This window comes from Chinchilla lanigera, unplaced genomic scaffold, assembly GCF_000276665.1.
Source record: "Chinchilla lanigera isolate Chin_1 unplaced genomic scaffold, ChiLan1.0 scaffold00055, whole genome shotgun sequence".
In the NCBI taxonomy this organism is placed as follows: Eukaryota; Metazoa; Chordata; class Mammalia; order Rodentia; family Chinchillidae; genus Chinchilla; species Chinchilla lanigera.
Genome location: NW_004955456.1, coordinates 8,314,162 through 8,381,479, shown reverse-complemented (window position 1 = coordinate 8,381,479; position 67,318 = coordinate 8,314,162). Strand labels below are relative to the sequence as shown.

Here is a 67,318-nt window from a genome sequence, read left to right as displayed (position 1 = left end):
ACCTGGCTTTCTCTCTCCAGTACCACAGCAAGCCCCGAGGTCACCACGGCCCGCTGTGAGTGGATCGTTACTTTTAATCTACCATTCACAGTTCTGCAGTGTTGACTCTGTTGTTTGCCTTGAATCCAGGACCCACCTCTGATGTTCAGCGAGGAGTACCAGAAGAGTCTGCTAGCGCGGTACCACGCAGTCCTCGATGAAAAGCGCAAAGAATATGTGGTTGGAGAGCTCATCTGGAATTTTGCTGACTTCATGACTAACCAGAGTAAGTGGCAGTGTAGCTTCGGGATCCTCCTGTTTCTGAGCTTTTCAGGTTGGCTTTTCAGTTCTGGGCCTCTGGTTGTAATATTTGAAACCAAGGGTTTAGAGAATGGTTTAAGCAATATAGGTTGCATAGAGAATTTCCCAGGAAAAGTTGTGCTTTACAACAGCAAAGCAATCAGGCTTTCCAAGTTATCTGATGGTTAAAAAAAAAGAAAGCTTAATGGGAGCTGGGGGTGAGGGCTGGCACATGTCTGTAATCCCAGCACTTGGGAAGCTGAGGCAGGAAGATGGCATCAAGGCCAGTGTGGGTGACCCAGAAGGAACCTGTGTTCAAGCTAATGAGGATCCTGTCCCAAGGCACGAATGTGTGAAGGACAGTGGGACCTCAGACTGGACTTGAGAGACACTCGGTATGCAGAGCAGGGTACAGTGCCTGAGACATGTTCGATACTGCAGTCTGTTCTGTTACTGAGCTTACAAAGCAGGCTCCCTAAAAACAGGTAAGTTCCAAAGCACTGTCAACGTGGGATTTTAAAAGTCTTCTCAACTGGGGGTAGGTGAGGGCCACTCCAGTTACATTGCAGTGGAGTGTTTCCTGCTTTCTACACCTCTAGATTGCTTGCTTTTTTTTTTTTTTTTTTTTTTTTTCCTTCCTGGTACTGGGGATTGAACCCAAGGCCTTTGCACTGAGCTATATCCCCAGCCCTTTATAAATTTTGAGACAGTCTTCCCTAATTTGCCCAGGCTAGGCTCGAACTTGCAATCCTCCTGCCTCCGCCTTTCAGAAGGCTGGGATTACAGGCATTCACCACCACATCCAGCTTAAGATTTCCAGTTTCTTGGGGCTGGGGATTTAGCTCAGCGGCACAGCGCCTGCCTGGCAAGCGCAAGGTCATGAGTTCGAGTCCTGGTACCAGGAAAAAAAAAAATTTCTAGTTTCTTGACTTACCACAGACTTAGGTCCCTGGTCACTTAGGATGGCAGTTTCAGGGAGAAGGATATGGCATGGCTGCTGCACCGTATTATTTATGGGGAAAGCCAGGCCATCGAGAGGTTAGTGTCAATTACAAATTTGGGAAGGGGACAAATGAACAAGACTAGATGGGAAGGAAGAAGTAAAGAGAAAACAGAACGAGGACACGAACCTGCCCTCTGCTTGGCACGCAGAACTAACAGCGTCTGGAAAGACCCTGGGCAGTTTGTGTGGTGAGGAACGAGCCGAGTGGCCCTGGCAGGTTAGCCTTGGACGGTGAGGCAGGACATACTGGTCACTGGTCACTGGTCACTGGTCACCGGTAGGACTTCCCAGAGCGTAGTGCTTCAAACTCCCGAGCTCAGGCAGCTCGACTTCACTGCCGGCAGGAGCTGGGACAGGCACACACCACTGGGCCTGGCGGAAGGCAGTCCTCAACCTTTTGGTAGGAAAATGCTCCTTGCCTTTTAACCTTTCTGTTTAGTTGTGGTTTCTCCAAAGGGTGGTGGGAGACTATGCCACAAACACAGCCCTGAGGGGCGTTGGCCAGCTCTGCCCTGCCAGAGCAACGGCTAGAGGTGAGAGCCTGGCGGGATGCCGCTCCAGGGCCTTTGGGAGCCCCGTGGGTCCCACGGACACAGCACGCACTGGGCTGCACCCTCTTCCAGGGTAACTGCCCCACCCCTGTCATCAGGACCTCAGCACCCATGTCTTACGCCTTGCTTGCAACTCAAAGATAAATTTTTAAATTTTACCCCGGCCAGGTGTGGTGGTGCATGGCTATAATCCCAGTACTTGGGAGTTTGAGGCAGAAAGGTCACTTTGAGTTTGAGGCCAGCCTGGGCCACATAGCAAGACCCTGCCTCAAAAAAACCAAAATAAGTAAATAAATAAATAAATTTTACCCCCTAGCAGACTGGAAATTAACATACAGAGAAGTGGTATTTAAATATTTGAACATGCTGGGCCCCGGGGTGGCATAGGCCTGTAATCTCAGTCCTCAGGAGGCTGCCTCAGGAGGATCAGGTGAGTTCAGGACCAGCCTCCTCAACTATTGTGTCTCAAAAAGATAAAAACGAAACAAAACTTTACTATGTAAGGTCACTTCAAGCCGGGTCTAGTGGTGTATGCCCACAGTCCAGTGAAGCTGAGGCAGGAAGATCACAAGTTTGAGCTCCACCTGGGCAATTTAGCAAGACCTTGTCTCAAAATTTAAAAAGGTGGGGTGTGTGTGGGGAGGGGGGAATGTAGTTCACTGTGAAAGCCCTGGGTTCGATCTCCAGTACCGGGGACGGGGGTGGTATTACTTCAGATAGCCAGCAGCCCAGCCCTGAGCAGACACTTGCGTTTAGTGTGGGCCCAGATTGTGGCGTCACGGTCACGTGACGGGCTGACGGCCTCCTTCCCCTTCCTGTGCAGCCCCGCAGAGGGTCCTAGGGAACAAGAAGGGCATCTTCACTCGCCAGAGGCAGCCGAAGAGCGCGGCGTTCCTGCTGCGGGACCGGTACTGGCGGCTGGCCAACGAGACCCTGGAGCCCGGCGCGGGGCCGAGGTCGCTGTGTCTGCAGAGCAGCCCGCTCCGGGTGTAGCGCCGGGCCGGGCCGGGCCCCGCTCACCCTCCGCTCACGGTGCGGCGGGCCGCCTCTGCGGCCACCCAGAGCGCGGTTCCGCCCCGCTCCGCGCGGCTGCGGTTTGGACTCTGCTCATGTGCTGGAAGAGGGCGGTACACGTGACAATAAAGCTTTTCGGTCACCAGAGCAGCGTTGCCGGTGGTGGCCGCCCTTCAGCCGGGTGCACCTTCGTGCGTGAGGCTGTGTTGGCCGCGCCTGTGTAGACGTGGCCGGCTCCGCACCCCTGGGCCGCCGTGCTCCCGACTGCCTGCGCGAAGCCCCGGGCGAGCCCCCGCAGGGTGGCAGCGGGGCGGCCCGCGAGCGTGAGGCCGGGTGTGCCCCGGACGGGCGGCAGCAGCCACGGCTCCTCCTAGGACGAGCTCGGTCTCGGGACCACAGGCGCCAGGAGGCCGGGCGTGTGGGCAGGAGGCCGCTTCCGACCCCGCCTGTGCAGGGGCATTCGCGTGCCCTGCGCGCAGCAGAGTCTCTCCGGGCCTCGCCCTCCCTCCCGACGCCTCTGTGCCCGCTCCGGGGCGGGCAGCGCTGGGCCAACGCCCTTCACTGCCCTTACGTTTCTCGCCAGGCCTCAAGATGTCCCGGCTTAGATTTTCCTTTCCAGGCTCCAGGAAAGGAAAAAGTAAAGATAATTTTGCCTCATTGTACCGGCAATCTAAAGACCGTTTTTTATAAGAGTACAGTCCATTCAAAAGGAATTCTAGGGGCACCATATGTCATGTTATCACTGAACTCAAGTTTTTCAAAGTAATCAACTATCGTGTTCAGTGTAATGTCAAAGAATAGGCCGGATGTGGTGGGGTACCCCTGTAATTCCAGCACTTGGGAGGCTGAGGCAGGAACATTGCTATGAGTTCAAGGCCAGCTTGGGTGACAGTGAGTTCAAAGCAAGCCTGGACTATATAGTGAGACCCTGTTTCAAAAAAAAATAAAAATTGATGTTGAAGATATGATGCTCTTTAGTTGGCAAACATTAAAAATATTAAAGGTAACAAACAAATGTTTTACAAATTAGGAATAAAGTCCATATCGTAAGCCCCAAGGTTCCAGCATACAGTACATTTGTTCTGTTCCACCAGAGATTCATCTTTAAGGCCTGTGAGAAAGGAGTACTCAAGAGGAAGGCAAACCATGGGGAAACATCTGCATAGGAGTTCTCTGTAAGCAGCGACCCCCGTCATCCCCCCCTGACCTGCACACACTTGTGAGAGTCCCTGAGATATCTGTCTTCTGTAAATTACACACGGTTGAAAAGGGAAAGAAGGGATGAGATGATACCGACTTCAAGCATCCTTTAAAGGTTCTGAGGGAATCCAAAAGGACTTCATTTCAGTTTCTTTTTAAGAACTAAATACCTCAGTATAAGAATGATGGCAGCACAACTTCCACAGGTAACTTCTACATTTATTTTATACCAAAAAAGTTATGTGCAACAAATAAACATTCTTACATATTTACATTTGTTTTTGTTTACCGGTTAGCAAAACGGTATCCTAAATCTCTGATAAAGAATAGTTCTATCTATATTAAAGGGGGAATCTGCCCAGTGAACTCCGTTTCAAATGAACGTTTACTCGGGAGCTTAAAGCACTAATAATAAATATTTTTTGATGGAACGTACTATACAGATCATACACCTAATACTTAGGCCATGCTCAATACAGTTTGATAATAAAACATTACACCTTCTCTGGGCAAATTTGTCCAAAGGAAGTTTAACCAAGTAGCTGGGACTCCTACCCTTGCCCTTTTGTTTTACTGAAGGCTGGTTCTCACAGATTAGGATTCATAAGCGCTGCCCACAATATCTAAGTGGAAACATTTCACCAATACTCAAGTGCTGGAGGTCAGCATAGGACAGAGGCTGCATATTGGGTCCAGCTCCCCAAACAGACACAGGGAAAGACAGTGGGGGGCTCCTTGTCGGCGTTTGCCCAACACTGATGTTTCAGATGAGCTCACCTGTCGGCATTCACTGGCGTCAGGCAGAGCAGCCCATCTAGTTAGGACGCAATTGCTCAAGATGTCTCTGCAGTTTTTGAAGGATAGTCTTTCAAAAATAAATATAAGTTAAAAATAAGCAAATAAAAGCCAACAAAGAGTTCTAGTAGGTCCAAAGATCCTTTGTACCACATGAAAAATCTGTCTCTTTGTATGAAAATAGTCAATGCTTTTAGTATCCTTTAAAAATGAGGAATTTAAGGAGGCTACATAGATCAAGTCAGAGTTATTCCTTGCACACAGCTAGTTAAACCTGAGTTATTTCAGAAATTTATCCTCACTGATATCAACTGGCTTCAATAAAAACCACATGAAATCCTTCAAACCACCTGGACGCCCTAGAACTTAACATCTAACCGTAACTTCTCTTACTTCAAATATTTACGACTTAGGTAAATAAGAAGTTTAATTTGTTTCGAACCACTTCCGAGACATGAAGTGTGGAATTACTGCGAAGAGCAATTTCCCCTCAAGCTGTTCTTCAACACCGGCACGAGCAATGCTGCGATGTTTAAACATCTGGTCTGAAAGAGTCCTAACGATCTTCAAGTTTGACAGCGTAGGTGTTTCCCCCCTTCGAAGGTGCAAGGGGAGCCTAAATTCCTCCGGGCAGAAGAGCACATAGCACACGGCAGGGTTTTCTGGCGCTTACTGAGATACTGGCATTTCGGGAAGTGCTATTATTTCAGGCAGCACCTGTTCATCTCTCAGTGAGAAAAAGGGCATGAATTCTACTGGGTCACAGGAATGTGGCAAAAATTCTTATATAACTGAAACAGTGGTTCCCCCAAGGCTTGGGAAAGCAAAGGAAAAATCTGAAGGGTCTGGCTGAACATTTCTATGTATTTTCTCATGTAAGAGTTGTAGATATTTGCAAGAATGCAACATCAAGACAAGCTTTAACAATACTCTGCTGATTAATACAAAATACGGCAAAAGAACATTTGAAATTGGGACATGGGGAACTTGTTTAGCACAACTCTGATGTGTATAAAATCACAGTCGTCTCCATTGTTAAGCCATTTCCACTCTAATTAGAAAGGAGAACCAGTCAACTGCCTTGGTAGAACAAGGTGCTCGGCTACAAGATGATCTTACTGTACAGTTCTCAAACGCGGGGACCTGGCTCTCCACCAACACCGGACATTCAGTGCTTTCTACGGTTCTTTAACTACTTAAGAACACAGGAGCAGTACATACACAGTAAGACAGGCATTGAAGGATTCACATTCATGGGAAAACAGAAGCCCCGATGAAATCTGAACTAAGCTATCTTTTAGAAACTGGTTAAAACCATTAAAAATTCATGACAATTCAGATTTGATACCTGCCTTGGGCCACAAGACCTACAATGTGTCGATTGTATGACAGTGGGTTGTAAACTATGGAACAACTGCTGGCTCTACAGGTTTTAGTTTATAGAGCAGAGCCTGTCTCCTCCCTCCAAAAAGAAGGCAAATAAAGCACTCAAAAATTACCAATCTCATTGAGTATTTTTAACATAATGACTAGCTGGAAGCAAAATCACTGCTACTACTTCTCAATCTAAGGAATAAAACAATCGCACCGCTTTTCCAGAGAGTGCAAGTTTCCTGCTTCGTGGGAAGGAAGGACACTTCTGCCCAAGTTCAACACACAAAGTATTTGGTTTGAGATTTAAGACAGAAGGCACTTTTGACATTCTGATAGAAGATGTTAACCACAGAAACATACTGTCACAAGTTCATCTGGGTTTATTCAAATCTCCTCGAAAAATTCATACTGCTGGAAACAGCAGTGACACCATGTCTGCATTCCACCTTCAGATACTTCTACGGGTAGAACTTCTCCCGATGGAACAAACTGAGCAGTAAGTCAGCCCTGAAGTTTACAGACGCAATATCTGATTCTGAAACAATTACTAACAATCCTTAGTGCAGAAAGAAACAATTAGGGAAAACGCTATGGAGGTATCAGAGAGCAATCCTACCTACTCAGGCAACTGGGCTTATACTGGTTATTATCGTAATACTGTTTGGTTGAGTGGCACCAATATCAAGGAAAAATGTCTGCATTGAAAACTCAACTATTGTAAGAGCCTTTACCTAAAAATGCCATATTGGTATTTCCAGTTTTCTTCCCCCCAAAGAATATACTGGTTCTCCCAACTTCAGTGTCCTGAAGTTCTTGGACTCATTCTGTAAGGTTGCAATGGATCCAGTTTTATGACTAGACTCAAACTTGTCTTGGACATTCAAATATAGTTTCCTCCTTTCAGAACAAGGAGATAGGAGGGAACTCACCCTCTTATTTTTGCTGTCGATGCTGCACTCGCGGCTGCCAGTACTTCTCACAAGATGCTCTGTACAGGCTATTTCACTACTTTGTCAGTCAGCGTTGCGCTAACCCTAACCCTCACTGCTACACGTCACCTAAACTGTACAGTAAGTTCTGCAGAGATGGATCCAGTATTTCTACCTGTATGTACAAATATCACATAAATGGATTCTAGTTGAATCTACATGTTTCAATCCATCAGCTAAGAACATATTACATATTGTAAACATGGCAATATTTAATAGTTATCTAGTCTAAAATATTTTCATGTCATGATCACATTTGTTATACCTGAAATTGAATTTATACACATTAAAGAATTACTAGCAATGGTTGCTCACTGAGGAAAGGGGGCTAGGGCTGTATTTTATTATATCAGAAACATCTTCAAAGTAAAGTTAAAGCTTGTCTTTGATTGGCTTGGCATATCCTTTTATGTGTCCATGTTTAAAATGAAGATTGACACAGAAAATAGCTAGGGCCCCTTCCAATTTACAGTATTTTAAAAAATCAGTTTAAGATTCTTGGGGAAAGTGTCTGTTGTGAAAAATTAAAACCAAAACTGTTGCAAAATAAACTTAATGGAGAAAGGGGTTCAGACTGTCGGGAGGAGTCCGTCAGGTGGTCAGTCTTGCTTGGGCTGCAGCTGTCGTTTCCAGGCCTCGTTCAAGTAAACTAGTCGTTTGTAGTTGATGATAAGAAGAATGAAGTTCAGCACATATGTGGCGACGCAGATGATGCAAAACTCCTTCAGCACAAAGTACAGAATGTAGGCCAGGTACAAAGACCCCACGACAGACACGATGGAGGATGTCATGAGGAGCAACGCTGCAACTGCACTTGCTGTCATGCCTGCAAGAGAAAGAGAGGCTTGGCTCAATCGGGCCTCGACACTGGAGAGAACTTCTGTGGTTTGCTGTAGTGTCTGAATACTGACCTTCCTGCAAACCTCAGAAACTTGACAATAAAAGCTACATATCTATGTTGTTAAGGTTATACAGGTTGGCTTTGCAGATTGGACACTGGTTTTACTGCTGCAATGCTTTTTATCAGTGTTTCACAAGGAATACTGCTTACTTCGTTAAGTGACTCTTAGTTAAAATATGCACACAAGCATGCAGTCTCACAAGCACATGAAGCAACGCAGCCCCAGGCCTCCTAGTACCTGGAGGAGCACGAGGACAGCCAGACCGTCACGCTGGGTGCCACCTCCCCCTGGCCTTTCTGCCACAGGCCCCCCAGCAGCAGCAAGTAAACTTGCTTTTCATCCTTTGATCAAATCCCTCAAAACTCCATCCTGGAAAGAGGACTGTACCAACATGCTGCTAAAAACGGGGGGCGGGGGGAGGTGTCTCGATAAGCATCTTGGAATGGGCCAGCCCTGGTGGATAAGGGACACCACTCTTGGCCAGTTATCCGTATCAGGGTCAAAATAAACCTGATTCAGGCGGGGGGAAAAAAAGGCAATTATGTGTGCTAAGCCAGGGCTCTGAAGACAAAAACAAACTCAATTCTTGACTCTTCTCAACTGTGTTGTTTTGTAATCTCTTAAAGCCAACAATATAAGGAATGTATGTATTTATTTTCAAGGACAGAGGACAGGGCGAAGTATATTAAACGTCTCTGCTATTCAAGAGCTAACAGTGACAGGAACAGGTAAGAATAAGTGATGCAGATTTGGCGATGTCAGTCAAGCAGCACAAGTCCTGGTGCCTGCTGGCCAAAAGGAAAGGGAAAGAGTAAATGCCTATGGGATGCAGCAGAGCCACAGGGACTCAGCTTGCCCGTGGGGTTGGTGAGCACTAGATAACTGCACTTTAACAGGGCTGAAGACTAAGGTGCTGTTGAACTACTTGTGCCAGCCGCGGCAAATCTGGCCAGTCACCTGCTTTTATCAATAAAGCTTTCCTGAACCTAGTCACTCTCACTCATTTACATAATGTATGTTGCTGCTTTCACCAGAAAGGCAGAATGGAGAGGTTGTAGTGACCAGCAAAGCCTAAAATTATTTGTCTGACCCTGTTTGCTGACTTCACCTATGTGAAACACATAAAACTCCAAAGATTAATGCTGTCACCTCAATTTATCTAAGAGTTAAAAATGACACGATGTTAGGTGCTTCTCCTGTGACTTTCACATGTAATTCTTTGGGCTGGAGGTATACCTCAGTGGTAGAGCAAGTGTCTAGCATGCACAAGGCCCTGGGTTCCATCCCCAGTACTGAAAAATTTAAAAAATATTCACTTTCTCTCTTTCCTCAACTCTAAAATTGGGATACACTCAAGCCTACCTCCTCAGACTGTTGTGAGATTTAAGTGAGCTAGGATAATGCACGATTAAATGAACTAGAATGAAGTACTGAAAAGCACTATGAACACCGTTACTAAACATTATTGTAATGAAACTAGGTACTTGTGGTTTGGGCTAAAATTCCCTATAGGATTTAAAATGTGCCATAAGTCTAAATAAATGACGATACAATCATGTGAGGGGATGTTTTCCAGCTGTAAGATAAGAATGAAGACACTTAATTACTGATATAGAAAGACCACCAAGGCAGACAAGGGGGAAGAGACCGAACTATGTAACAGTGTAAGTACCACCTGCCTTAAACTTAGAAAAGAAGGCAGATTAAGATGATGTATTTGTATTTTCTGATTATGCACTGGAGCACTCCAGCACAACAACATGAAGCTAGCTACCAGCTGGGGTGAGGAGGAAATGCAGGCAAAGTGAACCAGAGTGGGACAGACCTTTCACCGTATAACATCTTATTTTTTAACCTTTGAACCATGTGACTTTATTTATGAAGGAATTAAATATGAAATGATGAAACTCCATGGGGAAAACATGAGTGTCTGTGATTTGGGAATAACCCTGTCAACAATAAAGAACCTGTTTTAGTCCAAAAACCAAATATTTTAGTTTACGTAAGAAGTATTGGAAAGGGGGCCAGGGATATAGTTCAGTGGCACAGCGCTTGCCTTGCAAGCACAAGGTCCTGAGTTCAATTCCCAGCACCAACCCCCACCCCCCAAAAAAGTATGAGAAAATATACCCTTAACACAGAGTACACCTTTAAAAGCCTAAAGGTTAAAGACAGGGGGGAAAAAAGCAGCACCAGCTGAATCTCACACTGCTGGGCGGGGGGAGGGCAACAGCACACTCTGAACACCATGAGATGCACTCCAATATGCTCCGGTGATAAAGACACACAGCAAAAGCACAGGAGGAGCCTAAAAAGCTTCAGAAAATGAGAATAGAAACACTACGTATCATTTAAAATAATGAAATTAGTATCACAAATAGAAATTTGACAGTTTCATCTCCATCTCCTGAAATTAATATTATCAAAGACTTTTCTTAGGCTCTTTTCCAGTTTAGGGAAAATAAATTATTGCCTTGTATTTGGGTTTATACTTTATAGTTTTTATTAGAAACCCAACAAAACAAGCACAGGGAATCAAAAGTCAAATTTTTCCATTCCAATCCCTAGATCCTTCGCATATACATATGTGTGTATATATATATATATCCAGTACCTATTAATCTATAACTTGCCCTTCTCACTGAACAATGTCTTTATCTTTCTAGCGTATACATAAAGACCTACATTTCCTTTAACAGTTACACAGTGTTTTCTAATATGGATGTGTCCTAATTTACTCAATCATTACCTATTTCTAGGCTACTTCCAATGTTTTGTGATTTTAAACAGCACTGCTATGAATATACCTGCGTATACATCTTTCTGTTTCTGTAGAATAAATACTATGCAGATACAGAGCTGGGCAAACTTGGTAGGACTATTCAGGAAAATTCACATTGACAACTTGTCTCAAAAATCAACTTCAGATACAATTACTTATATGTTTAATGAAGGAACTCACAAGAATGACAGACAATGAAATAAAAATATTAACAGTTGAAATGCAAAGGCAAAAACAGATGGATTTACCTGTAAAAATATAAAAGCCTGAAAAACTGACACAAAATGTAAGTATAAAGAATGGGTAAAACATTTGCAACAAATGAGAATGGACCAGGATCCCAATAATTAAAGCATCAATAAAAGAAAATTAAAATGTAGTAACATTAAAATAATGGCTATTGACACATGACTATTAGAAATTTTATAGAATTCATCTTAAAAATGGAGACTGGATAAAGCTTCAGAGAAACTGGACAACTAGGGGACAGAAATTTTGTAGCATCTATTAAAAACGCATAAAAAACACCAGGTGCATCCCTGTGATCTCAGCACTCTGCGAGGCTGTGGCAGGAGGATCACAAGTTAGAACTCAGCCTGGGCAACTCAGTGAGACACTGCCTCAAAGTAAAAAAGAAACAGCTAGGGATGTAGCTCAGTGCCAAGGTCCTGGGTTCAATCCCTGATACCACTAAAGCAAAATAAAACCGAATACACACACACACACACACACACACACACACACACACACACATCCATAAAAAATTCTATACTTCTGACTCATTAACTCCCTGTCTGGAAATTTATTTTGTGAAAACAATTCCAAGAGAAAGGAGGAGGTACAGGGCTGGCTTTAAGGAAAGCCAATCACTGCAGCGTAATCTGGAATAGAAAAAATATGAGCTACAGACGCCAACAATAACAAAATGCTTAAGAAGACAATACTACATTTAAAACAAGAGATCACATAAAAGCATTTGTAAAGGTGATGGAATCATGAATATGATTTACTATTAATGCTCTCTTAGTACATGATTTTTAAAATAGCTACAGAGTCTACAGTAAGAAAAAAAGTTTACAGAGAAGACTATTTCGAGTAGCAGCTGCCGTGACTGGACTGGCTTCTCTGCACATCATGAGGTGATGCTACCTATGACTCAACACCAACTGATACCAAGTTCAACGTTATCATCAAAAAAATTTTAGTGAACCATTTTTTCACAACACAAAAATATGCTACAAACTAATGGTTCTATCATTAACATGTTTGTATCTAACATGAAGACACTTTACAGCAAAGGCACAAAGTACTATATGGAATATAACAAATTTATTTTTGTACTGCTGTAGAAATACTTACCAAGTAATAATTGTAGTATATAAAATATAAGTCCAAAGACACTGTTTGGCTGGTTTAATACACCATCCTTTCCAAAAATGGAACCCAAAAGACCAAATCCTCGACCCCATCTGTAAAATAAGGAAAACCAGTAACCCTATATTTTAGATTCCCTATTTTTAAAAATGTAAAATTATTTGAGAATGTTATCCAATTCTAAAATCAACTAAATTGCCAAATTTCTTAAAAATCTTTTGTTCTACGAGTAACACAAAAGAGGAAGGTCAGTCATTAGATTTCTATATTGTAGCTGATTAAAAACAACAATCTAGTATAAACATATCTGAAAGTGCTAATATACCATCGGAATCTCGTACGTGGCCCATTTCTACATATTCTCTTTTCCAGAGGCAGCATAAAGTATTCCTGTTCTGAGGCATTAGCACCTGCAGGAGAAGGGTCTCAAGCCCAGGTCTCTTACAGGCACCTTCAGCCGGATGGGTGGGGCAGGGGTGTCAGTGCATTACATCCGCAGTGCTAACAGCATCCCTGGCTTCCTGGCCTCTGCCCACTAGATGCTAACAGTACTCCTCTCTGCTGCAGCTGTCACTACCAAAAATGCCTTCAGTCCTGGCAAAATGGTCCTGGGAATTGAAACAGGTGTGAGCGCTCCAATGACTTCCTTCTAAGTACGCCGACTAAGAAGTTGTTTCCTGGCAAATTTTACCAGTCTATGCAAGAAGAAACATATCCTGGGAACAGGCTATGTAGGCTAATATCAGAAACTATAGATCTTTCCAAAACATGTATCTCAAAAGTAAAAACTTAATACAGCATATGCCACATTAGTTCTCATTTAACATTTACCTTGAAAATTTTCATTTGACTTAACGTTTTCAGAATCCTATTTTCTTGCTTTAAAGCAAGGATTATTAAATTCTGATTCAATGAAACTTGATATAAATATCAAAGTAACATTTACTTTGGACCAAAACCTTGGAAGATTATTTTAACTCTGAATGGGGGTGTTTTTTTATTTTTTTGTTTGTTTGTTTTTCCGGTACCAGGAATCAAATTCACGACCTCACGCTTGCCAGGCAGGCGCTGTGCCGCTGAGCTAAATCCCCAGCCGCGGGAGTGTTTTTTAAACAAAAAAAGAAACAAATAGTTTTGATGTTAAGTCAGTAGAGATGACTCTAATGAAACCTAAACTGCGGTTCTGAAGAGACGCTGCCTGAAAAAGAGGATAAATAAAGGACCCATATTAGTCACATGGGTTTTTGGTTTTTTTGTCTTTGTTTTTAGTTTTTTGAGACAGGGTCTTGCTGTGTAGTTCAGGCTGGCCTTGAGCTCACTATGTAGCCCAGGCCGGCCTTAAACTCTCAGTGATCCTCCTGCCTCAGCCTCCCGAGTGCTGGGATTACAGGAGTGTGCCACCACACTTGGCAACGACATGGGTTTATTAGTATTTATATCCAAGAAAAAGATTCAAAACTCTTGATAATGACGCTGAGAGACAAGAATAACCAGAATTTTACAACCAAGTGGAGCCATAGAGATTTTTATTGTATAGAGTTATATAGTTCAGAGAACGTAAGATAATTTCCATTGTGCTCGTTTATCTTCTCACTCATCAATACGTATTGACTGATACGTGCTAGACAGAGGAGGCGCTGCCCTTGTGGGGCTTACATTCCAGTTAGGCAGGTTATAAACAACCAAATGACCTTAGAAACAGACAAGCCTACACAGTTAAACGGGAAAACTGTGGGGACGACACGAATCTAGACCCAAACTTCTGAACATCTTCAAGTGTAGTCACCGAGGGAGGTCTTAGTCCAGTGAATCTATGGTGAGACCCAAGACTGCACTTCCCTTCAAAATACTAAACAGAAAATGGAGCTGGGCGTGGTGGCGCACACGTGTAATCCCAGCACTTGAGAGGCTGAGGCAGGAGGATCGTTGTGAGTTCGAGGGCAGCCTGGGCTACAAAGTGAGCTCAAGGCCAGCCTGAACTGCATAGCGAGACCCTGTCTCAAAAAGATGGAAAAAAAAAATGTTCATGGGTGAGGCTGGTGACTGCTCTGTGTGCCACACTGAGCCCTGCTGCTCTAGACAGATGGGAGGAAGCTGGTGTAGCCAGAGACCACAGAGACCCCACTCAGAAACCTTATCTCAAATCCAACCCTCATGGAATGATGAGAAGCCAGTCTCAGGAGGACAGCACACACAAAGGCTGCGATATAGGAGCGAGCTTGAGTGTGCAAAAGCAAGCCACTCAGGCTGCAATGCACTGCTCAGGCGAGTGGGACAGGAGAAGCAGACAGTGCACCCGTCTAAACTGTTCGGGACTGAGTGTGGGCCGTGAAGAAATGTGCATTCTGCTCTACCTGCAGCGGGTGGCGTTCAGCAGGTAAGTGTACTTCTACCCCTGAGGGAAGGGGTAAAGACCAGACGGCAGGGGGCAAGAGCACAGCCAGGGAGAAACTACACACTTCTCAGCTTCACTCCGCTGAAGCAGGAATTCAAATTTAAGTCACTGCCTTTGGCAATGGAAGTAAGTGGGCATACTGCCAAAATTACATTGTGCTACATGGACATTTTCCTTGAAACATGCAGTAACCCACAAAACAAACACATTATTTTGATAAAGGAATACATGTTAAGGTTTCAAAGTAACACCAAAAGCCTTAACAGAGTTTAAAATGCACATACACAAAGGGAACAGAACAATGTAATAAACCTCCATGTACTCATCACCCAGCTTCGGTAAGTGTGCCTTTCTTATTTTATCTCCACCTCTACCTATTCACCAACCCACGGTTCTTTTCAGTTCTTTTCTTTAAAGTAAAATTTACATAATTTGAGCCAGGCATAATGGTGCACACCTGTAATCCCAGCACTTTGGGAGGCTGAGGCAGGAGGATCACTGCAACTTTGAGGCCAGCCTGGGCAACATAGTGAGTTCAAGGCCAGCCTGAACTACACAGTGAGACCCTGTCTCAAAAACAAAAAATCACATAATTTAACACACAAATCTAACTAAATCTAAATGGATACACCTGGGTAACCCAAACCCCATCTCCATAAAACGCTTCCATCTTCCCACTTAGACGCCAGTCAGTCTCTTTTCATTCAGCCACGATTCCCTGCCCAGGTGCAAGAGACAGGGACAGTCGCCGGGTGTTGTGGCTCATGTTTGTAATCCCAGCACTTGGGAGGCTGAGGCAGGAGGATCGTTGTGAGTTCGAGGCCAGCCTGGGATACTAAGTGAGCTCAAAGCCAGTCTGAACTGCACAGCGAGACCCTGTCTCAAAAAGACTAAGAGACAGAGACAGCCAGGCATGGAGGGATCCAGCCTCCAAACAAGGGCTCGATCACTGGTATTCTGGATTCAGTGCTTTGTTCTTCCTTATGTCTAAATCTGTTACAATACCCAGTTACCATTCCTGCATTTCCAGCCAGAGTGACTGCTTCTATCCTTGATAAATCAACCAGTACAGTTAACAAAGCTACATGTAAAACAACTGTAAGCAAGCCAACTCACAAACCAGACTGGAATATACAGTATTATTTTCTCGGAAAAAGTGACTACCATCCCGTTTTGTTTTTATGAGCTATGTTTTGGTGACTGGCTTATTTCACTGAGTATAATGTCCTCGAGGCTCATCAATGTTATAACTTGCGACAGGACTTCCTTTTTTAAAGAATGAATACTATCCCATTGTGTATAGACCACATACTGTTTATCCCATCCGCCACCCACACACATCTGGGTTGCTCACTCCTCCGATGGAAGTAAGCCTTTCTAACAGTAAAATTTCAGGTAAAACCCAAGGTCAGGGCAAACTGAAGGAGGTGAGGTCCCTCATCAAGATGAGAGGCTGAACATACCCTCCTGCCATTCTGTTGTGAGAGCAGTGTGGTTCACAGGAGAGAAGTGGCCCAGGACAAAACCAGAAAATAATATTCCCTTCATTTTAAATTCATGGGTTATGATACAGTATCAACTTAGTCACAACATTCTAGAGAAAAATAATTACCATATATGACGACCCGATGGCAAAGCTAATGAATAGGCCTAACAAACAAAGAATTAGGCCTTAGAAACAATGAAGTTAACTGCTTGGGCTTATAAAATCTTGGTCAGTTTCATTTGAGGAAACGACCAGCTTATACCAAGACATGCCTCTCTCTTAGGTCATGGTAGATACTGTGTGTCAACTAACATTTAAAACTCTTCCAACAACCACCTATTTTTTCAAATTATCTTAAGAATTCAGAAAGGTAGCAGGTGTGGTGGTGTACGCCTGTAATCCCAGCACTCAGGAGGCTGAGACAGGAGGATCCTTGAGAGTTTGAGACCAGCCTGGGCTACAAAGTGAGCTCAAGGCCAGCCTGAACTGTGCAGCCAGACCCTGTCTCAAAAAGACAAAAAAAAAAAAAAAAAAAAAAAAGAGGAAGTGAGTGCATGACTAGTACAACATGAAGTTGCATAGTGCACACAGAACTTACCCCAGAATATCAGAAGTTATATACCGCTGAATGAAAAGTAGCCAAATAAAAATATACAGAACTTAGAGTTCAGTCTCTGTATCACAAAAATTGATAAATTAAAAATAAAAACGTAGATACGTAGGCCAGAGAAATACAGTCCACACAATCATCTGACCTCATAAATCTCTTGCAATTGCTTGATATGTGGTTCTCCCTAACCCTTATTTTACCGTTGTTTCCAGCACTCAGTTGCTAGGTCGCTCCTTACATCCCTGCCCTTTCTTTACCTTTCCCCTCTACCACTCCAACAGCAAATCTTACATCTACCACACTACTTCCTGATTTACTTAAAATGTAACGTATCTATAAGCTCTGCCTGTATTTTACTAGGATTACTGTTGCTTTCTTTTCTGGCTACAAGCTCACATGAGTTTGAGTAGTCTGTCCCATCACTGTCCCACAGCCCTGATTTGTTTTTTTTTTACAATGGTGGGGATCAAACCTAAGGAGCCTTGGGACTTAATAGAATAATTCTTCTGGAAGTGTCACTTATGTATAGAAAAATACATACAAGTAATAAAAAGGCAGAGCTAAGTCTAAATAGATCTGTAATTACATCAGAAGTAAGAAGGGGGCTGTGGAGGATGGCTTTTGTCCGGATGGCTCGCTTGAGATGTTGATGCGAGTTGCCTCCTCAGTGTTTCGTGGCCGTGGCAAGGGGGAGGCCAAGGGGAGAGGGCAGAGAGACCGAGAGGGGACGGCTGCCTTTGATGCAGCACTGGGAGAGGCAGACCCTGGGTCTGGTTCTGGGGCCCAGGGGAGGGAGGGGGCTCGTTGACTGCATTCCTCTGCTGCTGCTGTTGGGGCGGGGCCATCTCGGGAAGGACTGCCCTGGTAGGCCCCTGGGGCCATGCCCTGACTGTGGGGGTGGCCACTGGAGGTCGGGCTGCCCTCTGGAGCCGGGCCCTTGGGGCTTGGACCCCTCCTACCAGCTGGTCCAGCAGGAATGAAGGGGCCCTTCTCCCTCTGGCCGGACCTTTGTCTCCAAGGAGGAACCCCGTGAAGTCATGACTATAGAGGAAAAAGTGTATGGCCCATTGCTGGACACTGGTGCTGGTCTCTCGGTTCTTCTTTTCAGTCCTGGCCTTCCTTCCAGCCGTCACACCTCAGTGAGGGGAGTCACTGATGAGGAGGTAATCCGCTATTTTTCGTAACCCTTGGGCTGTAACTACTTGTTGGATCTTTCTTGCTTATCTTTGTTTTCCTGAGAAGCCACTTTGAGGATGCCAACATGTATTGCAGCAGCCATTGATGACTTCCTACCAATCTGTCCATAACTCTGCAATGTTTGTATTGCTCCTATACTATTTCATAAATGGATGCATGTTTGTTACTGTGTGTTTTCAACAACAACCACTGAGAATAGTCAATGATTATTTGATTGACCACTCATGTACAGCTCTATTTGTTTTCCCTAGAGCCCACTTTGGAGAATCCAAGCTATAGTATAACAACCATTGATAATTTCCTGCCATTTCTGTCTGTAACTCATTATTTGTCTATTTGTTTTCCTGAGAAACTATCTTGAAGATACCAATAGGTAAAAGAACAACCATTGATAATGTCCTACCACTTTGTCTGTAATTCGGTGAATCCCCCTATTGCTATGTTGTCCTTCTTTTACTCTTTAAAATAAAAAAAAATTAAAATATTAAAAAAAAAGAAAGTAAGTGGTTTGCTGGACACAGCTGTAGTCCCAGCATTCTGGAGGGTAAGGCAGGAAGACAGCCTGAGCCCAGGACTTCAAGGCCAGCCTGAGCAACATAGCGAGATTCTGTCTCTTAAAAGAGAGACAGAGGGGGCTGGGGATTTAGCTCAGCGGCAAAAGCGCCTGCCTGGCAAGAGCAAGGTCGTGAGTTCGGTTCCTGGTACCGGAGAAAAAAAAAAAAAAAAAAAAAAAAAAAAAAAAAAGAGAGAGACAGAGGAAAGGAAAAAGGGAGATGAGGAAGCTAAAAGGGAAAAGGACAATAATTTGCTGGCTCACTGACTTCCCAGCCCTTCCTACATTAAAAGGGATCTGAACAAATCAATGAAAAGACATAAGGGGAGGGGAAGACATTGAGAAGAGTGGGCACACCTGCAATCCCAGCTACTTGGGAGGCTGAGGCAGAAGGACCCCAAGTTTGAGGCTAGCCAGGGCAATGTAGCAAAGCCCTGTCTCAAAATAAAATTTTTAAAAGGGCCGAGGGTATAGCACTATTTGCCTACCATTGGTACAATCTAAAGCAAATGTGCACACACAAAGATACTGTCAAACTAAACTTACAGACAAAAAAGACCCAGGCATATGCTGTCCCTAAGAAATCCACCTTAACATAGGCTAAAACTGAAAAGATAAAAATAAAAGATATATAAACACTAATTGAAGGAAAGCTGGAGGGGAGAGGAAAACGGTGAAGTGATGATCGACCTCTCTGAGATCCACAGTCCAGATACTGGAAAATAACTACTAGGTGAAGAAGAAGAAGAAAAGAAGTAGGTTGTGGGTAACTGGGAAAGAAGTGACAGGAAAATGACAAGCTAAGAGAAGTTGGAGAGACCATCTACAATGCAGAGAAAAGAAAGAATGAAAAAAATCAGTGGAGTCCCTCCCAGGCACAAATATTGTATGGTGCCAGTTTCACATTTTTTTCTGGTCCCAGAAATTGAACTTAGGACCTTGTGCTTGCCAGGCAGGCACTGTGCTGCTGAGCTACATCCCTGGCTGCTGGGGCCAGTTTTAAATGCAAATCCTCATTCATTTAACTCATAAGCAGAATACTCAAAATAATACAGAATAAGGCAACCACCCTGGCTCATCACGGGAAGATGCCTTACACTGGGCACAAGAGACAAAAATAAGCCAGGGTTCAAAAAGCTGTAAAGTACACAATGGAGTACTACTCTGTCATAAAGAAGGATAAACTTGAGTCATTTGTAGGAAAATGGGTGCACCTTGAGACCAAAATGTTAAGTAAAATAAGTAAGACACATATGCTTAAGTATCACATTATTTCTCTTATATTATAAAAAGCAAAATAAAAGATAGATAATAGGAAATTGTGAGATGAATCTTTTGCATATAGGAAGAGAACCAAAAAATGGAGGGAGGGAGGGAGGGAGGGAGAAGAAAGGGGAAAGGAAAGAGAGAAAAAACAAAGGAATGAAGATGTGGTATGTATATGTACCAACTCCCCAGGAGTAATATGATCATTAAACATGCACTTAAAAACAAACCCACAATTACACTTAAAGACTTTTAATATCTTTTTCAGTAACTGACAGAAAATGGTGACAGAAAAATCAGAAAGAATACTGACAGCCTGAATAGAACTAATTAGCTAACACAATCTGCCACTAAGAGAACACCCCACTCACAACCGCAGCACACATATTCCTTCAAAAGACATATGGAACACTCTCCAGGACAGACCATATGGCAAACAAGACGTAAACATATTATAAACAAAATTTAACAAAAAAATGTGTGTGTGTGGGGGGGTGCTAGGGACTGAATCCAGGGTCTTACACATGCTAAGCATGTGTTCTACCTCTGAGCTCTACCTCCAGCCTAACTTCAGCAAATTTAAAATAACTGAAACTATATAAAGTACATCTTCTAACCATAAAGGAAATTAACTAGAAATCAGTAACAGGAAGATACCTGGAAAATGCCTAATTATTTCAATTATTTCGAAATTAAACAACATACATCCGAAAAAAAATTCATGCTCTAAGGAGATAATGTTTACCCTGATTTAATATTATATAATGTATACATGTGCTGAAACATTAGGAGTACTCCACAAATAGGTACAGTTTTTATGTTTTAATGTATCATTTTTAAAAACTTAAATATTTAAAATTCCATTGGTCATTAGCTGGGCATGGTGGCACACACCTGTCATATCAGCATTCTGGGAGGCTGCGGCAGGAAGATCACAAGACTGAGTCCAACTGGGGCAATTTAGCACGATACTGTCTCAAAGGGGAGAGATGTTTGCTCAGTATGAAAGCCCTGGGTTTAATTCCCAGCACAGACACACACTCACACACACCTATTAAAGAAGTTAGAAAGAAATTAGAAAATATTTTGAACCAAATGAAACTATATCAGAATTGGTGGTATGCAGCTGAAGTGTGGTTTAGAGGAAAACTTATAGTTAGAGAAGAAATAATTAAGCTTCTATTTCAGAAATCTAGAAAAACAAACCTAAAGCAAATAAAAAGGAAACAAAACACTAATATTGGAGCAAAAATCAACAAAATCTTAAACAGAAAAACAATCCAGAAAAATCAAATACTACCTCTTTAAACAATTAACAAAAATCAATAAACCTCTAGCTAACCTTTATTCATAAACCTCTGAAAAATAGAAAAAAGGTGGACTAAGTATCAATATCAGAAGTGAAAGGATATTACTGTAGTTATTTAACAAACATATACCCTAAGAGGATAAGGGAATATTACACTTAACTCAATGCCCGTAAGTTTGACAAATTACATGAAAGTGGCCAATATGTTGAAATTCACTCAAAAAGAAATACTATTAGTACTTTAAAATCTTCAAAGAAAACAAATGCCAGGTCCAGATGGTTTAGTTTCACAGACTAATTCCACCAAAGAAATAATACCAACTTTGTGCAATTCGTTCCACAAAACAGAAGAGAAGAGGACACTTCTCAACTCATTTTCTAAGATCAGCATTATCCTCATATCAAAATCAGACAAAAGCACTGCGAGAAAAAAACCCCAAAACAAATAGAAAGACCACCATATATCCTATCAATCATGAAAACAGAAATAAAAATCCTTAACAAAACATTATAAATCAAATTCAGCAACATACAGTAAGGATAATATATCATGACCAGTATGCATTTCTGAGAATGCAACACTGGTTCAACATTCAAAAATCTATCAGTTGGCCAGGTATAGTGTCACATGCTGTAATCCCAGCACTTGCGGGGCCGAGTCAGGAGGACTGCCATGAGTTCAAGGCCAGCCTGGGCTACATAAGTATAAAGCCAGCCTGCACTGCATAGTGAGATCCTGTCTCAAAAAAAAAAAGAAAAAGAAAAAAAAAATGAGTTATATCATGTACAGGTACAAATTCTCTATGAATGTGATCATCATGTATATCCAAAATATACCAACAAAATATGATTGAAAAAAGGGAAATATTTTTTTAAAAACAGTGTAATTCATTATCCATCTGTCCATGATTTTAAAAAAAACCCTGCAAACAAAAGACAAGGGCTTTTCTTTCATCTGATATGGTCACCTAAAAAAGGTGCTTTCACTATCACTGTCTGTACTTTACGTCACAGACAGTGGATAAAGACTAAATTCTTTCTCTCTCAGATAGGAACAGAGTAAGCAAGTTTGCTCTCTCTGCTTCTCGTCAACACTATGAGAAGTCCTAGCCAAGAGTGCAAAGGAAAAGAGGGAAAAAGCACACAGGTTAGAAAGGAAGAAATAAAACTGTACTCGCAGCAAGACTGTGCAGAAAAGTGGGAGGCTGAGTGCACAAACGAACCATGGCCAAACTTTATTCCAACAGAACACGGTTCCACACCTTCTGCAGCAACCAGGCCAGGAAGTCAAACTCCAGGACGGCCACACCTTGGTAACTGCCAGCTTCCCTAACGTCTCGCCTTGCTTCCAACTTAGGACCACCTAGAGAAAGCCAAATGTGCCTCCCGGACCAATCACTTCTAGGGAGTCCTGTTCCCAGCTTTTCCACACCGACTCCAACCAGGCCGTACCTGCAGCTGCCTTCCTGCTGCACACTGAAGGCTTCCTTGAGTCTATGACAAACACAAATCACGGTGGCTGGTGTCCGCTGCAGGGAGCTCTGAATAACACACTCTTGTTCTCACCTGGGTGTCTTCATTTATTTCCAGATGAGGAAAAAACCCCTTCAGAATTACAAACTGAGTTTTTAGGTCTACATGGCACAAAGTCAACACACAAAAATAAAAATTGTCTCTATACATATTTTAAAATTTAAGTGTCATTTACAATAGCACAAGAACACACAAATCAAGAAAATACTGTACACAGGTACAAATCTAACAAAATGCGTAGTAACTATATGCTGAAAACTATAAAATGGTGAAATAAATCAAAGACTTATGTATGAGACAGACTATATTCATGGACTGTAACTGTCAGGTTATGAATTCTCCTCAGACTGATCTACAGATTCAATGCAATTAGAATCAAAATACCAGCATATACTACATACCTAAAAGACAATTCACAGAAGACAGGACTGGCAAATTGGAGTTCATCAAAACTTAAACTATTTGTTCTGGCAAAGATGCTGTTAAGAAAATTAGAAGGCAGGCCTGAGACTGGGAGAAAATACTTGCAAATTACATAGCAAATGACTTTTGTTTTTTGTCTTTTTGAAATAGGGTCTCGCTATGCAGTTCAGTCTGGCCTTGAGCTCACTTTGGAGTCTAGGCTGGTCTTGAACTCAATGATCATCCTGCCTCATCCTCCCGAGTACTGGGATTACAGGCGTGTGCCACCATGCCCGGCCTTCTTTTTTTGTTTTTTTTTTGGGACAGCATTTCACTAGGTAGTTCAGGCTGCCCTTAAACTCACAACAATCTCCTGCCTCAGCGTTCCTAGTCCTGGAATGTGCATGTGCCACCACACCCAGTTACCCAGAATATATTTTCTTTTTTTGTACGGGGAATTGAACTCAGGATCCTGTGCTTGCCAGGCAGGCGCTTGTGCCGCTGAGCTATATCCCCAGCCAGAATATATTTTCTAAAAAGCTCTAAAACTCAACCAGAAGATAGACAATTCAAATTCCTTTAAAAGACAAAAAAGTAAACATATTCACACACATATATAAATGGCACATGGAATTAGGGCAATGCAAATTAAAACTCCAGTCATAGAAAAAAGGATTTTGAATATTTTTAACACAGTACATGTCTGAGGAAATAGATATGCTGACCCTGAGTTGACTATTATAGAGTATATCAAAATATCATGTGGCACCCCATAAACATGTACAACTTCTGTGTCAAAGAAACATGACAAATGATCCTCACAGGAGGATCACTGTGAGTTCAGGGCCAGCTTGGACTCATAAAAAAAAAAAAGAAAAAAAGAAAAAAAAAAAAGAAAGGAGGGGGGAAAAGAAGGAGGAGAGAAGGAGGAAAGACTACAGATGGAATCCTAGAGAGCACCGAAAGTTAAGAGAAGGACTCCATGAAGGTGACTGGCATGGGCTACAGTAGTAGGAGAATCAGGAGAGAACACAATAGGCACAAGAGAGACTTCAGGAGGACAACACTATCGATATCAAGTCTGGAGTGTAAGATTCAAAACATACCCACCGGATGGAACCAGCAAGGGTACATGCACGACCATCCCAGGTGAGAGCCTAACATGCTCAAACCAGAGCCTCCCAGGACTGAGACACACGAATGGTGGCCCTGTTGTGAATGTGTTAACAGAATATACAGTAAAAAGTACTATCTAGATTTGATAATTAAGCCAGTGATTAATCATGACTTTAAAGAATCATGACTTTAAATAATCGTCAATCACCACTAAGTCCACATAAGTAAAACCAACTTGTTACCACATTTGCAAAAGTAAGTTTTCACTAAATCTGAAGATTATGCACCATTCAAAAAGGTACTATGAGGTTATACTGTCAAAGTCCGAGAGTAATTCCAGTGAAACATGCCCTGGAGATTTTATCTTACCAGGGGCTGGTGAACTACAACCCACGACCAAATCAGCCCACTCACTTTTTGTAAATGTAGAGTTTAAGTGAACACAGCCACGGTCACTCACTGTTTCTGCCTCTTTTCACACTGGAACAGAACAGCAGAGCTGCTGGGACAAGGATCACCCAGCCCACAAGCCCTGAGATATCTGCTATCTGGCCCTTCATGGAAAAGCTGTCCAACTCTTGTATTTGAGTAATGAGAGTCACTCCTGATACAGACCAGGTAGTTACACAGCGTACAGACAGAGTGCCCAAATGGATAGAAGGCAGACTCATCTGCTGGCCACCAGAGGCCTCACGAGTGGAATTTCACTTGCTGCATTCATCCTGGTCCAGGGTCTGGTACTGGGTTTTTAAGTCTCAAAAGCTTAAAGACCCTTATCAAGCTGCTCTTTCCAGCCTCACCAAGCCATGGGTGAAGACAACAGATCCCACCCACCGAGCCCTACTGGGGTGCCCGTGCTGGCCAGGCAACCTAGCCTTCGCTACAGACACCTCAGTCCCAACACGCAGAAGCCTTAGGAAGGAGCTATTCAGTGTGCTCCACGCCACACCTGCAAGAGCAGAGTTAGCAATGGAGGTAGGAAATCTGACCATGCGTCTCCATCAGGACCAAGCTCATTCTGCCTCACTCCACCCCGGGCCCGTCACTACCAGAAAGTCCAGCTTCCTGTCCTCCATCGCTACGTGAACTCACCGCTCCGTCCTTTCCATTAAACTCTGACTTCTCATCTCTCCTCTTCCCTGCCCACACCTCATTGATCAATAAGCTTTTAACTTAAAAAAAAAAAAACAGAAACTTCTCTGCCTTTTTAAGCTCTTCAATGTGAATCCCCTTGCATCCCATTCAAACTCAGACACTCTTTGGTCTCATACTCATTTGCCAGGGCAAAGAAAACAGAAGAGCCTCTCTTTCTTTTCCTTTCCATAGCTCATTCCTTCTCTCCAGTACTGCTCCTTGAGGGTGAGTTTCAGTGTGAACAGACCACAGCCCTGACTCCTGCTGCTTCCACCTCACCTTCCATTCCACAAAGCCTTTCTCTCCTCCCCAATCCACTCATCTCAACACCTCGGCTTACAGATGAATCACATCGGCTACTCTCTCCCCTCCACCCCAGTCGCCCTCTCCAAGGTCTTCAGTTATTAGTTCTTAAACTGACAGATTCCTAAGACTGAAAGTCTTCCTGGAGATCCATTAACTGTGGATGCATTTGTTACTTCACTTAAGCAGTGGGTCAACATTCCGTACAGTGACAAAACACCTGAGGAAGACCAGCTGACTGAAGAAAGATGTATGCTGGCTCAGGGTTTTAGAAGTTTCAGTCCACCGTCACCCAGATCCACTTCTTCTGAGCTCATGGTGAGGCAGAAAGAACATGATGCTGTAGATAGCTACGCCAGGTAGAAGCTGACAGGAGCTAGACAGAGACTGGGCCTAAGGCAGACTCAGAAGAGAGATGAGGCAGACCAGGCCTGTGGTCAAGGGCTGAGCTGACAGAAACCAGGCCCCAAGATGGAGACATGATGGCTAGGCCTGTGAGCGGGGACAACTTAACAAACATGTGGTACAGACAACACAACACACACTCAGACGGCCAGAACACTCTGCCTCTCCTCTGGCCCCTTCCAGAAACACCTTTGATCTTCTGCTGTGCACCCTTGCTACACACCATGTTTCTATTAGAGCAACATTAGCTAAGCAACCATACTTGGGCTCCTCCTACAGGTTATTACAGTCTAACCTGAGGTAACCTGTGATGAGATTTTACTGTAGACAAGCAGCCTCAGCGGCCACCTACTTTCAGGACTCTCTCCTGCCTCTCAAGAGCTTTCTCTTAATGAAATGTTAAAAAAAAAAACCCTGCAAAATTAATTCCTCCAAATTAGTAGAAACTAATTAGTAAACCTAAGAGAAACAATCAATGAAATAGAAAATAAAAGTATAATAGCACAAATCAAAGATTGTTAAAAGTGACCTATGCTTAGACAGACTCACGTATAATTAAAAGGAGAAAGTAGCGGCAATGAGAAAGGGGTGCTCAACTTTCACCTTTTTCCTGTTGAGGACACTTGGCCAGGGAGGCCTCCCGTCCTCCTGTGAGATGCATCACAGGTTTCAGCTGAGGCAGTGTCCGTGAGCTTAGGTGTTAGAGCTTGGGTGTTAATCAATTACTGTGTCTCCCACTGAGCCTGAGCTCAGGAGAGACCACCTCACCACTGCCTACCCAATGCCCTGCACGGTGTCCAGCATGTGACAGGGACCCAGGCACAGACACTTAGTACCCATCATTTGCCTGGCACTGGGCAAATGGGAAGACAATAATAAATGAAATAAACAAAATCCTATGCCCTCGTGGAGTTTACAGCTGACATGGGAGAGACACAGTTGCCTTTATACATCCAAGTGAGATGGCAAATAAGCACTGGGTGGATGAATTTGTCGTGTAAGCCAGAGATAAAAATTTGGGCGTTGTCAGTATACAGGTATATTTAAAGTCATGAGGGGCTAGGGTGATAGGTCAGTGGCACAGTGCCTGCCTGGCAAGTATGAGGTCCAGAGTTTGATTCTCAGTACCAAAAGAAGTCGTAAGACTGAGTGACATCAACAAGTTAGCTTTGACAAATGAATCGATCTATTAACCAGTGACTAATAAACATGACCAATAGCCAGCAGAGCTGTCAAGGATGAACAAGCAAGTCTTATTCTTTAAGTGAGACCCTACAAGAGACTTATGATTGGAAAAACTTGTCCTTCCTTCTTGTCCTGAAGAATTACAGGTGATGTTTCCCTTATAAGCAAGGTTGCCATGAAGTATATAATGTTTGGTTCCACATGTATCATATTCCAGAACAAGCAAAACTGTAGTGGAAAAAAAAATCACAACAATGACTACCTCTGGGAAGTTGGGAATCAGCTGGCAAAAGGCATGGTGACACTTTGCAGGCTCAGTAAAGCTTCTCAACAGCAGCACTACTGACAAAGCGTCACTGGAGCTAGCCCTGAAATCAACCCACTAGATGTCAGCACTAGCCCAGTTCCACTCTCCCCCACTGTCATACCAAAAAGTGTCTCCACAAATTGGCAAAGGTACCCTGAGAGGTGAAGTCACTTGTAATTAAAAACCACTGTCTTATATCTTCAGCTTTTGTTTTTCTGAAACAAGATCTCACTTTATAGGGCAGGCTGGCTTGAATTCACTGCGATCCTCCTGCCTCAACCTCCCGAGTACTGGGATGACAGGCGTGTGCCACCACATCCTGCCTCTTATATTTTAAAAAAGTTTTGGGTTACAGAGTATACTCATCAAAATTCAGAGAAATGGCTTTCAAATCTGTGTATCTACTTCACTGTATGTGCATTTAGCTCAAAAGAAAAACTCTAGTTCAATATTAGCCTAAAATTACTCAGAAGAAAGATTCTAGTGACTGCTGGTGTTGCAGTTGGGATCATAAAAGTTCCACAAGACCGAAGTAGGTACTGAAGGTTTGCGCCCCAGTGCACAGTGCTCTCAGGTGGGGGAGAACCTTCAGTAGTAGGACACTGGGGGCAGCCCTTATGCAGATACTGGGGCTGACTACCCCTGCAGCGATGCACTCCCCACAGTATGTACTGCCTTGCCACAGGTGCACAGGTCATGGCACCACGTGACCATGGAGGAAAACTTCGCAAACTGTGGGCCAAAATAAATTTCTTTTCAGGTTGATTATCACAGGTATTTTGTTACAGTAATTTGAAGCTGACTGACAGTTGGACATGGATACTGGTGCATGTACGTAATAATGCAAGCAGAGTAAAATGTTAATTGTAGGATCTAATTGGCCGACATTCTCTATAAATCTGTTTAAACTTGTCTGTACATTTGAGATTTTCATAATAAAATGTTGGGGAAAAATTTATCATGGGGGAGGAAGGGGCATTTAGGACAGAGTCCACAGTTGAGCAAAGGCAGAGAAACACAACTCTGGTGAACTGCAAGCTATTTCAGATGGCTACAGTGCGGTGCTACCTAAGGAGAGGCAGCCACAGACAAATCAGACTCAGAGAGTTCTGCCTACCATATGTAGGCAAAGGCTTTTTGGGGGGCCCTGGTATTAAACCGAGGGCCTATGAGTGCTAAACACTCTGCCACTCAGCTACATCCTCAGTCCTTTGATTTTTGTTTTGAGACAAGGTATTGCTAAAGTACCCAGGCTGGCCTCACACTTGCAATCCTCCTGCCTCAGCCTTCTGAACAGCCGGGCTGGCAGGCGTATGCTATGACATCAGCTGGTCATAACTGCTCTGACCAGAAACTCACAGCCATGTGAAAGGTGGAAAGTAGGGGTTGAAACCTGAAGAGATGACAAAGGCCTGGATCAGTGTAGTGAGGTTGGATGAGTGCAAAACGAAGGGGGTGGAGACGAGAAACATTAAAGTCAAATTCTTAAGACTTTATTTGGCCAGGAGTGGTGGCACACCCCTGTGATCCCAGCACTGGGGAGGCTGAGAAAGCAGAAGCCCTGTAAGTTCAAGGCCAGCCTGGGCTACATAGCCAGATACCATCTCAAAAAAAAAAGAAAGGAAAGAAGGAAGGTAGAGAAAAAAGAAAAAAAGAAAGCAGACTTCATTGCCAGCTAGATTTGAATCGGAGGCGTAAGGAGGGAAAAGTGTGGGAAAGCAGCAAGCACACTTGTCTAGCTGAGACGACCGCTATCTAGAAAAAAGTCTCACTTTGTAAAGTAGAATAATGCTTAGTTACAGATTGTGATATTCTAGTAATATCATTTAACATCCTTGAGACCTGTGACTCTTGGTGCAGGAGGAAGTACAAGATATAAGAGAGAAAACAAAAACTGCAGCCCTGAATCTGAACTGGGAGTATAAGAACTTACCATGTATTTTTACCTTAAAAAAAATAAATTTCTGCCAGGCATGGTATTTCCAGCTCTCAGGGAGGCAGAGTCAGGAGGATCACAAGTTCAAGCCTGGGCAATGCAGTGACTTAGCTGAGATCCTGTCCCCAAAAATTGTTTTAAAAGGCTTGAAGATATAGCTCAGTGTGAAGGTCTTGGGTTTGATCACCAGTACAACAAAGAAAAAAGAAGAAATTTCTTACATCTCAAAGACCAGTCAGTAGCAATAAGAGCCAGACTGTGGTCTTATAATTCCATTTTCTCCTAAAAGAAACTAGAGTTCCTCAAAGAGACAACTGGTCTTTGGCAGAGGCAGGAAGTGCTGAAGATGATTCAAAACACCTGGCCGTGCCAGACAACAAGCACGCTATGCAAGGGAGGCTGCTGAGGCCAAATCGAAAGGACATACAAGCAGGGCTGTTTCAGTGTCAATAAGGTTAATGATCATAAGGCACAACAGAATTTAATGTTTAAATTTTATTATTTCATAATGATGCAATCTAACTGGTCATTACTAAAAATGGTAGGGAACCAACTCCATTTTTTGTGTTTGTTTTTTAAACTGGAAAGTAAAGAGAAAAATCATGTGCTTTTTCAGGTTTGTTTTGTTTGTTTGAGACAGGGTCTCACTATGTAGCCCAGGCTGGCTTCAAACTTATGGTGAACCTCCTGCCTCAGCTTCCTGGCTCAAAAAACATGTACTTATCTTGCCTTTTCTGTATAGACTGTATCACTGAGTGACAGCTGATGAAGGAAGGTTTCTTTTCATATAACTACTCCAGATAATAAATTAAGAGTGACAGAATTTAAACATTTTGCAATATAAATGGTTTAAAAATTCAACATATATTCAGAAAAAAATTGAACATATTCAACATCATATGGTAAATACATGACAAAAAAGGTGTAGCTTTGCCCCTATCTGAAAATCAAACATCTAAAACTACTGATTCCTCATATCATAAGGAACCACCAGACAAAAATGGTTTCTTTAATAAACTGCACAGGATGAACAGATGGAGGGAGAATTTACAGATTAAAGACATTATCAACCGGGGCTGGGGATTTAGCTCAGCGGCAAAGCGCCTGCCTGGCAAGCGCAAGGTCGTGAGTTCGGTTCCTGGTACCGGAGAAAAACCAAAACCAAAAAAAAAAAAGACATTATCAACCAATTGCCCTGTATATTCTTATCTTGATCGTTATGCAGACAGATTAAAATTTTTCTTAAACATAACAGCTGGGTGTGGTGGCGCACCCCTGTAATCCTAGCACTCAGGTGCCTGAGGCAGGAGGACTGCAACAAGTTCAAGGCCAGCCTGGGCTACATACAGTGAGCTCGAGGCCAGCCTGAACTACATGTTAAGACCCTGTCTCAAAAAAACAAGAAAAACCAAACAAAAAATGACAACAGGCCAAGCATGGTGCACACCTGCAGTCCCAGCACTCAGGAGGCTGAGGCAGGACGATCACAACACTGAGGCTAACCTGGGTTACACAGCCAACCAATACTACATGGCAAGATCCTATCTCAAAAAAATCAAAACAAAGAAACAAATATTTATGAAATAATTGGAGATTTAAATACTAACGATATTAAGATTGTTTTCTCTAGATGTGATAATGGTATGGTAACTAAATTTTAAAAGAAAACACCTGTCTTTTGGAGATGCATATTGAAATACAAAATGATATATATTATTATCACCATACATTATTTATTTTTTTCTACATTTTAAAAATTTTATTTTATTAGTACATGTTTGCAATACATGCATTTTACAGTCACCTTGGGGTGTTGGTATATGTACATAATACAGCTTTTAATACATTCCAACTTTTTTATTTTTTGGTACCAGAAATCGAACTCAGGGCCTTGAGCTCACCAGGCAGGCGCTATGCCGCTAAGCTATATTCCTGGCCCTTGTTTCTTTCTTTTACTCCCCTTCCTCCCACCTCCTCTAGCTCCCCTTCCCCCCTTTTCATTCTTGTTATTATTCATCTTAGTTGACATTTATGGCATGTAATGTCATGGTAAGAGGCTATGAGGACCTTGTACCTGGCATCTCTTCACCCTACCTATTTCCCCACCCTTTCTCCTCGGTCCTCATTCGTGGTCCCCTGGACCGCTTCCCATCTGCAAGAGATCCAACCCCTTGTCTTGTTCTAGCCTTCCTTTATTTTTCTTTTAGTTTGTACTCTGCCTTACTCAGATGAGAGATTTTATATGGTATTAAATTTGTGAGCCTGATTTATTTCACTCAACACTGTATTTTCTACACGCACCCATTTTCCTGCAAATGTCTCAAATTTGTCCTTCTTTTAGTAATAAGTAATACTCCATTATATGGAATAATATAGAATTATATACAATATAGAATTATATTCCATTATATGGAATAATTTAGAAACTTCAACCTATGCCCAGAAAGAAAACAGAATGTGAATTTACCTATATTACACAGAAATCTCAAGCAAAGACTTTATTATGAACTAAGTAATATTCCATTATATCTAGATACCACATCTTTTATATCCAATCCTTTGTTGATGGGTATACAGGCTGTTTCAAGGACAAAATGATATTACATAGGAGATTCTCTTCAAACTAATCCAAGAAAAAGGACAAGGCTGCAAATGAACAAAATAGATCACAAGTTGCTAACTGTTGAATCTAAGTGATACATGCATGAGATCCATGGTACTATCTGGTCAGCTTTTTTTTTTTTTTTTTGGTCTTTTGGAGACGGGGTCTCACTATGCAGTTCAGGCTGCCCTTGAGCTCACTCTGTAGCCCAGGCTGGTCTCGAAGTTGCAATGATCCTCCTGCCTCAGCCTCCCGAGTGCTGGGATTACAGGCATGCACCACCACGCCTAGCTATCTGGTCAACTTTGATATGTTCCACTTTGTGCAAATGTTTGAAATTCTCCAGGAAAAAAAAAGTTTTAAAACATCTCTCCTGAAAAAATTTAGAAACTCCAACCTTTGCCCAGAAAGAAAACAGAATGTGAATTTACCTATATTACACAGAACTCTCAAGCAAAGACTTTATTATTAACATAAAAACTCTTCTAGATTGGTGAAACTCTATCTCTTCAAAGCAGATTCAGGTGTAAAACTAATTTAGTCATGAAGATACTTCTACTGTCAAGAAACAAAAGACTTGCAGAGAAAAGTAAAAAATCACTGTTGAAAATATGCTCAAATCAAGAATTACAAAGTAAGAGGGGCTGGGGATTTAGCTCAGCAGCACAGTGCCTGCCTGGCAAGTGCAATGTCGTGAGTTTGATTCCTGGTACCAGAAAAACAAAACAAACAAACAAACAACAAAAAACAAACAAAAAAAAAAAAAAAAAAAAAAAGAATTACAAAGTAAGGACTGAGAATAAGTAGAAGTAGACAGAAGAATCCCAAGAATGGAAATAACAAACCAGCCTAAAAGTGATAACAAAGCGAAAGTTCGCTATGGTTTGTCCTCACCAAAACAGCCTCAGCAGCGCAGAGACTGCGCTAAGAGGTGCTGCAGTCATCAGCAGAGAGGACAGCTGCGCAGGGAGCAAACAGCTAGGAGGAGGGGTGCTCCTGCAACCCTGTTCACGCTTGTCTCTCCCATGAAATGAACCCTCACCAGATGCAGCCCCCGGCCTTGGATTCCTGGCCTCCAGAGCTGTGAGCCAAAATAAACTTCTATTCCTTACAAAGCACCCAATCTCAAAGACGGTTATAACAACAGAAAATAGACTAAGAAATGTTCAGATTTGACTGAAGAAATGAAAAGGTATAAATCTCAGGAAGGAGGGCTGGGGATATAGCTCAGTGGCATAAGCACCTGCCTGGCAAGCGCAAGGTCCTAAGTTTGATTTCCGAAAACAAACAAACAAACAAACAAAAAAATAAATAAAAACAATTACAGGTGGATAGCTTGGGTTTGAAAACCATCACTTGGTTAAGCGGTTATAAGAAGCAAATCTGACCAGCTGTGCTCAAATGGTGTTTTCACCTCTTCTTTCTGACATCTGTTTTTTGTGAGGTCTTTCTCCACCCTTCCATAAACTCCCCTGCATCCTAACCACTCGTGTTGCCCTTACGGTCAAAGAGTTTTTATGTTAATAATAAAGTCTTTGCTTGAGAGTTCTGTGTAATATAGGTAAATTCACATTCTGTTTTCCACACACACACACAAAAAAAACATTGCCCGGGCATGGTGGCACATGCGCCTATAATCCCAGCACTCGGGAGGCTGAGGCAGGAGGATTGTTGCGAGTTTGAGACCAGCCTGGGCTACAAAGTGAGCTTAAGGACAGCCTGAACTGCACAGCCAGACCCTCTCTCAAAAAGACAAAAAAATAAGTAAATAAATAAATCTCAGGAAGGAAGTATCTGTATGTAAGGGTGGAAAACAGTCATGGGGTGGGGTGAAAAGAACGTTGCCATCACCTTTCTAACTGTGTGGCAGTGGGCTGCAGAGTAATTGTCATTCAGAACCCTTCGGGGACAAAGTGCCTGAAGAGAGGCTCCACTGAGGGAAGACCGTAAGGGCAACACGAGCGGTTAGGATGCAGGGGAGTTTATGGAAGGGTGGAGAAAGACCTCACAAAAAACAGATGTCAGAAAGAAGAGGTGAAAACACCATTTGAGCACAGCTGGTCAGATTTACTTCTTATAACCGCTTAGCCAAGTGATGGTTTTCAAACCCAAGCTATCCACCTGTAATTGTTTTTATTTTTATTTATTTTTGTTTGTTTGTTTTCAGGTACCAGGAATTGAGCTCATGACCTCACACTTGCCAGGCAGGTGCTGTGTAATTGTTTTTAATGACACCACAAGATATAGCGCTGGCTGGAGTCCAAGGGGAATCAAGGGCCCAGCCTAAGACCCACCACTTGCATTCTTCAAGCTCTGTGTTTCAGCAGCCGTGGAAACGCCCCTAGACCCAGTGTTGGAGGAAGCCCTAAAGTTTACATTGGTATAAAAAGCCACATCAAACAGAACCACAGGGAGATTTTCCCTAGTCATTTCATCCACATTGTTTCCTCCAGACTTCAGAATGTGTATCTCATTAATTGGTTGATAGTCTCATTTTTTTCCTCTTCTGAAAACACAGGACGTTATGAAGATTTGGGTGGATAAGCACTAATCCAGTAACAGCAGCACAACCTCCATATATCACAACAAACGGCAGGTATAGGTCTCCCTCCATGACAACACATAAAACAAAGTCAAAAGGTCTGTGCAGCAGGGTTTTGAGTTTGCTTGGTTTTTATTGGGTGGATGTTACTTGTTTGTTGTACTCAGGATTAAACCTGGCGCCTTCTCATTGAAGCTACACATTCAGTCCTTTTATTTTTTATTTTGAGACGGTCTCACTAAGTCTCTAAATTACCCAGGCTGGGCTTGAATGTGCAATCCTCCTGCCTCAGCCTCCTAGAGTACTGGGATTACAGGTATGAGACACCATACCTGAGTCCAACAGTTCTAGAAAGCAACTAGTAACTTTCCAAAGACTCATCTAAGCAATCTCTAAGCAAGAGTCACTGCCTGCCTTAGTCTATTTTCATTACTGTAATAAGATTTCTAAAGCTGGCACTTACAAAAAGGTTTAGTTAGCTCAGTTTGGTGACTAAAGTCCAAGTCTGATTTAGGTTCTGGTGAGATCCTAATGGCAGATGGCAAGAGACAGAAATCACAAGGCCGGAGCGGAAGCCAGAGAGTAATACGTGGCTTCAGGCTCACTCTTCTAACAACTCACTCTCATGAGCTGTACGTCAGCTTCACGAGGACTAGCCTGATCCCTTCTAAGGCCTGCACCCCACTGGCCAAAGGACCTCCCTCTAGGCCTTACCTCTTAAAAGTCCATCACACATCCCAAGGCCCCACAGTGAGAATCACGCCTCCAACACACAAACCTTGGGGGACAAACTCAAACCACATCTGAACCAAATGTCGCACTACCCCAACAAAGGGTATGAGCTATATGCCACCAAAATTTAAGCTTTTCCAGTCAGTGGCAGCCAAGATGGGCTCTTACATACACATTTAGGAACAGTGCAAACAGTGGTCCCATGTAACACTCTTAAGGTTTTGTCATGGACAGTCACCCGCTATCTGAGATACCCACACCTTACTACCCAATCTGGCCAACATGTCCAGACTAGCATACAAGAAGGATTCACCACAGTGCTACTTGAAATCTGGCCTATGGGCTGCTACCGATCCTTCAACTGCTTGTTACTGGTCTGTGATGTGATTATGTAAAAAAATGGACAATAAAAATTCTCCTATGTTGTTATATTCACTAAAATGTACCTTTATATACTGAATCTATTAATTAAAATGTGGCTTGTACTTTTGTCTTTTTAAATCCACTTTTCTCAGGAGGATCGCTGTGAGTTCGAGGACAGCCTGAACTGCATCCTGAGGTCAGGAGGGAGCTGCGACTGCGGGTAAAGTGTGTTAACTGCAGAGATAGATACTGGCTAAGGGAGCAAGAAAATCATGAAAACTGAAGAGAGAGTTACAGACTAAACTGAACAGAATGTGCTCGCTTCGGCAGCTCATACACTAAACTGAACAGAAATACGCTCAAACACAAATTCTTTCAGAGTACTAAATTTAAAAGCTAAAAAAAAAGATGATTAGCATTTCATTCACAAATGCTTGCTTTACAGCCTTCCTATCAGAGCACTCTGGATTTCTATAATGAAAATACTAACTACAATTATCAAAACCAAATGAATGATTACATCAAACTGTGTTCTTGGAGACACTGGGTGAGTTCGCCCTTTCTGATGATAGCACAGCTTGCCATGTTTAGAAACTAACGCTAGAAGAGAGCCATTTACCAAGCAAACTGCACGGAGTGGTTTTCCCACTGTCCCTTTCACGAGCACACAGGTATCACTCTTGTTCAGTTTTATAGCTGAGAGAAGCAGCTCTGGACTGGCTGCAACTGTGAAGAACTACATTAGCAAACAATATTCTGATGGCACAGCTGCAAGTGAAGAAAATAGGAAGGAGTAACTCTCCAGCTTAAGCTACTTGCACAAAAAGAAAGTCACACATTGTGGTTTTCACTGAGATTTTGATAAAAAAAAAAAAGTCAGTTGAACTAAACAGTATGTTTAGGGTCATAATAAAAACCATGAAAAGTCCTAAGACATTAGCAATTCTTCTCTTCATGATGTGCTAGTAAGAAAGGATTTCTTATATATTATAAGTGTACTATATTAAGGAATTAATGTTAAAAAGTGGTCACTGGGGGGAGATTTCAATTACAGAACTAAAGGTTCTCAGCCAGGTGTGGCAGCACATGCCTATGATTCCAGCACGCTAGGAGGCTGAGACAGGAGGAATGACTGAAAGCCAGCGCCCAGCCTGGGCTACTGGGCAATTTAGTGAGACTCTCTTTCAAAATAAAACATATTTTGAAGGCCAGAGATATAGCTCAGCGAGAAGGCCTTGGGTTCAATCCCCAGTAGCGCGCGCGCGCGCACACACACACACACACACACACACACACACAGAGTTTGGTTCCTACTTCCAACTTTTAAAAGATGTGAATTGGGTAAATAATTTGTTTAATATTTTCAGTACTTTTAAGACTCTCAATAATTTCTTACAAGGAAGGGTAAAAACAAGAGAAATGTCAGGCAGAATTTCTACAGGTTAACACAATATATCTTTAAAATGTAATAAAAAATTTAAAAACTAACTTTCCAACCAAATGATAACCACATACAGGAAATTTAATAGACTCGAATCCACTTCTCTCATCTTAAATTATTTTAACTAATCACAGAATAAACTGCTGAAATTGGCTGCTGCTGAAAAAAATACATTTGAGACTACAGCATCATTTGCTTTATTTAGTACAAAATTTAAAATGAAAAACCTGAGTTGGATGAAATTGTTTTTAAGACTTTTTCGTCCATCCTCAACAATATAGCTCAGTAACGATGGCTTTTCCACTTGTAAATATTGTTAAATCGGTGTAAAGTTTGGCTATATATTGTCAGAGACTAGTGCTGCGTCCAATCCAACCTAGATAAACTAAAAGGCTAGCTCATTTGTCATATTAAGGACTTTAAGTATTTTGTTTTGTTTTGTTTTTCTCCGGTACCGGATTCAAACTCACAATCTTGCGCTTGCCAGGCAGGTGCTGTGCCACTGAGCTAAATCCCCAGCCCCAAGGACTTTAAGTATTGATGGAATAGTATTTGTCCAAATTATATGTTGTGGCTGGGAGTAGTGGTACACACCTGTAATTCCAGCACTCGGGAGGCTGAGGCAGGAGGATCATTGCAAGTTCGAGACCAGCATGAGCTACAAAGTTATCTCAAGGCCAGCCTGAACTGCATAGTGAAACCCTGTCTCCAAAAAAAAGTGTATGTTGTGTGTTTAATACTTAATAAAGTGTATGTTGTGTGTTTCCTTTTTATTTAAGTACACTTAACCATACATGTACCATACATGTAAAAAGTTTAGAATTCCTCATACTGTTGCACTTATTGATATTATTAAAACTTGTCAGTTGATTAAACTACATGAGCTTATATACTGTATGTCCATTTATTAATATTTTACAAATATATTAGCCTACAATGGACTGCCAACTTTTAAAACTGCCTCTTCCATAGTTTGAGAAATACTTAGATAGCCTTAAGTAGCTACTTTTATCTTTAGTTTGTGTCAACACATGAAATACAGATAAATTCTGAGTTAAATTCTTACTAATTGAGATTCGAATATGTGAAACAAATTTAAACTTTTTTTTTTGGTACTGGGAATCGAACTCAGGACCTCACACTTGCCAAGTAGGCATTGTGCTACTGAGCTATCCCTGGCCCAAATTTAAACTTTTAATATCTAGAAATTTGAGAATGAAATATCAACTGTCATTATTTTCCTGCAGAGTAGCTGTAGACTCTATCAGAAGGATTAACAGATCTAACACATTGCTTGCTTGTTTTCATAGTAAGTAATAAAAGCTGGGACTAGAGCACATCTTTGTATTTAATCCAGTGTTCTCTCAACCAAAAGTTTTCTCAGGGTGGGGGGTGACTGATGAAGGAAGATTCTCTTTAAAAAAAAAATCCATCTTAGATTAAGATGCTGAACAAAAGCTTTTTGTCTTCGGAATAACAAAATGTTCTGATTGCAATCTCAGATTCCCTGAAGTTCAAGTAAATTTGAACTTGAAAAATAATTAAACACCTGGCTTGGAGATCTTTAGATTAGTCCAGTTAATAGTAATGAAAATATACTGGGAAACCACTTTGAAGATATCAACAAGTAATACAACAACCATGGTTAATTTCCTACAACTTTGTCTGTAACTCTGTTTTGTCTGTATTGTTCTTATGCTATTATGTAAATGGATGTTTGTCTGTTAATATATTTTCCTTCTTTTATTTTTTTAAATAAAAAACAAAAAAAAATTTAAAAAAAGTAATGGAAATATTAGAACTTTCTCTCCATGACTACGACTGTAGTGTTCACAGTGGCACGTACTGCCAGTAATCAAAACTGAATACCAGGAGGTCGACTGAGGGTCATTCTGGAAAGGGAAAGCGAGTCTCTGTGGCTCTTTCAGGCTAGTAACCAGAAAGAGGATGCCTGAGGCCACTAGAAATACTGCTGCCACCAACAGTCTTCAGGCATGAGGAAAGAAACCAAAAGGTCCCATTTTTACTTACGGTCTTAGTGATTAATTTTACATTCAATGTGAAAAGTAGCGAGACCTCCAGCAATCATGTACCCAAACTGAGTCTGATTATAAGGCATCTTTTTTAGTTCCATTTTCCTTCAAATCACTTATTTTGGACAAATACCTTAGTTTCATTTTTCACTACTATATACCAAGCTTGGTATCAATACAAATTCAAGTTTCCAACCTGAGCATAAGCATTCCTCTGTAACTTTTTTTAGTCATACATTAAAAGCTCCCCAGGCCGGGTGTGGTAGCACACGTCTGTAATCCCAGCACTTGGGAGGCTGAGGCAAGAGGATCATTGTGAGTTTGAGACCAACCTGGGCTACAAAGTCAGTTCAAGAATAGCCTGAACTGCACAGCAAGCTCCTGTCTCAAAAAAATTTTTTTCTGTTTTGCATAAACCCTCTGGAGCCGCTTTCAGTAGGAAGGGCAGACTGTGCATGGGACCTCTTCCACCCCTCACCACCACACCACCACCACCAGTCTCCAGAACTTTCTTGTGCTTACTTTGCTCATGGCATCTGTTTCTGGCATTTGACTGGAGTGGACTCATTTATCTGAGTCTCCAGGAACAAACTGCAGCTCTTTCAAGTTCTGACTGGCGGTGCTCTCTAAGTGGACACTTTGTGTTCAAGCTTTGCTTGATTACTTGCTTTTTTCCCCAGGCGAGCTTCTCCCCCAACGTGTGACCCCTCTGGGGCCTAGAGATATCAGGAGGCCAATACTGTCTACAGAATATTCCCACATGAGAATCTCTGCTAATAAAACTCTTAAGCCTGTGTATGTATTACCACAAATCCTGTGACATCACACTAATTGTGCGTCGGGATGGTTGAAATAGGAATAAGACTGCTAATGAAACAAATGGACACTCCCTCTTCTTTTATTTCCTGTTCCTCAAGTGTTTTTAAAAGAAACTAATTCTTGAAGTTTAAATATCCTCGAGCTGAAAAGGGATATAACAGTCTAAGTCTCAAATATAAATGGAACAGGGGGGCAGCAGGTATAAGTTAGTGATTTAGAGGGACAGCACTTGCCTGGCATTTACATGGCCAAGTTTAATTCCCAGCACCACCAAAGTAAATACAGGAATGAATTAAATAAAAAAGTTGGAATCAATTGGGGAAAAGTAGTAAAATGCACAATACTTAATGTTTTAAATGAATCTGATAGATTTTCACATCTGTAAACCATTTGAAGTTAGTAATCTAAGATGAGGAAAGAGTATGCTCACTTCAGCCGCACATATACTAAGATGAGGAAAGGTTTTACAGATGAAAAGATTTTCAAGCTGGGCATGGTGCCATGTGCCTATAGTCTCAGCTTGCAGGAGGCTGAAGCAGAAAAAGCACTTGAGCCCATGAGTTTAAGTCCAGCCTGGGTGCTCGCTTCGGCAGCACATATACTAAAATAAGTCCAGCCTGGGTACCACAGTGAGATTTCATCTAATGAAAAACATAATATGCCAAATTTAAAACAGCAATAGTACTAATAACAGATGAAATATTACTAAACAAAATTAGTGACATTAAAAAATAGTTATCCAGCTGGGCATGGTGGCACATGCCTGTAATCCCAGCAGTCGGGAGGCTGAAGCAGGAGGATCATTGTGAGTTCAAGACCAGCCTTGGCTACAAAGTGAGCTCAAGGCCAGCCTGAACTGCATAGATACCCTGTCTCAAAAAGACCCAAAAAACCTCAGTTATCCTATAACTCTAATCAAAAGAATGAAATAGATTAGTAAGATGAAAGGAAAAAATCATAAGAAGGTTCAGATCAATCTCACCAATAATACAAGTTGTAGGAAGAAAAGATACTACCTGTATTCTTTTGACAAATTTGTCATCTAGTACATTATAGACATGCTCTGAGGACACAAAAGTGAACAGGGCAGATGTGGAATACAGTCTCTAAAAGTTCACAATCTACAAAATATGATGCTCATGTCATAACTAAAGAAAAGAATGAAGAAAATCATAAAGGGAAGGCGCAAGAGTGGGAGAAAAACACATACCTGTTTTCTACATTAGCCAAATGTAGTAGACAGAGATTCTCAGAAATGTCAAACTCCAAAAATTAAGATATTATCCAGTAAGTAGCAGAGTGGGAAAAACCAGGGAATCTACAATTTTTTTTAATCTGGTAATTTTTTAAACATATGTAGACAAAGATTAAAAAAGAAGCTGGCATTCTCATGTATACATAACAGGAATATAAATTATTAAATGTATTTTACTACAGTAAATTTGCTAAGTCTAAGCCAGGCATGGTGGTACACATCTGTAATCTCAGCACTCAGGAGGCTGAGGCAGGAGGGTTGCTGCAAATTTGAGGCCAGCCTGGGTTCCACAGTGAGTTCAAGGCCAGCCTGGATTACACAGTGAGACCCTATCTAAAAAAAAAAAAAAATCATGGAAAGTCATGCCTATAAGCACTAAGAAGGCTGAGGCAGGATTGCTGCGAGTTCAAGGCCAGTCTGGGCTACATAGTGAGAGCCTGTCTAAAAAAAAATTTTTTTTTTTAAGAATCCACTTCTAGGAATACAGCCTTAAAAATAATGGTGTAAATACAGATACACATAAATACACAAGGACACTCACTATAGCTTTATTTAAAATTAAAAATTAAAAAACAATTTATATGGCAAACCATCTAGAATGAATCAAATTACAATTTGGCTATTCAGTGGAACTGACTAAAAGACACTAACAGCTATTTACAAGTTTGTCTGTTTTGTTGTTTTTTGCAGGATTAGAAATTGAACCAACCCAGCACTTGGGAGGCTGAGGCAGGGGGATCGTTGCAAGTTCGAGACCAGCCTGGGCTACAAAGTGAGCTCAAGGCCAGCCTGAACTGCATAGCCAGACCCTGTCTCAAAAAGACCAAAAAAAAAAAAAAAATTGAACCCAGAATCTTTGCAGTGCGTTACATCCCCGGCCCTTTATTTACATTAAGACAGGTCTCACTAAGTTGCTCAGGCTGAGTTCAAACTTGCAATCCTCTTGCCTCAACCTCCCAGAGCACTGGGATTATAGGCATGTGCTACCAAGCCCAGCACAAGTATTTTACTACATGCTCAGATGCTCATGGTTCAAAGATAAAGGAAACAAAACACATGATCCTGATTTTCTTTAAGACAGTACGTACTTATGTGTACACCCACCTATCTGTATACTTATATACAAGTATATACATGTATAAATATACATATGCAGAGGCAAAAATCAAGTGGAAGGACATATACTAAAATGTTTTTGTTTTTTGGTTTTGGTTTTTTTTTTGTGGTACCGGGGATTGAACTCACAACCTTGCACTTGCCAGTCTGGCGCTTATGCCACTGAGCTATATCCCCAGCCCCCTAAAATGTTAATGACAGTAAGAAGGTAAGTTTACGTTGTATACAGTTTTGATTTTTTTTTTTAACTTATTGAAAAAAAAAAAAAAAAAAAAAAAACCCAGGCACTATTTAGTCATAGCTACTCAGGAAGCTGAGGCGGGTCACTTCAGCCCACAAGTTTGAAATCAGCCTGGGCAACATAGCAAGACACCATCTCAAAAACAGGAAAAAAATAACTCAGTTTGATTGAATTTTCAACACCATTTACATTCACTGATAGGGCCGTGCTGCAATCTACTACCTTGCTGTCTGTTTTCTATTTGTCCTGTCTGTGCTTCCTACCTTTCCCCCTCGTTCTATGCATTTTTGGGATTAACTGGATGCTATGGAAGATCCAGTCTAACTCTACTATTTATTAGCTGTACCTGTTTTTACAATGGTTGTTCTAGATTTTATCTTTCTTTAACTTATCAGACTTCTACAGTACAGAGAGAGAGAAAGATACAGACAGAATACAATGGATTCTGTATCCTCCCTGCTATCCTCTGTGCTACTGCACAGCATCACCACTAATCCCAAGAACATGCCCATTATCCCAAAAAGAAACCCTGTACCTGTTGGCAGTCACTCACTCTCAAGGCAATCATCTCTTAAAGGATTTAAAAATATGTCTTAGTCCTCAAGTTGACATTTCTAGCCCTTTCCAATGCTTTGTGAAGATTCAAATTTCCATTTTCCTTCTACCTAAGTTCTTTAACATTTCTTTTTGTGCAGGTCTGCTAGTAACAAGTACTCTCAGTATTTGTTTTTATTTTCCCCTCACTTCCTAGGTGAAAAATAGGTTTGTTTTAAAACATACACACACACTTTAAAGATGTCTACTTCTTTTGATTTGCTAAGTTTCTGAGAAGTCTGTCATTCTGACCTTGTTACTGCACATGTGCATCAGACTATGTACTCTGTGCATGTTTCAATATATCGTTAGTTGCAACCAGAATTGTGGAACAAATTCTTTGACCAAAATCGTGAAAGAATTAAGTTCGTACACAGAGGTACCACAAGGTAATGTCACTTGGTGTGGCTTCCTTTATGTTTATTCTTGAAATCTGTTAAGCTTCTTGCATCTGTATTTGAGGTTTTCACTGAATTTAAAGAATTTCTTGTCATTACTTTAAAAAGTTTTTCTATCCTCTTCTCCCACTCTTCTGGGCCTTCAAATACATGAATATTACTCTTGTCCCTATTTCCTCTGTTACAGTCACTGACCCTGTATTAATTTTGCTATTTTTCCTGTTTCATTTTAGAGTTTTTATTGCTATCTTCAAGTTCACCAACTCGCATTTAGTTAACATTCACTGTTAACCCATCAGTGTATTTTTCATCTCACTTCCAATTCTACAAGATTTGTTTCTTACTTTACATCTTTCACTTCTCTCCTTGTCAAGCATTTTTTACTTCTTCAACAAAAAGGACATATTTTAATGTCTTTCTTAATCCTATCACCTATCACTCCTATCATTTCCCCCCTGCTTTTAAGTCACATTTTCCTAGTTCTTCATATGGCAGGCAACTGAATGACAAACTGAGTTTTATGACTTGGGTGCTGGATTTTGCTGTATTCCCTTAAGAGATGTTAGACTCTGATCTGCCACACTGTGAAGTGTCTTACAACCAGATGGCCCCTCCACGCTTTGCTTCTGCACTGTTAGGGTGGGCGCAGCAGCCTTTAATTTAAGGCTAATTTAGCCTTGTTACAAGACAATACCATTTTGCTGCCTTGTAAATACTGAATTTTTTTTTTCCTGGCTAGAGAGACACTATTTCCAGCTGCAGGAGTTGCTGGAATCATTCAGTCTACTGCTTTCCTCTAGCCTCCAGTGGTTTTGTCTCATGCACCTGTAGATCCGGGCTCAACCACACTCAAGAGACCCCTCTGCATACCTCTAGAGCTCTCTCTGGGCGCCTATCTCCCTCCTCTCAGGTAATCTGCTCCCAAATTAGGGCTGCTTCCACCTACCCCGTCACCCGCAAAAACACCCTCATCCTTCTGGGTCCTCTGCTCTGCAAGACCACCACATAGCTTCAGTTCCCACCCACACACTATAGCCTGCAGACTACCCACATCATAAACGGGGCAACCAGAGCTCAGCAAGTTTCCCTTTTTCCAGTGATCACAGTCCAATGTGCCTGCTACCCGGAGTCTGTAAACAGCTATTTCATGCACTGTCTAGTTTTCTACTTTCTCAACTAGTAAGGTAGATCTGGCCTTGTTACTGCATCACTGCTGGACACAGTAAGATTACAAGAGTGAACCAGCAGATCTTCAATTTCACATCTGAAGGATTTGCCCTAATCTATCCAACTGCCTGCGTAACACCTACAGTGTTTTACTCATTTTTTGTTGGAATTTGCTCCACTCTTGATTTGACACAAACTTCTTGTAATTCTCCTCCCCCTCTGATTACAATAAATACCATATGTGACTGGCTTTGTACTTCTTCATTCAGGAATACAACACAGTGGAGGGAACACAAACTACAAAATGTAATCTGCTACATTTTAAAATGTGGGCTGCACTTAACCAGAAACTTAAAGACAATGTTAAGAATAATTGTGTTTTGTGGATATCTTCTTTATACTTTTTCTTACTATGCAGGGAGGGTTTGCAATGAGAAGCTATCTTTGAAGTCCACATTTCTTGCTCACAGCTCCAGCTGTTTTGCTCACAGGCCATCATGTCAAACCGGCGTTTTGAAAAACAAGTCACATATCCTCCATCTAGAGCCTGCCTGTCCCCCTGCTCTAATTAATGGTGCACAGTCCTCCCAGAAACTTCAGCATTTCTCCTTACTCCACTGTTCCCACATCCAGTCACAGATCCTGCTGGAAATGATGAGTTTCCAGTGACAGGAAACAAGATCACTGCAGAGGGCTCGAGAGTAATGATCTCAACACAGCAGTGAAAGCTAGCAGAATAAAAATCTACTTTTCTTTCAGGTCAGAGATGCGAGAGAGATCTGCAGAGAGGAAGCAACGCCTCAGGCACAGAACTAGACTGTGCTGGGGGTTAAGAGGCAGACACTGAGTACAGGGCTGAAGGTGGGTAATGAGCCTAAGGAGAAAACTACTGAGCAAGGTCAAGAGGCTGGGGCCTGGAGCCTGCATTTTTGGTTGGCACCTATAGTTTTTTGTTTTGGGGTGGTTTTTTTTTGAGACAAGGTCTCACTATGCAGTTCAGGCTGGCCTTGAGCTCACTTTGTAGCCCAGGCTCGAACTTGCAACGATCCTCCTGCCTCAGCCTCCCGAGTGCTGGGATTACAGGCATGTGCCACCATGCCTGGCCAGGCACCTATTGTTGAAAAAAGGAAAATTCTGGAATAAAATCAGGCTTCAAATGGCACTTTTGACATGAAGTGTTTTGCAACCAAAAGGCATTTAATATTGGTTAAGATGAATAATGCACACCAGCTATCAACTTTTTACCATACAATTAACCAGCTCTTAATGACAGTCATGCTTTTTATGTTAATTTCTTTTAAAAATAAGTAATGTCAGGTGTGGTGGCACACATCCATAATTCCAGCATTTACGAGGCTGACGCAGAAGAATTGCAAGTTTGAAGCCAGCCTGGGCTACACAGAGAGTTCAGAGCAGCCTATACTACAAAGCAAGACCTAGTCAATACAAATAAATAAATGTAATAAATTAACAAAATACAGAATTCAAAAGTCACAAAATAGTATGGGTGAATCCTGAGTACATCATGCTAAGTGAAATAAACCAGTCACAAAAAGACAATTACTGGGGTTGAGGATATAGCTCAGCAGCACAGTGCCTGCCTGGCAAGCACAAGGTCCTGAGTTCAATTTCCTATACTGAAAAAAAATTACTGTATGATTCCACCTCTATGAAGCATGCAGAGTCGGCCCATCACAGATCAAGTAGAATGGTGACCTCCAGTGCGAGGAATGGGGAGCCGCTTAATGGTCTCATACCCATTAACAGTTCTGGAGGGCCGGGGGATCTAGCTCAGTGGCACAGTGCCTGCCTGGCAAGTGCAAGGTCCTGAGTTCGATTCCTGGTACCAAAAAGAGAGGAAAAAAAGCAAGGGGAGAGTTCTGGAGATTGGATGCACAATACTGTGATTACACTTAACACTACTGAACTGTACACAAAAAAATGGTTAAGGAGCCAGGGATATAGCTCAGCAGCACAATTCCTGCCTGGCAAGCATAAGGTCCCGAGTTGATTCTCAGTACCAAAAAAAAAAAAAACCAAACAAACAAAAGATAGTTATGTGCATTTTACAACTGTATTTTGCTTTTGTGTCACAGAACACTATATAGAGAAAAGCACCTCCCAATTCTCCCCCAGAGCCCTTCATCCACTTGTCAGAGACCAACGTTAACATTCTTCTACCCCTCCTGACACACTATTTATGTGTGCTTGTATATACACAGAAGCCCACACATGAATAGTAGCATCTGACCTATGTTACTCATGCACTTTGGTCTTTTCATGTATCACAGAGACTTCTGTAAATTAGTATTCAATGTGTAACTATATTCCTGATTATTTTCCTAGTTCTCTACTGATGTGTAATTAGGTTTTGTCCAAATTTTTATGATTGCAAACAGAGCATTAAATATCTTCATACTATTTAACTCCTACATATACATGGGTGTGCATGTGTGTGACATGCCTAGAATGGACTAGAAGGTTATGTGCATTCTTTGTGATACTACATGTATGTACACTATTTTTTATATAAAAATTTTTACTGAAGTATAGTTGTACTTCTGCATTGGCAAGTTTTGCACCTACAGGTTAAACCAAACACAGACAAAAAAAATTTTTGCACTGAGCATATACAGACCATTATGCCCGGAACAATACACTGTGACAACTACTCACAGTGCATTTACACTGTATTAAGTACAAGTCATCTAGAGGTGATTTACAGTATACATGAGGATGTGTGCAGGTAATGTCCAAATACTGTGCCATTTTATGAGGGACTTGAGCACCCATGGTCACAGGGCTCTGGAACCAATCCCTGTACAGCATATGTTCAAGAGAAGTACACAAACCCTAATTTTGTAACTTGATGAATTTTCCCAATGTAACCAAACGAAGTAACCAGCAGGCCTGACAGGAAGCAGAAGATGACATGCCCCCACAAAGCCCTTCCTCCTACCCTATCCAGTGAGTTCCTCAAGCATGTAACCACTCTGACCTCTAACAACATGTGTTAATTTTGCCTGTTTCTAAACGTATTTTTGTGCATGAGTGTTTCAATATTGTGAGGCTCACATATATTACGTGAATTTTTTTTTTTCCTGGTCTTTCTTTGAGACAGGGTCTTGCTATGCATTTTAGGCTGGCCCTGAGCTCACTTTGAAGCTCAGGCTGGTCTTGAACTCACAATGATCCTCCTGCCTCAGCCTCCCGAGTGCTGCGATTACAGACATGCAACACCATGCCCAGCTATTATGTGAATTTTAATTCTTTCATTTTTCTTGCATGATAACATACTTGGGTGTAAATACATCATAATTAATTCATACTACTCGAGGTATACGCATTCATAACCTTAACAGATATATTAAAGTGCTTCCAATAGAATTTAGAATTCTATCACTAATATACGGAATTAGCTATTTCCCTATACCTGACAGTTAAGTCAAACTTTTTGACTCTGGGCAACCTGATACATTAAAAAAGCTTTCAATATAATTTAAACTTGCTTTTCTCAAATAGCACTCAGGAGGCTGAGGCAGGAGGATCATTCCAAATTCAAGACCAGCCCTGGGCTACAAAGCAAGTCCTGAGCTACAGAGCAAGTCCCTGTCTCAAAAAGATCTCCCCCCCGCAAAAAGTTGTTTTTCTCCTATGACTAAAACTGAGTCCTTCTGTATGTTTAAGAGCTACCTGACATCATCTGAACTGTGTGAATGGCCTGTGCTCACTTATCCTTTGAGTTAGTCTTTTCCATAATATGCTCCCATTTTTTAAAAAATTAGCCCTTTGAACATGATGCCCAGCAAATATTTTTTGTTCATCGTTAGAATTCCAATGTTATCCTAGTTTTTGCCATGCAGGGGTTGTCTACTTCATGTAAACTCATTGACTCTTTTCTTGATGCTTTCTGGGATTTTGTAAAACAGAAATGCAAGTGAACTCTCTCAAAACACTGGCGGGAGTGTAAACTGGAACAAACACTTCAGGAAAATGTTTGGCAATATACACGAAAACTAAACGTAAGTGTAACATATGATACAGCAATTCCACTGAATTTTAACAAAGAATGAGTGCTTATGCACACCAATCTATACAAGAACATTCTTATTAGTTTTATTCATTTTGGTCAAGAAAAAGAAACAAAATTTCCATCAACAGTAGAACAGACAAATATGGCATATCAAAATAAAATACTGGGGCTGGGGATTTAGCTCAGCAGCACAGCGCCTGCCTGGCAAGCACAAGGTCATGAGTTCAATTCCCGATACCAGAGAAAAACAAAAAAACAAAAACAAAAACAAAATAAAATACTACACAACAATAAAAAACTGAAACATAAATGTCATAGACATGATGGTAAACAAAAGAAGCTAGACATAGGACCTTCAATTTATTTAAAGACCAAAACTAGGCAAAACTGCTGGGTATGGTCGTGCATGCCTGTAATCCCAGTACTTGCGGGGAGGCTGAGGTAGGAGGAGCACCATGAGTTTGAGGTTAGACTGGGCTACATAGTGAGTTCAAGGTCAACATGAATTACATAACGAGACCTTGTCTCAAAAAAACCAAACCAGGGCCAGGGATACAGCTCAGTAGCATGAGCACTTGCCTAACAAGCCTGAAGTCATGAGTTTGATTCCTGGTACCAAAAACAAAACAAAACAAAAAAAAACCAAAACTATACAAAACTAATGTATGGACAGAGGTCAGAAAAGTCATTACCTTTGAGGGAGATTGGGGTGGGATGAGCGTGAGGGAAACTTTGAGGGCTGGAGTTAGTCTGTATCTTGATCTAAGTGGCCCTACTTTTGTGTATTCACATTTATTGAGTTCATCCTAGATCTATTTCTTGTATCTCTTTTTTTTAAAAAAAATTTTTTTTTGGAGACATGGTCTTGTTATGTAATCCAGGCTGGCCTCAAACCCATGGGAACCATCCCAAGCCTCCCGAATGCTGGGATTACAGGCATGTGCCACCACACCTTATAATAAAGATTTTTTTTAAAAAGTGAGACAACAATCAGACTTTCTTTTTTCCCAAATGGCTACTCAGTTGACCCAGTTATTTACTGAAGAATTTACTGTTTTCATCTTTGTCAAATCAAATATTTCTATAGATGAGGCTACCTTTGTAGTCTCAACTCCGTTCTAATGATGACCTGTTTACGCTGATGCTCTTGATTACTTCAGCATAAACTTTGGATGTTTGATAACTCTGATGCCCTCTACATAATCACTGACTTTTAACATATAAACGTTAGAATCAAGTTTTGAAAAGACATTTGGGATTACACAATTTACAGATCTGGGCCATCACAAAGAGAATGCCCCCCCAACTTTCCTTTTATTAATACATGTTTACAAAATATGAAGTTTACATGCATCTCAGAGAGCGGGTATATAACACAGCCTTGGTCCTTTTTTATTCCCTTCCCCCATCCCCACCCACTTCCCAGTTTCTGGATCCCTTTTCCATTCTCGTTATTGCTATTATCTTTAGTTCATGTTTAGGACATACACTGTTTACATTTATTGTGGGTGTCTGGTACACGTATGTGATACATCTTCAATCGCTTTACTTCCCCTTCCCTCTCCCCCTCCCTTCGCCCTCGGTTTCTTAGATCCCTTTCCATTGCAAAAGCTATATCTCCATTTCCTTCTATCAATCCTTAATTTTGTTTTCTAAATCACTACACTGCCCAAGCAGGGCTGAAATCTGCAATCTTCCTCAGCCTCTGGAATGCTGGGATCATAGGTGTGCACCACCACACCTGGCTTAAACACTTGTTTTCAGATCACAAATGAATTGTGGCCAGGTAAGGCAGTGCACACCTGTAATCCCAGCACTCAGGAGGCTGAGGCAAGAGGACTGCCATGAGTTCAAGGCCAGCCTGGACTACATAGTGAGACCCTGTCTCAAAAAAAAAAAAAAGTGTGACAGTATTGAGAAAAAAATTAAAGCCAAAAATGCATGGAGTAAAATGTCTATGAATTGCAAAATTCAATGGTATAGACATTCCAACTGTCTCCAAACATATTCAACACAGTTTCAGTTGAAGTTCTAACAGGCAAATTTGCGGAATCTCACAAACTGATTGTAAGATGTATAAGAAATGTAGGGTGCCAAGCAACAGCCAAGACTTATGAGGTACTAGGTATGAAGAATTACAAAACTAGAGTAGGGCTGGGCAGACTGGTACAAATATATAATCCTAACTACTTGGGAGGCTGAGGCAAGAGGACCACAAGTTTAAGTTCAACCTGGGAAACTTAGCAAGATCTTGTCTCAAAATTTTAAAAAATAAAAATAAAAAGGACTAGCTGGTAGTTCAGTGGTAGGTCCTGGGTTCAATCCCCAATATTCGGCAGGGAAGGGGGGATAGTGATTCTCAAACTTTCTGATCTTACATTTCTATAAATTATTTTGGGGGGTTTTGCTTTATCATGTTTTTGAGACAGGGTCTTGCCAAGTAGTTCTCACTATGAAGCCCAGGCTGGCCTCAAACTCACAGCAATCCTCCTGCTTCAGCCTCCTAAGTGCTGGGATTACAGGCATGTACCCAGCTATTTGCATGAATTATTAAGCTCTAAAACTGGTTTAGGGGAATGGGAAAAAAAGGAAAAGGAAAAGGAAAATTATATATATATAAAGACAGTTAAAGTTATACAACTAATTTGTTTCAGTTCATTGAAAAGATAGGTCTGTGCTAATATTGTTTGGACAATTAAATGCTGATATCTCATACTCTGAGCGACTTATTTATTTTTCTTTTTGAGATAGGGTCTCACTATGCAGTTCAGGCTGGCCTTGAGCTCACTTTGTAGCCCAGGCTAGCCTCGAACTCACAAGGATCCTCCTGCCTCAGCCTTCCAAGTGCTGGGATTACAAAGCATGTGCCACCACGCCCGGCTGAGTGACTAATTTAAAGATAACAACACACAATGTACTAACCATTGTTACCCTCCTACCATATTGTTTTCAATTTTTTTTTGTTTCTTTTTCTTTAAAATAAAAATTATTAAACTCTAAAAGCTTTCACTTATATAGGTTGCATCTATTATATTTACATATTTACTCATTCATTTAAAAATATATGACATGCTAACATAAGTAGTATTTTTGATGGAAAAAATAACTTTCCCAAAACAAATTTTTTTTTTGTACCGGGAATCAAACTCATGACCTCAGGCTTGCCAGGCAAACGCTTATGCCACTGAGCTATATCCCCAGCAACAAAAAAAATTTAGAAGAGTGGCACTGTTTTATAAATCTTGTTAATGTTTGGCCTAATAGAAGACAGCTGGATTCTTATATCTGCTTGTGCATTCAGTAGCACACACCATGCCCATCTAGAAAAATCCTACAATATACTCGTAAGAGAGTAAGGCAAATTACAGCTTGATGTTACTACAAAAGTACAGTAGTTCTGACCTGGCAGACTCCCTAGAATGGTCTCAGGAACTCCCTAGAATGGTCTCCAGACCACACTTTGAGAACTCCTGAAACACAGTACTACTTAAGAAAATGGAAAATGTGTCCAAGAACAGAGAGAAGAATGGAGTAAGAGAGCCCAGACAAGCCCTTGGACACACTCTCCTCACTTGTGCCAAAGGTGGCTCTGCAGAGCAGAAGGAATAGTCTTTTCAATAAACTGTACCACAATAATAATAAAGATAGAAACAGAGGAAAAACAGTTGACCCACCTCACACCACTATATATCCCACAGTGTTGCTCTAAATATAAAAGGTAAACAATAACAGAAAATAATAGATGATATTCACACCACGATACAAAAATCTCTAATTTCAAAGGAAAAGGTTTTTTTTGGGAGTGCTGGAAATCAAACTCAGAACCTTGTGCGTGCCAGGGAGGCATTGTGCTACTGAGCTGTCTCCCCAGCCTCAAAGGAAAAGTTTGATACATTAACTATATTAAGAATTTCTGGGCTGGGGGTATAGCTCAGCAGCACAAGCGCCTGCCTGGCAAGTGCAAGGTCCTGAGTTCAATTCCCAGTACCAAAAAAAAAAGAATTTCTATTACTAAAAAGATACCTTAACCTATAATCCCAGCTACTCAGGAGGCTGAGGAAGGAGGAGTACAAGCAGGTTTGAGTTCAGCCTGGGCAACTTAGTGAGACGTCTCAAAATAAAATAGTAACAACAATAAAAAGGCTGAGAATGTAGCTTAGTGGTAGAACACTTGTCTACCATGCATGAGGCCCTGGGTTCCACCCCCCCACCCCCGGGTACTGCAAAAAAAAACAAACAAAATCCCCAAGCCTTTAAAAGAAGAAAAAGGCAATACAAGAAAAGAGAAAATTATCTGCAATACAGATATGGGGTGGGGGGTTTGCACATGATCAATAACAAAGACAAAAACACCTGTGCAGAAAAAGAGGCCAAAAACTAACTGAAAGAGGGGTTGAAGGGACAGGAGAGAAATAGGAAAAAAAAAAAAAAAAGAAAAAAATATCTAACAATGAAAGACTAACAATGTCATTCAAAGAGAAGATAGCCCAGTGGCCAAAATAGCATAAGAAAGGATCCTCAACCTTATTTATCAGAGAAAAGCAAATGAAAACCAAAGAAGAATGTTAAGTAGTACAACCATTTTGGGAAACTATTCCATGGTTTCTAATACTCACCTACTTACTCTCTGACTGAGAAATCAACTCCTAGATGTATACCCAAGAGAAATGAATATATATGTAAAAAGACAAGACAATGTTCACAGCAGTTTAATTCACAATAGCTATATCACAGAAACAATGATCAATAAGAAAATGAACAAAACTGTAATATAATCATACAACAGAACTCAATGATTAAAGTAAAACTAAACAACCAACAACTTTAATGGATTACAAAAACCCTTATGCTGAGTAAAAAACCAGACATCAAAAAATACATACTGTATGAGCCCAGTTATATGACATTTCAAAGACAGGCAAAACAGTGTGACCAGAACAGAAGTTTCTGAATGAAACAGAGCACATGAAAACTTGGTAGGGTGAAAGAAATGCGCTACATCTTTATCTGGGTAATGGCTACACGTAGGTACCTACACAGGAAAAATATTCAAGCTGTACATTTAAGATTTTTGCATTTTATTGCTTAGTAGTATATTATAAAGTATAGCTTACTTATATACAAAAACCCATTACATATATACCAGAATAGTTAATAACATTTAACAGACTGATAATTCCAAGGCTTGGCAAAGAGGTGTGTAATCAGGAAGTCTCAGATTCCACTGGTAGCAGTGTGAGCTAAGGCACTCACCCTGGCAAACAGCACTGTGGCATTACCAACTGAAACTGAAGGTGCACAGCAATGTTCACAGGAGCAGTACTCACCATTCTGCAACCTGGGAACAATTTAAATGTCCATTAAAAAGAAGACAACCAAATCAACTGTGATATAGTCCTACACTAGAATATTATTCAGCAATGGCTAATGAATAAACTATAGCTCCACAAACATGGGTTGAGTCACAAAATAACACTCAGTGAAAGCAGCCAAGAAAGAAAACAAACTAAAAGGTTCCATTTATATAAGCTTCAAGAGCAGACAAAACTAAACTATCAAGTTGGGATGAGATCTTGGTTAGAAAAGAAAGTGATGATCATAAAAGCTGGGACAGAGTTTACTTTTGAGAAGGAGGAAGAGTACAGCTGACGGGGAGAGGCTTAGAGGGCTTTCCAGGGTGCAGGCAACGCTCCATTTAAGGTTCTGAGTGGTGGTTACAAAGATTAAGCATTGCAAACATTACAAGAATATGCACAGTTTTGTGATTTTTCCATATGCAATGTTATAGTTCACAATTTTAAAAGGTTAAAAACTCTTGGACCTGGTGACTGACTGGATTTGGTGCAGGGAGGAAGAATCACAGACAAGGCACAGGTTTCTGGCTTGCACAACTGCTTGGGCGATGCCTTTCACTGATAGCAAACATTTTCACAGGAAGCTATGAATTAAATATCGGACATGCTGAATATCAAGTACTTCTGAAAGAGCCAAGTAGAGATGTTCAGTAAGCAAGGAGATAAGCAAACAAGTGCTCAAAAGAGAGGTGAAGCCTGGAGATAAAAATGCCTGAATTCACCCTTAAAGAAGCCAGACACAGGGATCTGATTAAGGCCATGGAGACTGAAGAGTGACAGGAGCACCTAGAGCTGATCCCTGGACTGTAACATTTAAAGGCCAGGTTATGAGAATAAGAAAGGAAGGGTTTAAGGGGTAGGAGGAAAACAAGGAACACGTCACGAACCATTAAGCAAGAGAAGAGAACATCTCATGAGTAATAAGTTGATGTATCATTAGGGAGGACACAGATTATGTGTAATACTCAGCAAGCCAGTTTTTACTCCACCTTTCTGGTTGACTTAAGCAATAAGCTGGGGGTGGCGGGGGGGACCAACACTCCTGAGAATGGCTGAATGCTTTTATATGTTCTCTTTGAGGAGCAGAATGAAGAACCCCTCTTGTTCTTCTCTCCCTCTGAGTCCCAGGAAGGACCGGGGCAGATCCAAAAGCACCAAGTCTATGCAGCTGGGCAGAATCACTATCAAAAGGTCAGCACACAGGTGCAGGCTCACTTTTCTGCCTCATCCACATGACTGAAATGGTATGAGAAGATTCACACACACCCCCACCCAACCCTACCCCTGTCCAAGGAACAGCCAGGGCCAAACCTATTACTTGGGCAGAAAAGGCCCAGGGCAGGTGGCCAGGCCTGGATCAGCAGTCAACCAAGGCAAATGGGCTCTCTCTGGTTACAGTTAAATCAGGCTTTGCTCCGACCTCAGGCAGAACGTCTCATCGTGTTTGAGAACTGAAGAGATAAAGGGGGTCATCTCATGGTGTGTTGGTTTGAAACAATTCAAGCTTAACCAGCATTCTAGTCTTCCATCCTGCAGTCCGGTACCCAAGACCTAATTAAAAATAAAATGGAGAGCTGGGTATGGTGGCGCATACCTATAATCCCAGCACTCAGGAGGCTGGGGCAGGAGGATTATTGCAAGTTTGAGACCAGCCTGGGATACAAAGTGAGCTCAAGGCCAGCCTAAACTGCATAGTGAGACCCTGTCTCAAAAGGACAATAAATAAATTTATTAAATAAATAAAACAGAGGGCTAGAAGCATAGCCCAGTGGTAGAACATTTGCCTACTATGTACAAAGCCCTACATGCAAATGAATAAACAGCACTCAGGAGGCTGAGGCTTAAGGATCACTGCAAGTTCAAGGCCAGCCTGGGCTACATAGTGAGTTCAATGCTAGTCTGGACTACACAGAGATATCCTGTATCAAAAAAACAAAAACAAAACAAACAAAAAGAATTAACTTTGAAACAAAACAAAGGTATTTACAAACTATTTTGGAACAGACACTACTGGTTGATTACTTATATACTGGATATGCCCACACTTCTACCTGCTATGCCAGGTGTCATCCTGACCTCATTTAACAAATAGGTGAAGCAGAGATTTCAGCCATCAGTCCATGGTTACAAGTGCCTGCCGGGCAAGTGCAAGGTCCTACTTCAATTCCTGATACCAAAAAACAACAACAAAAAAAACCCCAGTACTTTAGCTGGGCGTGGTGGCACACACCTGTAACCCCAGCACTTGGGAGGCTGAGGCAGGAGGATCGTTGTGAGTTTGAGACCAGCCTGGGCTACAAAGTGAGCTCAAGGCCAGCCTGAACTGCACAGTGAGACCCTGTCTCAAAAAACAAAACAAAACATCAGTTCATGGTCACAGAGAAAGGTAAGACAAGGCAGAATTGGGATTTAAAACCTTAATTTCTAACCTATATGTTCTACTCTGACTGTTTTCGTAAAGTATGTGCACTTTTGAAAAAAAGTACACATATTTACTTAATATGGGTTAAAAAAAAAAATTGGCAATTGGCTCATCAATTAATGAGTTCTTTTTGCCAAGGCTTTTCAGGGTTTCTTTCTCTTTTTTGGGCATGGTGGTGGCAAGATCTCACTATGTCACCCAGGTTGCCTCTACAAATTTTTTGTGACAAGTTACGTATTATCTAAAGAAATTTTTTTTAAAAGCCCTTTCTGGAGTTTTTTAAAATAAAACAAGAATAAATTACTAAAGGCCAGGGGTGGTGGTGCATACCAGTAATCCTAGCACTCGGGAGGCTGAGGCAGGAGGATCACTGTGAGTTCGAGGCCAGCATGGCTACAAAGTTGAGTTCAAAGCCAGCCTGAACTGCATAGTGAAACCGTCTCAAAAAGACAAAAATAAATAAATAAATAAATAAATTACTATACCAATTTCTACTATGAAAGAATTGAACATCCTTCATGTCCAACAAAAAAGTAAAAGTTCAGTAATTAAATAGTCCTTAATAATTAATGACATTAAGCAAAAATAAACACAATATAGAGCCAATTATAGCAAGACCCTGAGTGCATATGGATCCTATACCATGGTAAAGTTTCTTTAGCTTTAAGAGAACACACAAATGAACATGAGGGCAGACTTGATGAGATTTCCACCAACAAATGAATTCTAATAGCTATCTTTCCCATAAATTTCTTTTATGACAAAACAAAACCATAATGAGAAACTAGATTAAGATGAAATTAGGCCAAGTGTGGTGGCGCAAGCCTGTAATCCCAGCACTTAAGAGGCTGAGGAAGGAAGATCTTTGCGAGTTCAAGGCCAGCCTGGGCTACAAAGTGAGCACAAGGTCAGCCTGAACTGCACAGCGAGACCCTGCCTCAAAAAAAAAAATTTTAAAAAAAAAATTAAGAATTAAAAATTTAAAAAGGTATCAGTAAGTGATTCAAAAGTAAAAAAGTACACTATGTTCCTTGATGAGAAGATTGCCTAGTGAAGTTGCTTCCTTCAAAATTCATCTATAAATTCAGTACAATTCAAATCAAAATCTCAATCAGAACTTTTCCTAGAACTCATCTAAAATTCCTGAGAAGCAGGGCATGGTGGTACACCTGTAATCCCAGCGTTCAGGGAGGTTGGGGCAGAAGGACTGCTGCCAGCTTGAGGCCCACCTGGGCTACATAGTGAGTTCAAGGCCAAGCTGAACTACAATAAGACCCTGTCTCACAAAACCTAAATAAGGTGGGGGGGAGGGCGTTGGTGCACCCCTGTAATCCCAGCACTCGGGAGGCTGAGGCAGGAGGATTGTTGCGAGTTTGAGACCAGCCTGGGCTACAAAGTGAGCTCAAGGCCAGCCTGAACTGCATAGGGAGACCCTGTCTCAAAAAGACAAAAAAAAGAAAAACTAAATAAATAAAAATTCCCCTGAAATAGTAAATGCTGCCAGAAGTGGTGGCACATACCTGTAACCTTAGCGCTTTGGGATGCTGAGGAAGGAGGATTACAAATTCAAGCCTAGCCTAAGGAACTTAGCAAAACTCTCTCAAAATGAAAAAATAGAGAAAGTACCAGAGAAGTAGCTCAGTGCATAGTCCCTGGGTTCAATCCTCAGGACCACCAAACAACAGCAAGAAAACCGTTAATGCATGCAAACATGTAAGAAAAGTCTGAAAAGAAGCAGGTGTGACTATCAGATAACAACTTTACATATAAAGGCACCGGAGAAAGGGGAACTGTGGTAGTGGAGTAAATGCAGGCAGACATCACCAGAACACAACTGGGGATCCAGAGAGAACCCTATGTGTTCAGGCAGGAAAGTCTGTGGCATTTTAAACAAAGACAAGTCAACAAATAGAGTTCACAAAAGCCTATCCACTTAGAAAAAGTTAAGTTAGTTAGATCCCTACCTCACATTAAACACAAAAGTAAATTCATACAAACTAAAAAAGCAAAATGTGAAACAAATTTCAAACAAAATATATAAGTATTAAAATAAAATCTTGGGATGGTAGAGATTCTACTAAATAATACTAACAAGAAAAACCCAAAAGCTGAAAAGTAGTGAAAGATCTGACCACATCACAAACTTAAAACATCTATATAAACAAAGACACTATAAACAAAATTAAGGCACATGACAAACTAGGAGGAAATACATGTAACAAATGATTAACTATTATATCTTAAAAATGCCTAATTAGAAAGAAAAAAAGGGGGGCAGGGATATAGCTCAGTGGCAGAAGCACCTGCCTGGCAACTGCGAGGTCGTGAGTTCAATCCCCCGTACCACCAAAAAACAAAAGAAAAAAGAAAAAAAGGAGTGAACAGGCAGTATCCAAAAGAAATACAAATGTATAAAAATTAACTACAGACTCATCTAACACCTAATAAATGACGCTGTAGACAATTAAGGTGTTTTTTAACACTAAATTATAAAGACACATTCATCTGATATCAGAATGGGAAGTCCCTTTCCTAAACTTAAAACCTATGAAAAGTATTACCAAGAAACAGAATTAAAATTTTCATCTACTTAAAAAACCTGAAGCTGGGTGTGATGGTACATGCCTGCAATCCCAGCACTTGGGAGGCTGAGGTAGGAAGACTGTTGTGTGTTCAAGGACAGCCCGGGTTATACAGCAAGACCTGGTCTCAAAAGAAAGAAAAAAAGGGCTAGAAATATAATAGACTGCAGTCTGTTTGCCTAGTGCATACAAGGCCCAGGATTTGATCCCCAGCATAACAAAAACAAATTTTAAAAACTCTTGAAAAAAATCAATAAAACTAACATGTTAGAAACTGGTAACTACAAAAATAGTAAAATATCCATAACCTTGAAATATATAAAGCATTTGTCTAAATCAATACAAAAATTTAAGCTCTAAAGAGGCAAGAGGCACAAAGAAACCAAATGAAACTCAAACTAAAAACGTGAAGCTTGTTAAGCCTTGCTAATGCCTAGAGAGGAAAAATATGCAAATCAAAATGACCAGATGACACTTCTCACATACCAAATTGGCAAAGACCTAGCAAATGAGAATGCCCAGTATTAGGAGGGTACAAGCCTCTTGTCATTCTGACACTACTGGGGAATTTTTAATGACATGGGAAAATAACTGTGGATGTTAAATGAGAAAAAAATACCAAATCCATACACTAGGATTTCAGACATGTTATAAAGCAATAACTAAGCTTTATGAGCACCTTCATGCCAGGCACTATTCCAGGATGTGCACACACGTAGAGGCACTTTGTATTCACCGCGACCTCTGAGTTACCACTATTCTCACCCTCTTTTCATGAAGGAGGACACGGAGACAAAAGAGGGATGAGGGATGGGACCAAGATTTCAACCCCAGTTGACTCTAGAGTTTGTGATCTTTAACTACTAGCACAATGTACAGAAACACTAAACACAGTGGAGAGCAGCTAACTATCCATTTTAACTTCTTATTTTGTCATAGACTTTCCACTACTCCACATCTCAGATAAAATGATTTCTTATTAAAAAAAAAAATCAACAATCACAAACAGCAGTAACTGTGCCTTTGAAATTACACTAGTGGAGAAGTCAATGCAAAAGAAACAAGCCGAGCGTGGCACACACTTGTAGTACCAGCACTCAGAAGGCTGAGGCCAGCCTGGACTACACAGTGAGACTCTCTCAAAAAAACAAAAACAAAAAAATGAACTACTTCAAATGAAATTTTATGTGGAGCTACAAGGTAACTATTCTATATATGTATCTTTTCTAATTGGTATATTTTAAAGCTCAGATTTATAACATGTACAGTGAGAACAGAGCTCTTCTGAACACAAACTTTAAATTATGGATGACTGGGGCAGTAAAGCTTGTTTTATTCTGATTGTGTAATATCAAGAAGTACCTGATTCACAAAGATGAACAGCTACAAATGTGTTTTGTGCTTTTTAAAAATAGCACCTTAATGTTATCTAAGAGCTCAATTATACCTAAGACTAAAAAGTAAAACACTTCCAAATTATATCTGTGATATTAAGGAATGTGAATACTTGTTAATTACAAATATTTTGACAAAAAATTTTAAAAACATGTGCTACTCATGACATTAAGGCAGACCCAGAAGGCAGTCACATGTTATAATACAAGGCAATGAGTTTGTTTTGTTTTGTTTTCCAATACTATACTGGGGATTGAACCTATGGCTTTTGTATTGAACACATCCCTAGCCTTTTTTTATCTTTTAAAAATTTGAGATAAGGGCCAGGGATATAGTTCAGTGCCACAAGCACCTGCCGGTAAGTGCAAAGTCCTGAGTTAGATTCCCAGTACGAAAAAAAAAATTGAGACAAAGTTGTGCTAATTTACTAAGTTTCCCAGGCTAGGCTCCTATCTGTGATCCTTCTGCCTTAGCCTCCAGAGTGTAGGATTTACAAGCACGCATCAAAACACAGGGCTTGGAAGTTCATAGTAATGAATTTGCTCATATACCTTCACATAAACCAATAAACATTGGCCTGAATTTTTTAAATACCAATAAAAAGCAATGGTTGTATTGCCAGGTGTGGTGCTGCATACCTGTAGTCCCAGCCCTTGAGAGCTGAGACAGGAGGACTGCCTCAAGTTTGAGGCCTGCCTGGACTACATAGCAAGACTGTCTCAAAAAAACAAAAATAAACAACATGGTGCCACATGCCTATAATCCCAGCACTGCAGAGGCTGAGGCAGGAGGGTCTCCACAGAGTTTAAGGCCAGTGTGGGCTACATAGTGAGTACAAGCCCAGCCCAAACCAGATAGCAAGACCCTGTTTCAAAAAAAAAAAACCAAACAGCTATAATCTACTAACTAGTTTATTGGCATTATAGAGATTTAAATGTTCTTCTTTTCCTTATTTTCTCTCAGGAAATGTAAATGCACTGTCTTTTTATTTTTGCTTTTTTCCTGAAGAGTTTAAGATTGCAGTAGTTTTATATGCAGTATGTGTGGTTCTATACAACTGTATCACGCAGAACTGCTCCATAAGGCACCTCATAAGACACCCTCATGCTACCTCTATAACCACACACCTCTTCCGTCCGATTACTAACTCCTAGTAAGCATCGTCCTGTTCTCCATCTCTAGAGTCCTGTTATTTTGATGTTATACAAATGCAATCAGATAGCACGCAATCTTTTCAGACAGGGGCCTCTTTAAAACTCAGCATTAACTTTCTTGGTATAACCTGGCAATACAAATCAGCGGTCTCCAATGTATTAAAATTTAGCACCGTTATATATTTGAATATATATAAATGTTTATAGCATTGTAAAGTTTAAGATGTTAGCCGGGCGTGGTGGCGCACGCATGTAATCCCAACACTCGGGAGGCCGAGGCAGGAGGAACGTTGTGAGTTTGAGGCCAGCCTGGGCTGCAAAGTGAGCTCAAGGCCAGCCTGAACTGCGGAGCAAGACCCTGCCTCAAAAAGACAAAAAAAAAAAAAAGTTTAAGATGTTAAAATATGAAACCAAATCCTTATAAAATCCTTGTTTCACTGACAAGGATTCTGAGGAACAAATGTAAAAACTGGAAGAGTATAGCAACAAGTCTAGCACAACCTAGTGCAAGTACTTGACTGAAGGAAAGCCCAAGGCTCAGTGCTGAAGCTTTACCTGTGCTTGTAAGAATACAGTGTAAAGGAATGTTTCAGTTTAGATTTCTCCCTTGTCCAGGCTCTAGATTCCAGTTCTTTGCCCATCCGGGCTTGCCCATAGGATGCTCAAACAGGAACACTTGCTTTTGTTTCCTAATGGCCAGTTTTCTACCCTTTCATCCCTTCCTTGTGCTGTTCCCTGGAGTTCTTTCTAACCACCCAGGAAATGATCCCTCTTAGGTTTCTGTACGGGGACTTATTTACCCAGCACCACAACCCAGAGCACCAGTTTTCTGGCTCTCTACCTGCACTAGGTCCCAACAGCTCTCTCACAGAGCTACACCAAGCCTCAGACTCACACTTTCCCTTCTCCCTACCTGCAGGCAACCAGATTCATGCCACGTTCTCATGATAGCTGGCTCACCCCACTGCACATCCATCAAACCAAAAGTGTGACAAATGCCAGGTCTTCACAGATTTGGGCTTAGAAGGCCAACACTCCATGAACTTCTTAAATACCATGCCTTCACAGAAATGTCTGTGCTGTTCCAAAAGACTGCTCCAAACAAGTAAAAACTAGAATACAAACCCCAGGTATTTTTGTCATACATGTTTATAAAAATGACATAATATTTTTTCAGTTTGGCTGATATGGGTATCATCATATCCATATGAGATCTAAATGGAATTAAAAGTGGTGGTAAAAAGCTTGACCTCTTCAGCCAGATTACCTGTTTTAGAATTAAACCTCTGCTACTAGACTACCTGGGATCATGTTTCATTCACATTCTGCGTGCCTAGTTTCCTCATCTGTAAATGGTAATGTCACCTATCTTATAGGACTGTCATAATATATGTAAAGCATTTATAATACTGTTTAGCACATAGTAAGTGTTACCTATAAGTATTAACATTTACCTCTACTCCTTGTTAGACTGAATTCATACTGCTTGTGAAATTTCTGTACCAATAAACAATGGTAGCAACAAACATGTATCTTGAATTCAGGTGAGTTATTCAAAACTATCAGAACAAATGTTCTTTCACACACTAACAGTTATTAACATTTCATTAAATATGAATACAAGCACTTCAAAGAATGGTGATATTGGAAAACCAAGACACAGGTCAGCATGCATACCTTTTTATTATTTTAAAAATGGTGGGGGCCAGGCATGGTGTAATCCCAGCATTCTGACACTTCTCACATACCAAATGTGAGGCAAGAGGCAAGAGGATGGCCACAAGTTCAAGCCCAGCCTGGGCTGCACAGTGACTTCAAGGCCAGCCTGAACCACAGAGCAGTACCCTGTCTCAAAAAACTAAATAAATAAATAATTTCTTTTTAAATGGTGGGAATCATATGGTGATCTTTATGCTTGTAAATGAAAGTTTCATGGCTGTCTAGGAAAAGAGCAAAGTACCTGTCCAGGAGAAGGAGTACAGAGGAGACTTCTCACTGTACAGCTAGTTGTCTTCTTATCTATCAAATCTGAAGCAGCAGATGCATTATCCATGCAAGAATTTAAAACCTGGGTTGGGGAACAGCTCTACAAACAAGTGCTCTGGAAGCCAGGCTTCGAATCTCAATCTGTCACTACCTGGACTACCCTGGGGGAGTCTCAAACTTGAGTCTCAGCTGGACAAATGGAGGAGCAGTAAAAATTTCGAGATTCTTTTCTAATGCAATGAACTATGTCTCAGTGGGGGGGGGGGCGGTAAGCAGTTAAGAGATGTTTTTGGTTTGTTTTTTTGTTTTATTTTGTGGTACTGGAGACTGAACTCAGGGCCTCATGCATAGGCAAGCACTCTACCACTGAGCTACATCCCCAGCCCAAGAGATTTTTTTTTGGAGACAGGGTCTTGCTATGCAGTTCAGGCTGGCCCTGAACTCACTTTGTAGCCCAGGTTAGTCTCGAACTGACAAAGAACCTCCTGCTTCAGCCTCCCGAGTGCCAGGATTACAGGTGTGCCCCACCACACCTGGCTCAAGAGATGTTTTTTTAAGATATGGGAGAAGTACAAGTCTGACACTGTAAAACAAAGAAGCTCTGTGGGCTTGATTTTCTAATACTATTTAGTTTTATAAAATTGTCAAGCCTATTAATCCTTTAACATTTATACTAACACAAAAACCCTTCTTACAGGGGGTCTAATAAAACTTAGGGGTCTAATAAAACTTATAGGAAATATTTATGAAGAATATTTTAGCCGGGCGTGGTGGCACATGCCTGTAACCACAGCACTCAGGAGGCTGAAGCAGGACGATTATTGCAAGTTTGAGACCAGCCTGGGCTACAAAGTAAGCTCAAAGCCAGCCTGAACTGCAGAGCAAGACCATGTCTCAAAAAGACAAAAAAAGAGACTATTTTGTGCCGGGCGTGGTGGCACACACCTGTAACCCCAGCACTCGAGGCTGAGGCAGGAGGATCACTGCGAGTTCAAGACTCAGCTGCAAAATGAGCTCAAGGCCAGTCTGAACCGCATAGCAAGACCTTGTCTCAAAAAGACAAAAACAAAAAAACAAACAAAAAAAAAAAACGCTGGGCGTGCGTAATCTCAGCTACAAAGTGAGCTCAACGCCAGCCTGAACTGCATAGCGCGACCCTGACTCAAAAAGACAAAAAACAAAAGTTTGCATATTATTTTCTCTTGTACTACTTCTGAAATTGTGTCAAATGGACTTTAAGACTTGATGCCAGGGGCTGGGGATTTAGCTCAGTGGCAAAGCGCCTGCCTGGCAAGCGCAAGGTCGTGAGTTCGGTTTCCGGTACCGGAGAAAAACCAAAAAAAAAAAGACTTGATGCCATACCATGGAGTAAACAATATACTAAAATAATTTATGTCTGAAATATAAATGGCTCTCCCTAAAACAAGGTAAGTATTCTACTTAAAGGCATTTATTATTAATTGCTGCAAAAAACTGTAAACTCGTCAATCAATGGTAACAGCCATAATGAGACATACTTTACCTCAGGTAAATTCGGGTTTCACCTTTAATTTTTACAATTTCCGGCAGAGTATGCTTTAACATACGCAGAAACTGAGGCTCCGTGAAGATGAGTGAGTGGCTTGAGACCACACGTCTAAGAAGGGGCAGTGTCAGGAGCCAGATCCTTCAGATTCAGGTTCAGTGCACCAACTCAAGGGGCCAGGAAGTGCTTACTTAATGGTGACTGGCAGGCAGGTGCAGTTTACAGCAGAGTTTCCATCAGTTTATGGGAAACCAGGGAGAAATAAGCACACGAAAATAAACTGCTCAACAAAGCTAAGGGACTCAATTTAACAATGTTTTATTCTGAGATTGTTCTTTCAAACTGAGCTATAATGTCCATTTTTAAATGAAATGATGGTGGCCATAGACAGTGGTGTAAGTTATTGTGGTTTTTTATTGGCCATACTGGGTAGAATTTTTTAAACTGGCAAATCTATTCCAGTCTTCCAACTTAGGGTGAAACAGAAACAGTTCTCACGAAATCTAAAAGTCTAGAAGTACTCTTATGTAATTATGCCTCTCAAAATACTAGACGCCTTTACACAGAGACACACACTTCCCTCAAGACTGTCTCATTAACCTCTACCTTATTCTATTTCAATTAGGAAACTTCCCAATAGAAAACGAGAATACAGTAAGCTCAAGCAACCCAAAATCATGAGTTAACATTACATCTTGGAAAAGGATTTTCCTCAGAGTCATTTTCACCTATTAACTATTCTCATCCTTTCCTTTTACTTCTACTAACTCCAGGGTTCCAACTTTCTTTTCCTAAAATAGTCACACCTTTCACTACTACTGCTATGTGGGGATCAATAGCCAAACAACAACAAAAACATTAGCTTGAGGTCTCAGTTAATCTGCTTTCAATTAAAGGTTTTTTCACTTTGAAAAAATAAATGTTTGATGATGCTTATTCTACCCACTTCTAAAAGAAAATCAGTCTATACTTTTGTAATTTAGACTTAGCCTGCTTTAATTTCCAAATTCTACCCCCCCCCCTCCTTTTTGTTGTCTTTTTGAGACAAGGTCTCACTATGCAGTTCAGGCTGGTCTTGAACTGACTCACTTTGTAGCCCAGGCTGACCTCAAACTTGCAGTGATTCTCCTGCCTCAGCCTCCCAAGTGCTGGGATTACAGCCTATCTTTATACATATGACAAGTAAAATATTTCCCCTCTTATTAGCACATCTTATTTCTCATTTCTTACCTATCCTTTGGCAAGCATCAGATTTAAACTTTTATGTACACTGCTACATACTTAAACACTAATTTCACTCACAATTTATTAAATTCACAATTTAAAACTATGATGGGATACAGGTAGTTTTCATCTAAATAATACTTTCAGGTACTTTAATACCTTAGTTGTTATTTAATATTATTTTATTGTGGGATTTGTTTGGTTTGTTGGTTTTTTTGAGACAGGGTCTGACTCTGTAATTCAGCTTGGCCTCAAACTTTGGACGATCCTCCTGCCTCAACCTCCGAAGTCCTGGGATTACAGGTGTGCACCACACACCCAACTATTGTGCTTTATTAAAAAGGGGAAAAAATCGGATGAAAACCTCTTCTTGCCGGGCATGATGGCACACACCTGTAATCCCAGCAGCCTGTAATCCCAGCACTGGGGAGGCTGAGGCAGGAGGATCATTGTGAGTTTGAGACCCGCCTGGGCTACAAAGTGAGCTCAAAGCTGGCCTGAACTACATAGCAAGACCCAGTCTCAAAAAAAAAGACCAAAAAAATAAAAAAACAAAACCTGGTTCTTGCAGTATATGTAACTGTGAAAAAATTTAGTCTACGCTTATTACATGACTCAAACACCTGTGTTTTTCTGGGTTTTTGAGACAGGGTCTCACTATGCAGTTTAGGCTGGCTTTAAACTCACAGAGATCCTCCTGCCTCAACCTCCCAAGTGCTGGGATTACAGAAGTACATCAACTCGCTCAGCAAAAACTCTTTTTTAAAAAAAACATGAGGCCAGGAATGGTGGCACATGCCTATAATCCCAGCACTCAGCAAGTTGAGGCAGGAGGATTACTGTCAGTGTGAGTTCAAGGCCTGCCTGAACCACATACTGAGACTCTGTCTCAAAAGAACAAAAGTCAATTTTAAGAACTTAAGTATATAATAAAGCACCC

General features: G+C 41.2%; 2 protein-coding genes across 5 annotated transcripts in view; one reads left to right on the top strand and one right to left on the bottom strand.

Annotated features, from left to right (window-relative positions):
• The window catches only part of Gusb (glucuronidase, beta), a 15,138-nt gene extending 10,819 nt beyond the window's left edge, over positions 1 to 4,319 (top strand). For 2 of the 3 annotated variants that reach the window (XM_005396707.1, XM_013520595.1), the window contains 2 exons: positions 130 to 265; positions 2,657 to 2,994. In XM_005396707.1, the coding sequence (XP_005396764.1) occupies positions 130 to 265; positions 2,657 to 2,826 (306 nt within the window). In that variant the 3' untranslated portion in view covers positions 2,827 to 2,994. Of the gene's footprint in view, positions 1 to 129; positions 266 to 2,656; positions 2,995 to 3,941 lie in introns of those variants that run through there. The other variant, XM_013520594.1, reaches the window with a different exon arrangement.
• Positions 4,320 to 6,581: 2,262 nt separating this feature from the next.
• Vkorc1l1 (vitamin K epoxide reductase complex, subunit 1-like 1) lies at positions 6,582 to 65,373 on the bottom strand. Of its 2 annotated transcripts, none has more exons than XM_013520596.1 (3): positions 65,152 to 65,373; positions 12,249 to 12,358; positions 6,582 to 8,031 (listed from the first exon to the last, which is right to left on the bottom strand). In XM_013520596.1, the coding sequence occupies exons 1-3, from the start codon at positions 65,211 to 65,213 to the stop codon at positions 7,805 to 7,807; spliced, it is 399 nt and encodes a 132-aa protein (XP_013376050.1). In that variant the 5' UTR covers positions 65,214 to 65,373; the 3' UTR covers positions 6,582 to 7,804. The 2 variants fall into 2 exon arrangements, with proteins under 2 accessions (XP_013376050.1, XP_005396763.2); XM_005396706.2 differs by lacking the exon at positions 65,152 to 65,373 and adding an exon at positions 25,223 to 25,272.
• Between the last annotated feature and the right edge of the window lie 1,945 nt (positions 65,374 to 67,318).

Coding starts and splice junctions, on each gene's coding strand:
- Vkorc1l1 (XM_013520596.1), bottom strand. CDS start 65,213: ATGTTAAAGCATACTCTGCCGGAAATTGTAAAAATTAAAGGTGAAACC. Junction 12,359..65,151: donor GAAACCCGAATTTACCTGAG/GTAAAGTATGTC, acceptor CTTATTTTACAG/ATGGGGTCGAGGATTTGGTC. Junction 8,032..12,248: donor TATACTACAATTATTACTTG/GTAAGTATTTCT, acceptor TTTCTCTTGCAG/GCATGACAGCAAGTGCAGTT.